A 72089-nucleotide genomic window follows, 5' to 3' on the forward strand; every position below is an offset into this window, starting at 1 on the left:
TACAATGATTATGCTTTCGTGTAAAGCAGATATGTACCCAAATATGCGCAATTACATACACCACAAATGATTTAATATGTAAGCTTAATGTGATCTAATATCTTAACTCTCAGATATATATATATATATATATATATATATATATATTTACTATCAGTGTAACGAGTGCGTGAGAGTATCAATCAAGCAATCTTTGTGTCACAAGATATTCAGCCAGTAAGTTTACACAAAGATGTCAAGTCTCAAATATTTCAATCAGCAGGATATCTCAAGCATGTAAATATCAAATGATGTATATGCTTGGTTTGCAAAAGATGTTTAATCTTTGTATTCAGTAAATAATGTATGAGTGAATGAATATTGCAACAAAGATCACTATCATATAAACAAATATCTTTTCAAAGTTATATCGAAATAAATACCACAAGATATTTGAAAATGTTTTGAAGAGATTTTGCAATCTACAAACAAATACGAACCTCTCAAGTAATTGCAATGGACATGCAATACTCAGAAGTTTAATACAAGTCTTTTTAGGTGAGACTTATTAGCAAAGTCCCCTAAGAATACTTACGTTTAGCTCTCAAGAAAATTATATCAAACAACAAGAGCAAGGAGAGCAAACCTATAGGCACAACCACACTTAAGCACACTTACAAAGAAGTTTGAGTAGTAAGATCAGGTAAGAATAAGTGTAGGAGGCTCAAATATGAGTATTATGGGTTTTGGGATTTTCAAAGAATTCTCCCTAATCAAATTTTCTAATCTCTTACTAATCTTAGCAAATGAGGGCCTATATATAGACATTGGAAGAATTATAGCCATTAGGACATGTAGGGTATTATTAATATTGTTTAAGATCATTTTAACCCTGTTTAAAAATGTTTAACCGCGGTAAAAATCAGGGCAACTCGAGAGATCCAGTCGACCAGAATAGTTTCAGTCGACCAGAGTTCATATGGTTCGGTCAACCAAGAGGTATTTGAACTGAAGGCTCGGTCGACCGAAAGTGGGCGATTTCCCATTTCTTCGAGGTTCGGTTGACTGAGCCATTTTGAACTAACTGGTTCGGTCGACCAGACCGTTGGGATTTTTCCCGAGGACCCTCAGTCGACCAGGTAGTTAGTATTCATTTTTGGCTCGGTCGACCAGATGGTCAATTTGTTGACTTCAAGGAGTTTTGGTCGACCGAGGGGTTTTGAACTATACTGGTTCGGTCGACCAGGACCTTGGTTAACTGTTGACCCAGGACTGTTTCGGTTGACCGGGGCAGAATGAACTGCCAAGGTCGGTCGACCGAAAGTGCACCACGTGTGCATTTCGGTCCCGTTTCAATACACATTCACCCTATTCAAGTTCCTAATACACGCAAGTGCAAAGGTGAGTGTCCTAAGGTCACTTTGGGTCAAATTTTGAAGACACCGAAAAAATCTGGTGTTAAATCCTAAGGTCATTTTCATTTTGAGCATACCTATTAAGCTATACAGGTGATGCATGCAATTATTACAATCAAAGCCCTATTTACTATTACAAACCTTTCCTACTTAAATATTACAGACCCAAATATAAATTCAACACATAAATTATATATAGGGTCTTCAGAGTCTTCGTTTTCCTCCGGGTCTCTGAGTGTCATCATAGGATACTATCAAGATAAACCTACACATCAACTCAGCAGTCATTAAATACTTGAGTATTTGTCATAATCAAAACAGGGTATGACCCATAAGGTCAACAGACCACCTCTCATCTAGCAATTGGAGACATAAACTAAGTCCAAGAAATGCTTGCTGTCGCGGCGTCCCGGGAGCGCGTGTGCCCCGGGCGGCGAAATTAAAAATCAATTTAATATTTTCATGGAAAAACATGGATATCGGAGTCGCCACTAACCTTTAGTGCGGTTAGAACACATGATTACTACCCCGTTAGGGGTAGAATCTGTCTACATTACCAGAGTTGGGGCCGGGAGTTCGGTTACGCGAGGGGAAGGTACGAGCACCCCCTACGCGCCCGTTCTTACAAACGGTACCTAATTAATTTGAAATTATCCCTAAGTTAATCTAATAATTCTTTAAATTACTCCTTTTTATGAATTTATAAATACATGTAAAAAAATAAATAAATAAATAAATATATACATATATATATTCCCTCAGAGCTTAGGGTACGTGATGCCCGAAGGCTCATACCCCCGCAATAAAATCATAGGGATTATAAAAATCAAAAATATTAAAAATATATATATATAATAAAATAAAATAATAATAATCATTATAATAATGAACATAATAATAACAATAATAATAATAATAATAATAAATAACAATAGTAAAAATAATAATAATGGTACTAATGATAATAATAATAATAATAATAATAATAATAATAATAATATTAATATTAATAGTAGTAATCCCATAATGACAATAATAAATAATATTAATACGCACATATTAACAATAAATACATATTCTAAATATCATAATGGTAACATACTAATTTCACACATGATAATAATAATAATATACTATAGATAAAAGGTAATAATAATAATCTTCCTAATGGTACACACCCCTAATACCTTTACACCCATATGGAAATAATTGATAAAAGAGATAAACCAAATTTCAAATTAAAACATGTAAACCTATGCACAAGTAAAGAAATAACGAAATTATGGAAACAAGGCATTGCTGAAAATAATAAATACAAGATGGTTGCCAAAATTAATACACAACCCTAACTATACAAATATTAAATACAAAGTGAGTACAATAATGATCAAAAACCCTAAGTACATAATTTATATGGAAGCAATTTCAACCCTAAAAGTACATCAAGATACAATAAATCAAAATATGAGAATACAATAAATCAAAACATGATGTACAATGTTAAGAATATATAGTAGTAATGCAGCAATTTTAAATATACCCTAATATATAATATAATAACATAATCCCAAAATACTAAGGTTACCAAGAAAAATGATATTGTGTACATTAAAATACTACGAATATGATAGTAATAAATATATAATATGTAATATCCATTATAATATTGAACATACCTTAAAACTAACATGCCAAATACACTAAAATACTAAACACAATATTACTAGATATATCAACATGCTAACCGTAACCAATATATAATATATGCAAATCAACTATATAAACCTAAACATAATAATGAAACAATCTACATAATAATAATACCAACCATATGCAAACAATAGAATACTAATAAAATCAATATGATAATTAATATAATAATAACATCCAAACCATACCGTAATTTTACTAATAGTAATATACAAACCAGTAACATAAGAATAACGCAATCATGTAATTAATAATAATATACAAACTACGTAATACTAATACTAATATAATTAATATAATAACAATGCTAATATTAATAAACCAACTATATAATAATATTACTAATAATGATATATAAATCATATAATACTAATAATAACAATACACCTATGATGTGAGGACAATATTAGAAATATTATACAAATCATATAATAATATTATTAATGGTAATATACGAACAATCTAACAACATTATTAATAATGATATACAAAACAACATAATAACATAATATATAAATAATAATAATATTACTATCAATAATATACGTATAATAATGCTAATATGGTCAATATAGTATATACATATAGAGGCAAATATATGAAAAGTTTAAACTTTAAGTATTAAAATCCCAAACCAAAACCAATATATACGTATATATATATATATATATTAACACTAATAAATATATAAATATATATGTGTATTGTGTGTGTCAGTGTTTGCATGCAGTAGGGCTTACAGAGGGGGCCGGAGACGGGTGTGTCGTCTAGCTGTGCGGAAGCAGGAGGCCGCCGGGGTGACTGCTGGTCTGGCTGTGGTGCTGCGGTGGTATCACAAGGCTCACGGGGCGTTTGATGGAGGAGATTCAACCACTGCTGGTGTCTCGGTTGGTGGCTGCTCGGGTGGTCGTTGGAGTTGCAGAGGAGCTGGAGTGTGGATGATGTTGGGGTCTTGGACCAGTGGTGCTCGCCGGAGGGAACTTTCGAGACTGGGTTCGGAGGGTTCTACCCGTGTTGGTGTGGAGAACCTCCGGCGGTTGCAGAAGCTGGCGTCGTGGAGCCGAGACCAGCAGGAGTTGGGTGGTGCAGCGGGACTGAGGTGGTTTGAGGAGATCCACAGTTGCCGGTGATGGTTGAAAGATTGAGGTGAAGATGGAGAAGAGAGGATGGAGGGGCTGGCCTGGTGGTGTGGGAGAGACAGAGAGCAGAGGGGAGAAGGAGATGGGAGAGGCTAGGGTTGTCGGAGAGCTGCTGGGTGCAGCGGTCAGGCTGAAGAACAAAGAGAGGTTTTTTTTTTTTTTTTTTTTGTTTCTATCCCCCCGGCTGTTTTTTTTTGTTTTTGGCTGTGCTCTGCGCTCGCCCCCGGCCCCCTTTGAAGAGAGGAAAGAGGTCCCTTATATAAAAAATTTTAGAAACCCTAAAAAAAACTTCCTTTTTCGATTTTATTTTTCTCTTTCTACTTTAACTATTATGGTAATAATGAAAATAGTAATACTAATAATAATTATTATAATAATAATATAAAGATCAATAAGGAAATAATAATAATAATAATAATAATAATAATAATAATACTAATAGTAAAATAGATAATTAAAATAAAAATAATAAAGATATTATCAGTAAAATAACGATACTAATAAGGTAATAATACAAAGATTAAAATTAACAATTAATAATAATAATAATAATGATAACATAACTAATAAAGATAAAGATAATAAAAATAATAATAGTCAAAATAAGATACTAATGCTAATAATAATAAAATTATAATGATAATAAAAATATATTAAAAATAATAATGATAACAAAATAATAATAATAGTAATAACAAAAATAAATAAATAATGATGAGAATAAGAATAATAATAATAATAAATAAAAATACTAATAATAATAATAATAATAATAATAATAATAATAATAATAGATAAATAAATAAGAATAAAAAATGATAATGGTAAAGTAATAATAATAATAATAATAAAGTAATAAATATAATGAAAACTAATAATAATAATAATGATAGCAAAATAATAATAATATTAAAATAATAATAATAATAATAATAATGATAGCAAAATAATAATAATAATAAAATAATAATAATAATAATAATATTGGGCCTAGGTAAAAATGGGGTGTCTACACTTGAACTTATTCATGACAACTTCGACTACTGTCATATACCCCGAATCAGTTGTATATAGTGCAACTAGAGACTATACCCTAAACTTCCAACAAATAGGCCTTTCCACAATAGTATACACATACCCTGCTGTAGACCTTTTATCATCCAAGTTCCCTACAAAATTTGCATCCACAAATTCCACAAATGATGGATCGCTCTGTTGCCTGCCGAATATGATGTCATAGTGAGAAATACCTCGTAAGTATCTGAAAATCTACTTAACGGCATCCCAATGTTGTCTACTCAGATTTGAAAGAAACTTACTCACCACACTGACAACCTGTGTCATGTTCGGTTTTGCATATACCAGATCATACATTAAACACCCCACTACACTAACATAGGGGACCTTTGATATGTCACGAATGTCATCATTCATCCTTAGACACTGAGTGGTAGACATTTTAAAGTGATTCACCAACAATGTACATACTGGTTTTGCATTATCCGTGCTAAACCTCTCCAACAACTTCTCTATATAGCTGCCCTGAGATAACCACAATCTCCCTGTAGCTTTGTCCCTATAAATCTCTAATCCAAGAATCTTCTTGACTGCACCCAAAACCTTCATGTTAAATTTTTTTCTCAACAGAGTTTCCAACTGATTAACCATAGTCAAAGTCTTCCTAGCAATTAACATGTCATTCACATAAAGCAATAAAGAAATCACCCATTTGCATCCTATTGCCTTCTTCCTTTCTAGAAGCTCCACCAACTCCCACATCTGATTCTTATGCAGTAACTTCATCTCTTGCACCATATATAACACTCATCCATTTATTTTTCCCTTGACTATGATCCGCCTCTTGAAAATAAGTGAGAACCTTGCTATTGGTAATGAATGCATAAGACACAGATCATCAAATTCATACCTAGGTGTTGGCCTGATAGTGCATCTGGGTCTATTGTGATCTTGTTGGTCTCCCGAACTAAAACTCCTTACATTATGAACAATGTCATTTCTACCATGATTCTGTAACTCCACCTTTATCACAATCTCATTTTTGTTGTTTTTCATACTGTAATATTGCTGGTCTTCCGAGCTAGAACTCCTTGCATTATGAACCATGTCATCTCTACCCTAAGTTTCTAACTCCACCTGCATCATGTCGCGGCGTCCCGGGAGCGCGTGTGCCCCGGGCGGCGAAATAAAAAATCATTTTAATATTTTCATGGAAAAACATGGAATTTCGGAGTCGCCACTAACCTTTAGTGCGGTTAGAACACATGATTACTACCCCGTTAGGGGTATAATCGGTCTACATTACCAGAGTTGGGGTCGGGAGTTCGGTTACGCGAGGGGAAGGTACGAGCACCCCCTACGCGCCCGTTCTTACGAACGGTACCTAATTAATTTAAAATTATCCTTAAGTTAATCTAATAATTCTTTAAATTACTCCTTTTTATGAATTTATAAATACATGTAAATAAATAAATAAATATATACATATATATATTCCCTCAGAGCTTAGGGTATGTGATGCCCGAAGGCTCATACCCCCGCAATAAAATCATAGGGATAAAAATCGAAAATAATTTACAAAAATATACTCCCAAAATTTGGAAATCTTATAGGGTTTTTTTTTATGTTTGAAAATACTAGCTTGGGAGGTTTTTGAAATAACAAAATATATATATATATATATATATATATATATATATAAAATTAAAGAAAATAGTGAAAGTCAAGTTAAAGATATTTTTAAAATTTTCACCTAATTTTCTATTTTTTATGATTTTTCTGTATTTTACCGAAATTTCAAATAGTAAATAAAGAATATGACATAATACTAATACTATATATTATAACACGCAAATATCATAACAGTCAAAATCTCCATGATAAAGCTCAAGTATTAACAATCCATCCCTAATAATATAGCCCAATAATTAAACCCAAGAAATCATATACCATATATAAACACGTAAATAGAAAGAAATAAATTATGGAAACAATTCAAGTCATGAATCTAATAGGAAATATACACAAACTCTAGAGAAATCAATATGCCACAAGAGGGGAACCCTAAAAATAAATATGGAAATAATTTTAATTTTATCAAAGAGTGTTCAATAATATAGAAATGCTAGAAATTGATATGCAATGATGTGGACAAAAATCAATGTACAATAGTAAGACCAATAGTAATAGGAAAATAACTCAAACCCTAAAACAATACTTAAACATAAAGTTATCACCCTTCTAAAAACATGAAAACTACCAAAGTCCTAAACAAACCTAGATATAAAATATGAAATGATTTAAATAATGAGTAACCATAACTAAAATCCTACACACGTTTAAATAACCCAAAATAAACTAAAGGAAAATTTAAACCATATTAACATGATAATCTGACCTCTACAAACCTAAATATTAACTTAAAAAAAAAACTTAAAATAATACTAAAACAATACAAATTGTAAATCATACAATATAAATTAAAACTAGAAACTAGATGTTGAATAATACAAAATCACTTACCGGCAATAGCCTAGAATTCTCACCACTGAACTACAGCCACAACATAACAACAATAATGTGAATATACAATATTACGTAATAATATAACAATAAATATATATGTATATGAGGATATAACAAACACAAATATAATGCCCAAAAATATTACCTTTGGAGTAGGAGCCGTGTGTGTGTCTGTGTCTGTGGGTATGGATGGTGTGTGTCTGTGTGTGCTCTGTTCATGTACAGCGTGTGTGTGTGGCTGGTCATGTATATGGTGTGTGTCTGTGTGTGCTCTGTTTTTGTGTTTACTGTGTGTGTGTGTGTGTGTGAGAGCAAGGGGGCTTACCGTGGAGGAGGCACGGCTGGGGAGACGATGGAGGCAAAGGCCTGAGCAACAAAAGTTGCAGAGGATCGCTGGAGACGCTGGCCTGAGCAGGGGCTGTTGGTGTGGCTTGGGCAGCAGCTGTGGTGATGGTGGTCCGGAGAGAGGGACGGTGACGGATGGCCGAGTGTTGCGGCGGTGGCTGGAGTGTTCGGAGTTGCAGAGTTGTGTCGGCTGCCGGAGTGGTGATGTTGCTGCGATGGCTCTCGGTGGTATTGCAGAGGATGGTCGAGAGGAGGCTTGGTAGTTGAAACAGAGAGCTTTTTTTTCTTTGTTTTGGCTCTGCTGCGCGCCAGCTGGCTCTTGCTCGTCTGGCTGGAGGTCTGGAGTGGTGCAGCGGTAGCCGGAGGATGTGGAAGAGGGGCTGTGGGGTTTGAGTGAGGAGTGGCCGTGAGTTGCAAACGAGGAGGCGGCAAAGGTGAGGATGGATTCAAGGTACGCCGGAAGAAGAAGAAGAAGCAAAAGGAGGTTTTTTTATTTTTTTTTGGTCTGAATGGCTCGCCCCCCCCTTTGGCTGTGTGAATAAGAGCCTATAAATAGGCTCTCCCACTTAAAACCCTAATACCAACATTCCATAATAATAATAATAATAATAATAATAATAATAATAATAATAATAATAATAATATTTGAGAATAAATAATAATAATAAAATAATAATAGAAACAATAATAATAGTAAAATAATATCTAAAAGTAATATTAATAATAGAGAAAATAATAATAATAATAGATAGATAAATAAGAATAAAAATAATAATAGTAATACTAATAATGGTGAAGTAATAATCATAATAATGATAAAGATACTAATAATAATAATAATAATAATAAAGTAAGATAATAAAAATAATTATAATAATAGTAAAACTAATAATAAAGATAATGGAAATAATAATAATAATAATAATAATAATAATAATAATAATAATAATAATAATAATAAAAATAATAATAAATAATAATAATAATAGTAATAATAATAATAGTAATAACAAAAATAAATAAATAATAATAATAATAATAATAATAATAATAATAATAATAATAATAATAATGAAAATAATAAGAGGGGACCCTTTATTCTATTTGGCTAGGGCAAAAATAGGGTGTCTACACATCACATGCTCATTGCTACTGCAATTTTTAGACACCTGTTTCTCTTCATCTACATGAGTACGCTGCACCATGACTTTCTCATCAAAAACCATGTCTCCACTGATCACAACCTTGTTTGCCATTGGATCTCAAAGCTTGAACCCATCTTTCTTATACCCCAGAAAGATGTACCCTCTTGACTTTACATTAAGCTTAGAACTCACCTCACTAGAAACGTGTATGGTTGTACATCCAAACACTCACAAACCAAAGTAGTTAACCGCATTATTTGTCCACACCTCCCTTGTAACTTTCCCATCTAGTGATACTCTTGGTGATCGGTTAATCGAGAAACATGTCATACTCACTAACTTTACCAAGAAGTTCTTTTTAAGCCCTACATACAACATGAGACACCGAGCCACACCACTCTGTTGTGGTGTCCTGCGTACTGTGAAGTGTCTCCCTATGCCATGCTGCTTACAAAACTCCTTGAACACTAACGTACTCAGTTCCTAGGGCTGTACATGGTTCAGTGCGGTTTGGTTTTGGTCAGAACCGAAAACTGAACCGAAATTTTTGGTTTTGAGATTTCAAAACCGAAATTGAAACCGAACCAAAATTATGCTTTAATTGAAAACCGAAAATGTGGCGATTTGGTTGCGGTTTTTCAGTTTTAAACCGATTTTTTTTACAAAAAAATAACCTTTATTTTTCATAAAGTTGTTGAAAATTTATTGAGCATTTTAATTTTTATAGAGACTTATAATTTTAACAAAATAAAATATGTTGGGCACTTTTAACAAAAATAACCTTTATTTTTCATAAAGTTCTTAAAAATTTATTGAGGATTTTTATTTTCTATAGTGGCTATATGGCTATATTGCAGGCTATATTTTTACTAGCCATATTATATATATATATATATATATCGAAACCGAACTTTTTTATTTTTGAAAACCGCAAGAGAAATCAAAAACCAAAAAACCAAACCGTTTATGGTTTCGGTTCGATTTCGGACCGATTTTTGGTTTTTCGGTAATTTTTGTACACCTCTATCAGTTCCATTGTCTGACCTAAGGATCTTTCTCCCAGTCTGATTTTCCACCTCAATCACAAGTTAAACTTGGAAAAACATCTCTGACTTGTGCAGCATGAAGTACACCAAGACCTTTCGTGATAAACTTATGAAATACATATGTCTAACTCGTGATGTTATCCTCATCGGTACCCAATTAAACATTTGAATAAATGTAGTTAATAATACCCTCCATCTTATGTGTAGTTGTTTTCCATAAAATAGTACTATCTGACTCGCGATGTTATCCTCATCGGTACCCAATTAAACATTTGAATAAATGTAGTTAATAATACCCTCCATCTTATGTGTAGTTGTTTTCCATAAAATAGTACTATCTGACTCAGAATCTGCAGCTGCAGCTCCACCTACAACTGTGGTTTCTAGTAATGCATACATATTTCCTGCTAACTTCCATCCCTATATCACCATCGAGATGTCTTTACACACCTTCATTATCTCACTTTCAGACTTGTAACTATAGTCGTTACAATCTTAAGTGCCCAATGAAATCACATCCTTTTGTAGATCTGGTACATGCCTTACATCATATAATGTTCTTACAACACCATCATTCATTTTAGTTCTAATATTCCCTATTCCAATAACTTTGCATGAAGCATCATTTCCCATTAGAATAGAACCAAAATTGACTGACATATAGGTGCTGGGCCAATTTTTATTTGGTGTCATGTGATAATAACATTTCGAATCTAGGATCTAAGAATTCGTAATATGATCTGACCCCGATGAAACAGAAAGCATACCACCATCACTGCTCTCTACGTCTCCTTCTTCAACTACATTCACCGATTTTGAAGAACCCTCTTGATTTTTATTATTCCCCTTCTTCTGCTCTAGACATTCTTGTTTTATGTGCTCAATCTTCCCGCTCTTAGAACACCTTATATTGTTCTTCTTCCTGCACTGCAACTAAGATTTATAATTACTTGATCAGCTACGAAACTTACTTCTCCCTTGTTCCTGGTTACCCTTTACAACAAGCCCTTCACCTTGTGAAATCTTATTGCTGACCTTCTTTCTTTGATGAAAATCCAGCAAAGCGTTTGCTATCTCTTCCAAATTCAGAGTTTCTTTCCACCCATCTTAGGGTCGTAACCAGATTTCATACGTATAAGACGTAGGTAGGGAATTCAATAGCACCAACGCCTTGTCTTCATCCTCGAACTTCAAATCAACTCGCATCAAATCACTTATAATCTGATTGAATACATTGATGTGTTGGTTCAAATATGAACCCCCTGCCATCTTAAGCCAATGCAACTTCTACTTAAGATAAAACTTGATCATTAAAGACTTGGACATATACCGACTTTCTAGTTTCTGCTAAACTTCTGCCGGAGATTTCTCATCCATGACGTGATGCAACATGTCATCAACCAAACAAATTCGGATAGTTTCCATAGCCTTCGCTTCCAATTCCTTCCAACTTGTTTCATCCATGCCTTCCAGTTGACCTCCGTATAATGCCTTCACCATACCTTACTGCACTAACAGATCCTTAACCCTTCTTTTCCATAGTCTGAAGTTTCTCGTTCCATCGAACTTAACAATATCGAACTTTGCAGAAGAAATTTTAGAAGCCATTATAACCTAAAGCTCTTATACTATTTTGTTGTGCAAATAAATGCGCAGCGGAAACAAACAACCTTACAATGCAGCAACCAATAGTGAAATATACAAAAAACTCAATCACGCAGATTATATGAAAGTAGTAAAATAATGATACGAAGAATTACGTGGTTCGGCAATGCCTACATCCACGGGAGCAAACGACAATGATTTTTCACTATCTTCTGTCAAAAATACATATGGATTACAACATATAACATGTATATATAACCCTCCCGGAGGTTTTCCCTCTGAAACCTACCATACGCAACTTCCCAATTTAAAATATGAAAACCGGTGCTGAGTAATCGAGCAAAACCGTCAACGGTTTCAGACATACCATTGACGGTTTGAAGCCGAGACCAAACAGTTGATGCAACAGGACAAAAAACAATCGACTGTTTCTTTTGCACTTGGCAAAATTGTCGACAATTTCCTCTTGCATGTCTAGCAACTCTGTTTTCAACTATGTTTTCTCTTTGTACATGCATTCCACTCGACATATGAGCCACATATTACAACAAATTTAAATTTTGAAAATCAGAATTCCAATTAGAATTCCTTAATTTTGTATTTAATTTGAGAATACATTTATTCTTATGATACGTTTACTTGAAGGGTATAATTCAACACCCCCTCACTTTTCATAGTATGACACTTCACCCCCCGTATTTTCGAAAACTACCGTAAAATCCCCCAAGGTTTAATTTTAGTGATAAAATGAATCTTTCCTTAGTTGACCGTTAGTCAACCGTTAAGTTTAATGAAAAAATTAAATATTGTTCTTAATAAAATGACAATTTTACCCTTACACTGAATTTTGATAAGATAAATTTAGAAATTGACATTAATTTAATAAATTAATTCGAAAAAATTATTAGTTAATTATAAGATGTTTTCAAAATTTAACAAATAAGTGAATAGAACACCCAAGGATTAAGTCGGTTCAATCAGTTGATATAAACATGATAACATAATTAAATTATTATAAAAAATAAATAAATAATACTAATAGCTTAGAAAATACTTAAACAATTACATTATTATAAAATATTTGTTATATACATTTCATAAAAATTAAATGACTAAATTTATTTTTATCAAGCTTAAAAAATTGGTTTAGATTGAACAAGTGGTTGAGTTATGGCTTGCTTTTTAGGTCTAATTGAATAAAATCAAGAAAATTTGGTGAATTCTTGAACAATGGTCAACAAATTAAAGTAATTTAAGTTTTTTTTTATCTATTTATCATTCATATATGTTACACATAGAATAACTAACAACCAATTTTATTATTTTAATTGATAAATAATAAATTTTCAAATTTTAATTTATTTTTTAACACTATGTTAAAAAATTTACTCGAATTTAAAAAAATTAAATTATATTTTATTTATTTTATGATGTTTAGTTATTAAATTTTTATGAAAATTACATCTAACAAACATTATTTTAGTATTATAATTATTAGCCATTTTTTATGATTTATTAGTAATTTTTATTTGTTCATGTATTTTTTTTAAAAAAAATTAAAGTACTAATAATAAGTTTTTTGTTATACTAATGTTTTAAAAACATTAAATTATATTTTATATATTTAATGATGTTTAGTTAATAAATTTTTATGAAAATTACATCTAACAAACATTTTTTTAGTATTATAATTATTAGGCAATTTTTATGATTTATTAGTAATTATTATTTTTTCATATATATTTAAAAAAAATTAAAGTAATAATAATAATTTTTTTGTTATACTAATGTGAATTGGTTGATCTAAAGCAATTGGAGGAGATAGACCAATTAATTTAAGAGTCAATTTGTCTTCGAGTTACTTAGTTAGTTTTCAAGACATTATGTTGACCAATTGTTTCAATTTAATTTATTAAAAAAGCATCATTTTAAAATATGGTTTTATTATGGTTAAAATTAAATATTTTTTTCATATATAGAAGGTTGATTTTGTCAATAAAATTAAATCTTAAGGGGTAATTTAGTAGTTTTTGAAACTACGGGGGATGAAGTGTCATTTTCAAAAAAAACTCAGGAGTGTTGCTAGATTTTACCCTTTCTAGAATTAGCCCCAAGGTGGTTCGATTGATAAATTCAAAACTTTTCTAGTTAGAGGGTTCAGAGAGAGAGAAGACTATTAGAGAGAGCCTATTGGCATTTCAAAAATACCATTAGAGAAAGCTTGAATTATGCAATCAATTAAGGATAGACTAACTTTTGTGTGGTCACGGATGCAAAAAAAATTACGTGGGGAAAACTCTATTTTTCTAAATGATGTTTGTATAATTAGGAAGAACATAACTTGTGTGCATTTTTTATTTTGTCCTGTTAAGGATTTAGGAACAACAATCACACAACAATTAAAAGAAACAAGCAAAATAGGAACACCAGATTTAACATGGTTCGGTCCAATCTGACCTACGTCCAGGGAGCACACCTGTTAGAATTGGTGTATTCCCAAGAGGGAGGTGAATTGGAATTTTAAACTTTTCTTTTAGGTTAAACTAGATGTTAGCTGAATATTATAACCTAGGGTTTTTTTATGCAGTTCCAAATATGCCGATAAATATAATATACAGAAATTTAAATCAAACACATAATTCAAATAATAACATATACGTGCGGTAAATATGAAGTGTGAAAATATGAACAAACACACGATATGTTATCGGGGTTCGGCCAACTGTGCCTACATCCTCGCCTCTAGCTCGCAAGCCCAAGGATTCCACTAATAGCTCACTTAAGGGTGGAGCGGCACTGATTACAACTAGGTCAATTAGCACATGACTGATCTCAACCTTAACCAGGTCAATTAGCGGGGCTGATCTCAACCTACAAGCCTTAACAAGATGACGCACCTAGCTTTCCTAATTGGGTCTAAGCCAATCCGGGACTATTCCAAGGCTAGTCTCCCTCTTTAGGCCCGTGCCTGGAAATACAACTGATTCACTCAATCAATGAAATGGTACAGTGATTATGCTTTCAATTAAAGCAGATATGTACCCAACTACACGCAATTACATACACCACAATATGATTTAATATGAAAGCTCAGTGTGGTCTAATGTTTCATCTCTCAAATATAGTTTCTATCAGTGTGACAAGTGCTTGAGAGTATCAACAGGCAATCTTTGTATCTCAAGATATTCAATCAATAAGTTCACACAAAGATATCAAGTCTCAAATATTTCAACCAGTAGGATGTCTCAAGCATGTAAATATCAAATAATGTATATTCTTGGTTTGCAAAAGATGTGTAATCTTTGTATTCAGAAAATAATATATGAGTGAATGAATATTGCAACAAAGATCACTATCACATAAACAAATATCTTTTCAAAGTTATATCAAAATAAATCCCACAAGATATTTGAAAATGTTTTGAAGAGATTTTGCAATCCACAAACACATACAAACTTCACAAGATATTGCAATGGATACGCAATACTCAGAAGTTTAATACAAGTTTTCTTAGGAGAGACTTATTAACAAAGTCCCCTAAGAATACTTAGGTTTAACTCTTAATAAAAATCATATCAAATAATCACCAAAAAAGGAGAGCAAACCTTTCAACACAAACACTCAGTCAACTTACAAATGATGTAGACAATAATAGAAGGTAAGTATGAGTGCTTTGGGATTAGATATGAGTATTATAGGTTTTGGGAATTTCAGAGAATCTCTCCTAATCAAAGTGGCTAATCCCATGCTAATTATCCCAAATGAGGGGGTATTTATAGACACCCCTTGAAATATAACTGTTAAGGACCTATTGGGAATAATTAAGAAAGTTTTAAATCATTTTAAAATAATTAACCCTGTTTAAAATATTTTAACCACGGTAAAAAATCAGGGCAACCTGAGAGGTCTGGTAGACCAGATCCTTTTCGATCGACCGAAGTTCATATGGTTCGGTTGACTAGGACACTTTTGAACTGGAGACTCGGTCAACCGAATGTACATGCTTTGGCTCGGTCGATTAGGTGGTCAAATTGTTGACCTCAGGAGGTTTTGGTCGACCAGGGGATTTAAACTACAATGGTTCGGTCGACCGGGGCATTGGTCAACCGTTGACCTGGACCTGGGTTCGGTCGACTGGGTACAAATGAACTATATGGTTTGGTCGACTGGGATGAGGTCAAATTGTTGACCTAGGCCAGTTTTGGTCTTGTTTTGAATCACAAACACCCTAACCAAGTGCCTAACATTTATGAGTGCGCTAGATACGGTCGACTGACGGTTGAGGTTCTTCATGCACCGATACTATTCGGTCAACCGGGGAGAATTTGAACTGAGATGGTCGGTCTACCGAAAGGGAGTACTGTATCCATGTTCAGTCAACCAAGGGAAAATCGAAACTTTTGGTCAACCGTGGGGATATGTTTATTGAAGTTCGGTCGACCGTGAAGGTCAAAGTCAATGTGTTTCGATCGACCGGGAGACTTTACTCTTACAATGCTCGGTCGACCGAGCATAGTGAATTTTCTTGATTTTGCCTAATTTTGATCCAAAGTTCTCCCTTAGGTTCAGATTTGATATGTTACAACAAAAACATGATTCTTAGGGATGCTTGGTGAAGAGATATTACACTATTGAGGTACGCACCAAGATTTGACTTATTTAGTGTAGATTACTTTCTAATTTTGCAATTACTTTACCTGTACTTCCCTTTGAGTCCCAACTTTTTGGCACCGAGCACTAAGGAGTATGTGACTTTTCTTAAACAATGCTCTTTGGTGATTGGAGAGTATCCTTCAGAAATGATGGCATAGAGGAGCAAGGATACAAACCAAGAAATAGGTGAAACCTCACTGAATATGATCGTGGTTTGGTGAGGAATTCCTATGGATTGGATAAATCAAAATTAAAGGGTTTATAATTTAAACTGAAAGGGAATACTTCCCTAGTGGATGCCCATAATTTTGATTAGGAATGATATCCTATAACAAGCACTTATTGGATTAGGAATTTGTAACCACTAGTGCTTACACCTAGAGTGATGACTTCTGCTTATTTAGGGTGTTAGGTTCAAGAATGGGTTTAGGATAATATGGTATATAGTGTGAGATGGATTCCCTAAACCATAGACTTTTGCAATGGACAACAATTGCTTAACTTTTGAGATTTTTATGTTAGCATGGGTTAAGCATTTGGAATTAAGTACTAGGCATAGATGCCATGTCCATTTGGAAGTGGATAAAAGTCTTAGTATAACAAGATGGATTAGTGACTGTGTATACTAAGAGTTTCGTTTTAAGCATCAATCACTTTCCAATCCTACAGTAATTACAACCCCTAAGCCTAGGAACAAAGGAAAGATAACTAAAGTACAGTTTCTATTTGAATCCATTTTTCCTTAATTCCTATGGGGTTTGCTTCGCTGATTATCCATTTCATTTCCTTTTCTAAGCCTCTGGCACTTCTAAGTAAGCAATTAAACCATATATGCCACACAATTTTGCAAAATAAGTAGGTATTAAATATATGTAAAGGATTGTGCTTATTTATTCCACTTTTCTTCAGTGAGGCTGTTGGTTCTATGTAATAAACCTGAACCTTTTTTGAAACGAGTTTTCTTTTTAGGTCCGAAGGGGCTGTTTAGGTTGTCTTTATCACTTGGGGATTTGAAAAACATTTCAGAATATTTTTTACTTTTTCTTTCTAAGCAAATGATTTTCAAAACCTTCTCCATTTTTCTCCTTTCTAGTGTGGCCCGATATTCCTTCAAATCATTTAAGTGCTTTGCCACCTTTTCATTTTCATCTTTCAAAAAATGTTTTCTTCTTTGATATTTCAACTAGAATTCTATGCATTTTAAATGAGGTCTTTTCTAGTTTTCCATATGAAGACATCTCATCAAATGATTCATCACATGATTTCTTAAATTGAAAGACACATGAATCATTGCATTCATTCATACCATCATCGTCACAAGAAACATTTGAAGATTCATCATGAAATATATTATAGGAATCAACTAATGAATCATCATATGCAATATTAACAAAACTATCATTATGTTCAATAAATGATTCAACATGTGATACAACATAGCATTCAGCACAGGTATCATCAAAACAGATACAATAGGAATCATATACCTTATTGACTGTATTTGAACTCGGAGCATTCGGAGGAGTGATCTCTTTCTCCTAGGATTCTCCATATTTCTTTTCTAGTTCATCCCAGATTTCTTTTGCAGTCTGACATGCCACAAACTCAACAAAAATATCAGAATCTAATGCAAGATATAACATGTCCATGGCATTAGAGTTAGTCATATTAAAATCATTTTCATTTATTTGTGCACATCTTCTTTTAGTAGTCACAAGCCAGACCCTCCAATTCATAGATTTCAAAAATATGGTCATTCTAACTTTCCACGTGGTGTAATTGACACCAAAAAATAATGGAGGACTGGAAAGTGACTGTCCCTCACTGAATGAGGATACACCAAAGTGAGCCATCGTGATCTTTCTGCAAAAACATTTGAGTCTAGTGTAACAAGGCTCTATACCAATTGTTAGAATTAGTGTATTCCCAAGAGGGGGGGTGAATTGGAATTTTAAACTTTTCTCCTAGGTTGAACAAGATGTTAGCTGAATATTACAACCTAGGGTCTTTTTATGTAGTTCCAAATATGCCGATAAATATAATATATAGAAATTTAAATCAAGCGCATCATTCACATAATAACATACACGTGCGGTAAATACGAAGTGTGGAAATATGAACAAACACACGATATGTTATCGGGGTTCGGCCAACTGTGCCTACGTCCCCACCTCTAACTCGCAAGCCTGAGGATTCCACTAATAGCTCACTTAAGGGTGGAGCAGCACTGATAATTAGCACAGGGCTGACCTCAACCTTAACCAGGTCAATTAGTGGGGCTGACCTCAACCTACACGCCTTAACAGGATGACACACCTAGCTTTCCTAACCGGGTCTAAGCCAATCCGGAACTATTCTAGGGCTAGTCTCCCTCTTTACGCCCGTGCTTGGAAATACAACTGATTCACTCAATCAATGAAATGGTACAGTGATTATGCTTTCAATTAAAGCATATATGTACCCAACTACGCTCAATTACATACACCACAATATGATTCTAATATGTAAGATCAGTGTGGTATAATGTTTCAGCTCTCAAATATATTTTCTATTAGTGTGATGAGTGTGTGAGAGTATCAATAGGCAATCTTTGTATCTCAAGATATTCAATCAATAAGTTCACACAAAAATATCAATTCTCAAATATTTCAATCAGTAGGATGTCTAAAGCATGTAAATATCAAATAATGTATATGCTTGGTTTGCAAAAGATGTGTAATCTTTGTATTCGGCAAATAATATATGAGTGAATGAATATTGCAACAAAGATCACTATCACATAAACAAATATCTTTTCAAAGTTATATCAAAATAAATCCCACAAGATATTTGGAAATGTTTGAAGAGATTTTGCAATCCACAAACAAATACAAACTTCACAAGATATTGCAATGGATATGCAATACTCAGAAGTTTAATACAAGTTTTCTTAGGAGAGACTTATTAACAAAGTCCCCTAAGAATACTTAGGTTTAGCTCTTAATAAAAATCATATCAAATAATCACCAAAAAAGGAGAGCAAACCTTTCAACACAAACACTCAGTCAACTTACAAATGATGTAGACAATAATAGAAGGTAAGTATGAGTGATTGGAGCTTAGATATGAGTATTATAGGTTTTGGAAATTTCAGAGAATCTCTCCTAATCAAAGCGGCTAATCCCATGCTAATTATCCCAAATGAGGGGGTATTTATAGACACCCCTTGAAATATAATCGTTAGGGACCTATTAGGAATGATTAAGAAAGTTTTAAATCATTTTAAAATAATTAACCTTGTTTAAAATATTTTAACCATGGTAAAAAATCAGGGCAACCTGAAAGGTCCGGTAGACTAGAAACCTTTTCAGTCGACTGAAGTTCATATGGTTCGGTTGACCAGGACACTTTTGAACTGGAGACTCGGTCGACCAAAATGTACATGCTTAAGGTGATTTTTCATTCTATCAAGGTTTGGTCGACCAAACCATTTTGAACTGAATGGTTCAGTCGACCAAATTGTTGGGATTTCTCACGAGGACTCTTGGACGACCAGGTAGTTGGTATTCAATTTTGGCTCAGTCTACCAGGTGGTCAAATTGTTGACCTTAGGAGGTTTCGGTCGACCAAGTGATTTGAAGTACAATGGTTCGATCGATCGGGGCATTGGTCAACCGTTGACCTGAACCTGGGTTCGGTCGATTGGGGTATAAATGAACTATATGGTTTGGTCGACCAGGCTGAGGTCAAATTGTTGACCCAGGCCGGTTTTGGTCCTGTTTTGAATCACAAACACCATAATCAAGTGCCTAACATTTATGAGTGCAAAGGCGAGTGTCCTAGGGTCTTTTCTAGGTCTTTTTGTAGACACTAAAAAAATCCGATTTCAGTCAATCGAAGGTCGGCCGAAGGGTAAACCCTAAGGTCATTCTAAGGTTATTTGTATTATGAGCTTACGTATTATACCATGCATGTGATATGTGTGATTATTACATACTGAAAGCTCTGATTACTATTACAGACCAGTTACACAACTGAATATATATTACAATTGAAAACATAAATTAGTCTTCAAGCTTTATTTACTTTCACGTGCATCTTGATCTTGACAATTTGAGGTTCCTGCGCATAATCTCAAATACCCATTAGATATTATGAGTATTTGTCATAATCAAAACCGGGTGTGACCTACAAGGTCAACAACACCAAATTTCACTATAACTTGGGAGAAAATACAAGAGGAAGAGGAGACACCACTCAAATCAACTCACCATTTCTCACGACTTTCTCTCTCTCTCTCTCTCTCTCTCTCTCTCTCTCTCTCTTACCTTCAGCATAATTACTCACACTCACATACATATCACGCACACACATCTCCATTATATAGTTGAATGGGATTGATAATAAAGGAAGGTGTTTAATGGGATTCAATGGGATGAGCACCAACACTCCAGCGCATCAAAGCTGGCTCTCTGCAGCTTATCCTCATCCGCAGCTCATCCTTATTAAGGCTTATCAAGACTCTCCGTTTCCATTTTAGCTCAACAATCTCGCACTTGGAAACAGAGACACCATCTCAACTAGTATATAGATAAATGATGTACTCAAATTTATTTTCAAGCATGAAGATCAATTGAAGTTGAGCACAACTTCAGCTTCTCTGTAGTTACTACCTTTGTCAACATATCTGCTGGATTCCTACTACCTTTAATTTTTTCAAGTGTCAGCGTGCCGTCCTTTAACTGAGATCTGAAAAAGTGATAACAAAGTCCAATGTGTTTGGTTTTGGAATGAAATGCAGAGTTTTTTGCCATATGTATCACACTCAGACTGTCACTGTGCAAAACATTTCTCTCCTACTTTATTCCAAGCTTTGTCAACAAACCTTGAAGCCAAATCATCTCCTTACTACCTTCTGTCACTGCTACGTACTTAGCTTCTGTAGTGGATAAGACAACAATCTTTTGTATCTGTGACATCCAACTAATAGTTGTTATGCCAACAGTGAACGCATATCTAGTGGTGCTTCTGCAATGATAAATGTCTCTGGAAAAATCAGCATCAACATACCCTTTAATTTTCAAATCTCCTTTACCGAAACATAGGCACATATCAATAGTGCCACGTAGGCACCTCAAGATCCACTTCATTGCTTCCCAATGAGTCTTCCTTGGATTTGACATGAACCTGCTAACAACTCCCACTACTGCTTGGCCAATGTCTGGTCTGGTACCAACCATAACGTACATGAGACTTCCAATTGTAGAGGCATAAGACACCTTAGCCATGAAGTCCATGAAGTCCTTCTCTTTATCTGTATGGGGAGCCTGATCCTTAGAGAGGCGGAAGTGACCGACCAATGGTGTATTAACTACTTTGGTGCTAGTTATGTTAAATCTCTGTAAAACACGACTAATATACTCCGACTGAGATAACTGCAACGTTCCTTGTTTCTTATCTCTGGAGATCTGCATCCCAAGTATTTGCTTTGCTAAACCCAAGTCCTTCATGTCAAACTCCTCTGACAATTGCTGCTTCAGTTTTCTGATCTCTTCTATATCTGGTCTGGCGACTAGCATATCATCGACATATAACAATAGAATGATATAGTTAGACTGATACCTCTTGAAGTACCAACAGTGGTCGACATCGCACTTCTGAAAATCTTTCCTGCTCATAAAGTTGTTGAATTTTTGGTACCATTATCTAGGAGCTTGTTTAAGACCATAGAAGCTCTTCTTCAATTTGTACACATGATTCTATTTACATTTTTTACTGAGAATCCTTATGGCTATTGCATGTAAATCTGATCATCAAGATCACCATGAAAAAATGTCATTTTCACATCCAACTACTTGAGATGTAGTCCCTCCGAGGCAACAATGCTCAAGATTGATTTGATGGTTGTTAGCTTCACAACTGATACAAAGATGTCAGTGTAGTCAATTCCTTCCTTCTGCTAAAAACCTTTGGCTACTAACTGGGCTTTGTGCCTCCTTGAGTCATCATGCTCCTTTTTGATCCTGTACACCCACTTGTTGTGAATAACCTTCTTACCTTTGGGCAACTTAGTTAGTTCTCACGTTTTGTTGGAGGTGAGGGACTTCATCTTATCCTTTATCGCAAGCTCCCACTTACTTGAATCTCTCACCTGACATGCATCATCATATCATTTGGATTCTCCTCCATTTATAAGAAGTAAATAATTCATATACCTTTTATTTGGTACATGGAGCCGAGAAGATCTCCCAAGCTTCAGAGTTGGAGTTGGAGGTAGTGGTGCGATGATATGGTCTACAGGTTTCTCTGCCTGATGATTCTCGGTGTTTCACTATTATGTCTCCTTCGCCTGAGGATTCTCGGTGTTTCACTGTCGTGTCCTGACATCTTATAGGACATCATCCAAGTCTACATAGGTTATTTCATTCTGAGCTAGTTTTGTGGGTTATGTTGTGTGTCTATCTTTGTACATTGCTTTTTCATTAAAGATCACGTCTCCCCTTCTGATCACCTTTTTTTTTTCATCGTCCCAAATGTGATACTCATACTCATCTTCACCGTAATCGATGAAGGTGCATTTTTGAAACTTTGGATCAAGCTTGTTTCTGACATGATCATTGATATGCGCATATGCAACACAACCAAAAACTTTTAAATGTGAAAGCCTCACCTCTTTTCCACTCCGTACTTCTTTTGGTAGAATGCAATCCAGTGGTACTGATGGACTCCTATTAATAAAGTATGTTGTTGTGTTGAATGCTTCTACCCAGAATTGCTTTGGTAAGCCTGATTGCATATGTATGCTTCTGGCTCTTTTAGTCAACGATCAGTTCATCCGCTCGGCTACGTTGTTATGCTGGGGCATACCTGGCATAGTTCTTTCCATCCTGATATCATGTTGATCATAGCATAATTTCTTGAACTTGGTGTCTTCATACTCACCATCGTTGTCGGTTCTCAGCTTCTCGATTTTTAAACTAGTTTCATTTTCAACCATTACTTTCCAAATCTTGAAATCATCAAAGAAATTTGATTTATATTTCAAAAAGTAAACCCATACCTTTTGAGAATGATTATCAATAAATGTCACGAAGTATTTCCTTCCACTTGTGGATGAGATGGTTGTTGGTCCCCATACATCTGAATGGACTAGTTCAAGTCTCTCCTTCTTTGGGGTACTAGTCTATGTTTGGAAACTGACCCTCTTCTGTTTCTTGAGTATGCAATCCTCACATATGTCAATCTCAATTGACTGTAGATCACTCAACTTTCCCTTTAAGTGCATCATCTTGAGCCCCTTCTCACTCATGTGACCGAGTCGTTGATGTCAAATGTTGTTATCGTCACTTCTCACAGAACTGAAATAGATATGTAGGTCACATAAAGTATTCCACTTTTCTTACCTCATGCAATCGTCAGTGCACCCTTTGAAATCTTCCATTCATCACCAATGAATGTTGTGGTGTATCCCTCATCTACTAGTTGTCCAACTAAGATCAAGTTCTTTCTTAGGTCTGGAATATATCTGACATATAATAACTCAAACCCAGAAATAAAAGAAAATTTTTAAGAGGGCATCACAGCAAGGCTTCGTCGACGAAGAAATACAAGAGCCACAAAAATTTTAGATTTAATGGATTTGTCGGCGAACCCAATGTTTTCATTGACGAGTGTCCTTCTTTGGTTCGTCAAAGAACCTTTTAGACTCGTCGACGAAGACCAGCCTATAAATAGGTCGTGGGTCATTTTCTTTTACGAAATTCTCTCTCCTTTTGCTCTCTCTCTTTACGATTTGGCCCTTCCACCTTCTCTCTTTGATTCTAGCTCGAACTCAGCCCAATTCAACAATCAGAAACCACCACGACGTTCTTGTGGTGATTCTCTCCAAGTTTAGCGGAGTAGAATCGTGATTCAGAGTTCTTGGGCACCATTCCAAAATTAGGGTAAGTAAGATATTTTTAATATTAAATGAATCATTGGGAGTGTGTGGGCCTAAGAAATGTTAAATGATAAATATTCTGGGGTTGAATTGATTAAGTTAGGATTTTCGGAATACAGGGTTCCATTTTTCGTTCGATTTAGGCAGAATTTTGAGGAACAGGTAAGAGGAATAAAATTATACCAAATTTTTTTTTATATTAAATTTGAGTCGGTTATTTCCGAGTATAGGAATCGTATAATTATAGCATGATTTTTTGAACGGTTTAGCCAATTTAAAATAATGGTTTGGTTATAATTTATAATTTGGGAAAAACTGTGTGGCATGAGAATAACTTTTCATAATTAACGGGTTGTGCATACTGTTTGATTGCGAACACTGTTAGCTTGTGAATATTGTCTCGTTGAGAATACTGCCTTGTTGTGAACATTGTTTGGTGGCAAATATTGTTTGTGAATATTGCCTATTTGGGTGAATACTGTCTGTTGTGAACATAAATGTATAGTGAAGTACGCAACTACCCTATGTGGGCTACGTACTGAGAAGTATGTAGCTACCCTATGTGGGCCACGTACTGAGACATACATAGTATCTCTATGTGGGCCATGTACAGGGTAGTACGTAGTAGCTCTAGGTGGGCCACATACTGAGACATACGCAGTAGCTCTATGTGGGCCACGTATAGGGTAGTACGCAATAGCTCTAGGTGGGCCATGTACTATGGCATATGTAGTAGCCCTATATGGGGCATGTATAGGGTAGTACGCAGTAGCCCTAGGTGGGCCACGTACTGTGACATACGTAGTAGTCCTATGTGGGTCACGTACAGGGGAGTATGCAGTTGCTCTATGTGGGCCACGTACTAAGAATGATGGGGGGTTGGGAATGATTTGTGTACTATCCTATGTGATGTAAATGGAATGTATTGTAATTCTGTGTGGATTTGATTGAAGCGTATCGTAATTCTATTTGGTTATGTGGCGATGTATGTGAATATGTGCATTTCTGGAATATGATTGATATTGGACTATGTGTGAATACTGATATGTGAATTTTAATTGCATGAATATTTATGACGAAGTAAAACTCTCTACTCCAGGGCTTAATGAGTAAGGTGAGTACCCTGATCAGTATCAGTTGTAGCCATACTCAGATTAAAGGGTAAGGTTACATGACTTCCTTCAACTTCCATACAGACCCGTTTATTTTGATCCTCACAATTCCCTTGCCAGCTATGTCGCAAGGTTGGTTATTGCCAAGGTATACCTTATCGAAATCACCTGATGTATACTCCTTTAAGCAATCTCTACTATAAGTGGCATGAAATGAGGCTCCAGAGTCTAAGACCCAAGAATCTTTCTTGCTCTCCAAAGAGTAGTTCAACATATCACCGCTTTCTAAAGTGACATTTGCTTCTGTCTTTGTCTCATATTATTTCCTTAGACCTTTGCATTGGTTTCTATATTGCCCAATATTTCCACAATTCTAGCACTCAGTGTTCTTTGTGCCCTGGGAACCTCTAGGATTTCTATATTTGGATCTCCTGGTCCTAGATCTGCCACAATTGTTTGATCATCCATGCCCGATTCCTTTCCATGAATCTTTCCCTCAACTTTTCATGTTCAAAGCTGAATTTAAAGTGGAAGCATTGTTTGATTGCATCCTGATCTCTTATGTTAAAATCATACTGATGACCTCGTCATACTTTAACTTTGATTTTCTTGCGGAGCTACTAATCACAGTAAGGATACCTTTCCAACTCTCGAGCAACTAACTAAGAATCAGTAAGGCATAGATTTCATTGTCAAATGTGATTTCAACTGAGGCGAGTTGATCCGACAACTCGTTGAAATTGTTCAGATGTCTACTAAAACTTTCACCTATAAACATGTTCATGGTAAATAACTTTTTCTTTAAGTATACCTTATTGACGATTGATGGCTGCTCGTACGAGTTCGAAAATGCATCCATAAGAGACTTGGTGGTTGTTATGTGCTTGATATTGAAGGCAACAGACTTTGCCAACTTCATCCTGACAGCTCTGAGAGCTTTTCAGTCAAGCAAATCCCACTTTTCCTCCTTCATAGATTATGGATTTTGCTCCAATGGTAAGTGCAACTCCTTAACAAATAAGTAATCCTCGATATGCACTTTTTAGAAACCAAAATTGGTGCCGTCAAACATCTCGATCTTTGAATTATTTTTATTTGACATCTCGATTCACCTATCTAAAGATGGAATCAGCTCAAATGGACAATACAATTGGATTCAGAACGGTCGAAAACCTAAGAAATGGTTCAACTTGTTTGAAAAATGAACCTAAAATGGTTCCGAAAATCCTAGTCAAACTTTCTGATCAAACTAGTCAACCTTTCGTTACTTAACAGAATATTATCCTCTTTAACGGAATATACTAACACCATTTGCTGATGTGGCAAAGGTGGTGCTCATATGATGACGTGGCAGTTGATGTGGTAGAGTGGGTCCATCTATTGACGTGGCGGCTGTCGTGGCAACTTACTGGACTGACAGCTACTAATATGACTCGTGAGGTGGCCGACTGACTTGTTTGCTGACGGGGCACTGATGTGGTCTGACAGCTGCTGACGGGGCACTGATGTGGTCTGACAGCTGCTGACGGGGCATTGACAGGACACTGATGTGGTTAGTTAATGGGGACACGCTGATGTCATGCTGACATCAGCTCTGCAGCAGACGCGTGAGAGACACGTCGTGGGTTGGTCGGCGCGTGTGTGGGCCCATGAGATCATGTGTCGTTTACTGGGAGGCACGTGGAAGCACGTGGCAATGACGGTAGACTGTTGGGGGTGCGTGTGGGTGCATGCGGGCTTGTGGGACCTCCGTTCAACCTCTTGCTTGCACCGTTGGCTTCGTCTCGTTGAGAGGAACACATTGGTGTGTTCAAAACTTGATTTTGAGATATTGGACAGTGGCTATGATTTGGAAATTTTGGTTTGATCTGGCTCTGATACCAATTGTTAGGGATCTAGGAACAAAAATCACACAACAATTAAAATAAACAAGCAAAATAGGAACACCAAATTTAATGTCATTCGGTCTAATCTGACCTACGTCCACGGAGCACACCAAATTTCACTATAACTTAGGAGAAAATACAAGAGGAGGAGGAGACACCACTCAACTCAACTCACCCTTTCTCACACCCTCTCTCTCTCTCTCTCTCTCTCTCTCTCTCTCTCTCTCTCTCTCTCTCTCTCTCACCTTTAGCACAATTACTCTCACACTCACATACATATCACGCACACACATCTCCATTATATAGTTGAATGGGATGGATAGTAAAGGAAGGTGTTTAATGGGATTCAATGGGATGAGCACTGACACTCCAGCGCATCAAAGCTGGCTCTTCGCAGCTCACATCTTCATCAAGGCTCATCAAGACTCTCCGTTTCCATTTTAGCTCAACATGTCCAAGAGATTATAATGGTCTTGTACACTATATATGTCATTATGCCTAAAAACGTGCCACGAATTTTTATTTGGATCGCCCCTTTGGACTCTTGCTATGTAAAGATATTGTAAGGATGACACATCCTATAGGATGATGCAAGCTTTATTATTAATGAAAATTATGCTATGTGCTTAAGAAAATACCATTTACTTCACATAAATTTTTATCTATCAAATTACAATTCACCTTTTATTTTCTTAAAAAGATAACAAATTAATCCTTTGTTTTGCCTTTTTATTTATAAAATTAAAATAAAAAGGTAAATATATCATTTAATACATGAAATAATAAAAGACAAAATCTATCAATACCTCTTGAGTTTTTCGAATATGACACTTTATCCCTTGAATTTTCAAAACTACCAAAAAACCTTGAGGTATAATTTTATAAAAAAAAAAAAAAAATGGACCTTCCACAAGATGATCATTAGTCAATTGTTAAGTATTTGTGAAAAAAACTTTTACCCATAAATAAAATGATATCAATTTAATAAATTAAATTGAAAATTTTGGTTAGTAAATCATTGGTTTAGTGAATTGAAAGCTTAACCAATTCTCGAATTAATATTCCAACCAATCTAATTATTTTGATCAATCAATTGACATTAACAATAAAAAAAATCTATTATTATCTCAATTTATTTAAAAAATATATGAAACAACAAAATTACTAATAAACCATAAAAATGCCTAATAATTATAATGCTACAAAAAATGTTTGTTAGATATAATTTTCATTAAAATTTAATGGTTGAGCCCATCATAAAATAAATAAAATATAGTTTAATATTTTTAAAATTCAAGTAATCTATCAAACATAGTGTTAAAAAATGTTATCTAAAATTTTAAATTTATACTTAACAAAATAAAACTATAAAGATGAATGTTAGTTCTTTTATGTGTAAAACATGAATATTAAATGGATAAAGAAAACTTAACTTTTTCTCTTGATTTTTATTCAAATAGTTATGTTATTAAATATTACATTCAACCATACTCCAAAACTGAGCTGCGATTCCACAAATCGGCCCATCCGAATCAATTTTTAAACTATATTTTATTTTTAAAAAGTATGTTTAGTTATTCAATTTATGTAAAATTTTAATATTTTGAGTTATTTGAGTTATTTTTTTTTCTGAATTATTAGTTTTTTTTTTAATACTAAGGGCGCCAATATTTATTTATTTATTGAGTGGAATTACCTAATTTTTGTTTGCTAAGCAGGAATTACCTGATTTGTGGGGGAGGGAGCTGGCTTCTCTAATGATTGAAAGGGAAGATGGTTACTTTGATTGATCGTGTGTTGGCAATCGCAACTGCCACAATGGCAGAGTCTAAAATAAGCCCATTTTACAGCGGAGGTGGATTCAGTTTGACCCAGAGTCCAACCGCGTCTCGCAAGCCGCCAGTCCAACGGAACCACCGAAGATGAGCCAAAGAATTGTAAGGGAGGTGTCCACGGCATTACGACGCTTCACGCAGGCGAATATCCGCAGTCTTGCTGTGGAAGATTCGTCGGGGAATGCGCATCTCTCTCTCTCTCTCTCTCTCTCTCTCTCTCTCTCTCTCTCATGATGCTCCTCGCCTGGAACAGAGTTTCTTTTTGGGTTGGACTCCTAGAGTTCTGACCCACCCTGTCACATTGGCCGTCTATATATGCCCCATCCACCTCCTTCTTCGCAAGCTCAAGCTGTAGCTGCATCCTTCTCTCCACTTTTGCCAGGTTCTCTCTCTCTCTCTCTCTGGCAAGCAGGAATGTTTGTTTTTTTTTTAAGATGTGATTCTGCTCATGGTTGTAATTCAAGGTCCAGGGTGAGAGTTAATGGTTGTTTGTTGTGTTCATTGGAGTTCTAAGCTGGGGATTTGGAGGAGAGGGAATTTTTTTTTTCTTCAATAAATCGAATTGATTTAGTCCTAAATTTGAGTTTTTGCCGATGGTTTTATGCTGATAACTTGTTGACGAAAAACAAATTATATGACTTGAACTTGATCTAAGTTAACTAATGTTTTGAGGATTGAAAGGAATTAAAATAATTTTTTCTTGAATGCACTACCAGGCCATCTGGGATCCTTTAAATTAACATCAAGAGGGCCTTGAAATTGAGTCAAGTATGTGACATTATGTTGTATAATTGAGTTTTGATTTCCATTTTTTTCCCCCAAAATTACATTATTCTTCATGAATCAGTAGTCTTTCTATTGATTTATTCTATCTCATCAAATTTACTAGTGGTGGTGTATGTTTGCATGGAACTGTTGGAAAATGGAAACCCTTGTTTTAATTCCACTATTTTTTTGCTTAGCACACCAAGGGAACTGGGATTAAATTTCTGCCCACGTGCACAAATCTGCAAAACATATTCCAAGTGTGATTTCTTGAATAAGATATTCCCAAATTAAATCCAATAATGTGGAACCAAATGCTGCCAGTATTGAGATTCTTTATTCTTGCATAATGAGACACAGTTAACATCATAAAGATGCCATGTAACTATATTAATTACATATATGATGTCATTTGAGGATGAAGCCATAGTTTCTACTATTTATTTACTTTTTATGTTGGGGGAGGGAGTAGAAACAAAAAATATTCTAATCTCTTATAAGTAATGACATAATTATATAATTAATACATAACATACACCAGTTTAAGTGAAGCAAAAGAACATGACAATTAGCCACTCATGAAATGAGAACCAACAACATGTGAATGGGAATACAAACAGAGTGATTCATGGGAGTAATTTAATGGGGTCATATACAATGAAATATGTGCTTTCACTACTCTAATGTTCCATTTTTTTTATTAACGAAGAAAAGCAGGGTTTGGAAGGAGGGAGGAGGCACTATTTCTTCCTTTCAACTGAACTAGCTTCACCCCTGATATCAATAATTTCTATGATTATTTCTATTATAATTTTTCTCTTTGACGGAGGAAAGATTGTGATGAGGTTTTTGTTATCCTTGAAATGTGGCTTGGTGCATTTGTCGTGTGTTGCAAATTCTTTATGCTGGTACATCCTGTAAACAGTTTGGTTGCTGCTGGCATGCCTTTCCAGCTGGCGGTATCTTCCATGTTCTTATGGTGAAGAACTGAAGCAACTTAATACTGAATGAGTTCCAAGAGCACCTTTAAATCTAATACAGCCCTAGAGGGTCTTCACGGAGTGTATTTGGTACCTCATTCACCATTTGCATCACAAGAGATCAATCAACATGGTGACGCCCATCAGTCAACTTGTAACAATTCAGTTATTGGAGCAAGTCAGCTAGTGTTAATGCAGTAAGTAGATGGAAGTTTTATCCATTAACATTAGCTCGTGTCTTTGTTATATAAATTGATGAGTAATTTTTTCATTGATCTTCCTGTAACTCATTCTTATAGGAAATCTAATGTAATGCATTTTATTTGTACATATAGCAGAATAAATTTAAATTTTATGTAGTAGAACTTGTGATAACTTTTTGTTTAAATGTTGACTCAGACGAATATGGCAGCAAAGACCTGGATGTTTGAGGCCCATCCAATGCAGTCTTCATGGTATATGGACACAATCTTGCCTGATTCATATGCTCTTTGCTTCTTGTGCCCATCTCATACAAAAATCTACATAGGTTCTTACATTTTTCCTCCATTTTTAGGTGATGAGAAACTTGTAGAAAAAATTGCAAATGTGCTTACTTCACTTCCTTTTATTGCCCTTGGAATCCAAGCCCCAAGGCAAGTTCTCCCCCGTGCTTGCATGATGGATGCTAAAATTCTCACATTCTTTTATTGTGTCTGACTACTTGTGTTATTGAGAATGCAGGAAGAATCTGAATACCAAGTTGTATGCTAATTCCTTAATTGGAGTTGGAGTTGCCTCAAGTTTGTATCATTCTTCAAGAGGAGAATTTAGGAAGTATCTGAGATGGGCTGACTATACAATGATAGCCACTGCAACACTTGTGAGTTTAAACATTAACGAAATTTAAATTGTTGAAAATGATAGTTGCAGAAAACTTAATAATTTGAAAATAATTTCGTCTTACATGATGAACATGAATAATATTACACATACTAGTTCTGTTTGTGTTGATTAACCAAAATTCATTGCTCCAAATATTGAACTTTTTCTAGCTATACTTGATTAACCATGCTTTGATACAAAATAGAATATCTAGCTTTAACTTGCTGCCATAGAGGATGCCAAATTGCTATCACCAATGCCATATATCTAAATAATAAAATTTACTTCCATTACATATTCTGGAAGCACACCTTGGTGGTATGGAAAATAATGTATTGGTTACTTTTCTTTGCTTTGTCAATCCTCACATTATACATCCGCTGGATATGCATGATTGTGAAAATATGGAACACCCTTGCAACTCAAAGCACCTTACTGAGGCCTTGGCTATTCCCAGTGGCTGCATAATCTTTCTTTCACCCTTTGCCTTTCTTAAAAACCCTATTTTTTTTTCTTTAAATCACGGACATTTTTTTTTTTTAAATTTCAGTTCCTCAATCACCATGAAATCTATCTTGGATTCATGCTATTTTATGTGTCTGCATGATTCATATAATCCCTTCTTATTTCCAACTAATTTTTTGCCTCATTGATGCTCTTATTTCTTATCATCTCTATTATCTTGCAAATTTGTTATCAAAATTTGCTTTCTCTAGCTTCATTTATTCTGTGGAGTTGTATGTTGATTTTTTATTCTCAACTCCTGTTCCTTAAAAAAAAAATGAATCATATTGTCATTGTAGGAAGGACAAAATTTGTGCCAACCAAAAGGTGACTAGTCAAAAATATGTCCATGAGAAGCTCATAGAAGACCAATTAAAAGTTTTCAGGTGTCACGAAGGGACCCCATTAATTAAGTTTAATGACCAATCTCAAAATGCCATGTGTCATAAATTTATCCAAATGAATGTTAGTGATGACAAATTAAAATTTGCCAAGTATCTTGTGCTTTATTAAAAATGAAGCAGTCAAGCTAATAAATTAGTGTCATGTGTCAATGGTTGTTGCTTCGTCACATTACCAATGGCCAACAAAATAATGTCACGTGTCACTTAAGGCCCATATACATCAAGTTAAGTGCCTTATTCTATTTATATTGAACAAAATTAGAGAAAATAGATGGATACGTTTTTGCAATAAATTTTTCAATGGGAGTCAACGCAGTGTCCACTAAGGAGGTGAAGCCAAAATAGAGTTCTTCTCCCTATAGAGGTTCCTTGAAGGAAGAGTCTTTCAAGTAGTGAAGCTCTAATGAATTGAAGTCATTGATGAAAGTCCTAAATTGTTATTCAATAATGAGGGTGGCTACTCATGCAGTGACTCTGTACTTCTCTCCATCAAGTTTCAGATTCAAGTGGGGCTATCAACTCTGTACTATGACTGTTATGACTATTCACACATCATCATTAGAGGAACAAGTTATAGTGTTGGCCAAGACTAGAATCCTTCATGAAGAGATATTATGAGAAGTAATGTCGAATGGTCATTATAATGATGAAGAAGATGGTGATATTAACCAACCCAAGCAAAGTTGCTGCTTCCCAGCCTTAACAAAAGAATTCAAAAGAGCGTCAACAGCTAATTACTTCTCAAAATAAGCAGAAGCCATCCACTTAGAGAAGTAAAGGAAGAGAATGATGTCAAATTCATCTAAGGGAATATCATCTACTGCTTAAGGAATGAGCTTTGATTAGGTTCAACCTTAAGAAAAAATTTTCTTCAATATACAATGCTTAAGGAATTTAATAAGACCTTTTTGCAACTTATTGAAGAAGACTGCTGTAAAGTTCAAAAGAGATTGGCGTGAGAGAATTAGTGAAGCTCTAGGCCTATAAAACAACTTAAGAAACTCCTACCCAAGCTATGCATTATGCTCTAATATTTAGCTCTGAAGTGGTACTTCCTCTGGAGGGCTAGAGATCGATATTTGAGAAGGAATTATAGAAGAAGAAAATGCCTATCTCCTTACTTTATAACTTATAAGCTTTAGAGAAGAGTGTCTCAAAACACACCAATGTCTCGAATGTTATCAAGCTTGTTTGTCTCAAGCATTTTTTAAGAAGAAAATCCCGCCATAATCCTTTCATGTAGGGAATTAGTGCTAGGAGTTAGAAGGCTGATGTCACTTTTCACTGAATGGGCGATAAACCTCACCTCAAAGTGGGATTTAACATATGTTGTTCAAGAATTTTATAGCAACGGTGTATACAAGTTGGTCGCACAATATGGCTAGCTAGAGAATTAGTAAAGCTGCATTGTTTTCTTAGCCCCATGAGCTTGAATGATTAATAATTCTTAATAATTGTTAAAAAAAAAAAAAAAAGGTGCCTGCTGCACTGAAAAGTCTGCAAAGGGCAGTCTAGGCAAAATATAGAGGGAAAAGTGCTGTAAAGATACTTATGCAACTTGGTTTTCAAATTCAAGTTCAGTCCTGAAAAAAAAAAGGTCAAATCAGCCTCTTTGAACCATGATATGTTCATTCTAGAAAGTACATTGGCAACGTGGTCTTCAAAGTCAGGGTCAGTCAAAGTTCATTTTGAAGGGGTTGTAACAACCATTTCATTGTTGAAGGGATTGTCTAGGCAAATAACCGACATGTACTGTTGTGAGACAAATTCAAAGTGAAAACTGAATCTCTCCATCTATAAGTTAGATGGCTTACACTGCAGAAATGTTGACAAATCTACTTTCCAATGCATCAAATGACCTTAATTTGAGTTTTGTATATAAAATTATAATCATTTTATTGCAAAGAGGTAGCTCAAACAGATTATGAATGGACACTTCTGGGTCAATTTCGAAATAGAAACCAAATTGATTTTTTGAAAAGTAATGTGCATGGCCTACACCATTAGAAACGGTCAAATAACTCTGCATGTAAGTTTTGTGCATATTTTATCTAGCTAAAAACACTTACAAAGGTGTTAGGTTACTCCATGAGAATGTTTTAAGTACACGAGGCCTGCATCAAAATAATCATGATTTATATTTGCACTTGTGCGTGGGATTTAATGCATAGGGTTTGGCTTGGAATAGGAAATTTAAACCAAAGGCCATTCGATCTTGAGTAGATGTTTTTTTAACTCCATGGTATGGGAGCTTAGTGTAATCCATGTCTTTCCCTAGTTTAAGCTGAATGTTAATAGATATTTGGTTTGGAATCCATGACAAGTACATATTTCTAGTCTTTGTTGTGAAAAATAGGTATTTATTGCATTTGCATTTCTTTTTTTGGAAGTTGTAGTGACTTGTAGCGCCCTAACCCTCTAGGTGGTCTTGGAGTCCCACTAAACATACATAACATACATATCTCTGATACCATACGTATACAACCCGCCCAAACAAGGGAAAAACGGGTGTTCCATACCGAACTGCATAAACATACACAGCGTAAAACATACATCTTCTAATAAAACTTACCAGAGTTTCTAATTGTTTCCCATATACATCCACACATAACTTAAAACATAGTCTACTATTACAGTCCCCAAAAAGAACATAGCTACCGTCTACAATTCACCGGCTCTGACAAAACAACCGACGATCAACAACCAACCCGGTGGTATGCTAAACTTGATCCCTCGGAGGACCTGAAACAACATTTTTATGCTAGGATGAGATACCTCTCAGTAAGATGGATTATATTATCATCAGTGTGTGGCTAGCATGGGATTTCGTGTGTACATATACTGCTAACATTTAAATACATTTAATTGGCATTTTAAAATCTGTATTGCTATGTAAATATGAAAATACATACTGCTGGCTCAATATAGCCCTTTCTATAGTAAATGTGCCTATATATGCCTAGAAGATACAACTTGGTCTATAGGACTACCATCGTGACGCCATCACATACACGTGCGACATGCTTCCCCTTATAACGGGTTGTGCGGCCCGGAGGCTGGACCCAACAAATAGCCGGCCAACTAATGCTAAGTCAAACATAAAGTAGTACGATGGTGCCTACTTAATCAGTACCCGAAGGTTGAGTCATCCGAAATTACTCCGTCGGATGGGACCCCGGAATCTCTCCTTCGGGGAGTACTTTACCCAGGCCCCAGTCGTCTTTCCCATCCACACTCTATCTGAGTCGTGTGGTTGCACCCCTACATACATATAGCTATGGTACCATGCTCTTACCATTAGAACATAACAACAGAGCTCTACTATCATATATGACAATTCACATCGTATAAAACTGTAATCATAATTCATTTCATAAAACTGTAATATAACATAATCCGTACATAATTCTGTGAAAACATTTGCTAAATACCAACTCAGTAAAAACCGGCGTATCATATTTGTCATAACTTGCTCGGTAAAAACCGGCATTTCATAAACTCGACATTCATCCGTCACATCTCGTCTCTTGGCATATAGTCATCACATCTCATATCTCGGTTTATAGCCATTACATTTCAGTATTACACAAAACTTGCTCATTTAATGCCAATTAAAAACTATACTCATGCCACACAATTTTCATCTGGTAACTCATACATAACTCATCTGTTTGAGAACATAAATACTGCTGCTAAAATTGGGGTATGAATATCTCCAGGTTATTGTTTTACTAAATATAGATATATGGCTTAAATACGGGAAAAAAATGGAGATAATCAATCCTACCGTCTTTGGTTGGTTTTAAAACAAGTCTATGGTTTGAAATAACAACTTTCCAACCAGTGAAAGCGTTTAGAAAGACCAATACTATACTTTAAAAATATCATACTTAAATTTTAAACGGTTGGTTTCGATAATAAAGTCGGTTAACTAAACCCTAGGCCCGGAAACCCTAGAAAAGCCTTACTGTTTATCTAAAAATCGTTTTAACATTTCATTCCATTAAAACTCACAAACATAGCTGACATAATATAATTCCCTTACTTATATCCTGAAAAACACCTGAGACGCTCGAAAACCGAACCCTAGCTTTTCCCGAAATCAAGAATCCACTCCACTAGACTTGTAGATATTCGCTCCTTGATCCTCGTGGTAACTTCTGATCGTTGTGACTAGCAACGAACGGCGAAAGATCGAAGAGAGAGAGAAAGTGTGGGCATAGGTTCTAGAGAGAGAGAGAGAGATATTTTGATTTCTTAGCAATGAAGCAATTGAAAATCTATTTATAGACCTCTTGACCTAGTCAAATTCGTCGACGAAATGATGCCTTCGTTGACGAACCACATAAGGCCGTTCGTCGACGAAAGAAGGGCCTTGTTGACGAACCTTAAGCCTGATATTTTCAGATGTTCTGGATCTCTTCGTCGACGAACCTCAGAAGGGTCTTCGTCAACGAAGGCTACTGAAATCCCCTTTTTTCCTTTTCTTATTTAATTACCTTATTTTCCTGATTCGGGTCTCTACAATCTTCCCTCATAAAATTTCGTCCTCGAAATTTGCTAACTGCTTTCTATCGCATCATCTAAACTATCACTGCTCTGACTCTAGGAAGAGCCGGTAGCCACCCACATAGCAGCCCCGTCCCAAATATATTACTTGTCCTCACTTATGGTGGAAGAATACCTTGATTACACATAATGTCTCGGGAGATTACAATATCCAAACACAACTCTTCCGAAGACCAAACATACTCTAAACCATAAACAAACTTACTCTAACTATAATACATACATACCACTTACCTACCGATCTGTCTACTTGACTAGCTCTGAGCGTCTCTGAAAAGATGAGGATACTTTTGACGTATCTCTGACTCTAGCTCCCATGAAACCTCCTTTACTGCGTGGTTACGCCACAATACCTTTACTAGTGGAATCCTCTTCGTACGTAGTTCCTGCTCTCTATGGTCTAGGATTTGAACTGGTATCTCCTCATATGCTAATGTGATCTCGAGCTCCAACGACTCCTAATTGATCACATGTGAAGTATCTGGAACATACCTCTTAAGCATGGACATGTGGAACACGTCGTGGATCTTAGATAATGCGGGTGGTAATGCTATCTTGTACGCCACTAAACCGACTCTCTCCAGAATTTCAAACGGTCTGACGTACCTAGGGCTCAGCTTGCCCTTCCTACCAAACCTCATCACTCCTTTCATCGGAGCAATCCTCAAAAACACAACATCACCCACCTCGAACTCTAACTCTCGTCGGCGTGTATCTGCGTAGCTCTTCTGCTGACTCTAAGCTGTTTTAACCCGTTCCCTGATGAGCTTGATCTTCTCTAAGGTCTGCTGTACCAGCTCTGGCCCCAAAATTTGTCGCTCACCAACCTATCCCAGTATAACGAAGATCAATACCTCCGACCATATAGTGCCTCATACGGTGCTATCCCGATAATGGCTTGGTAACTATTATTGTAGGCAAACTCAACCAATGGCAGATATCTGATCCAATTGCCTCTGAAATCCAGCACACACGCCCTTAGCGTATCCTATAGAATTTGGATGGTCCTTTCTGACTGACCATCGGTTTGTGGGTGAAACACAGTACTGAACGTAAGTTGAGATCTCAATGCTTCCTAAAGACTTTTTCAAAATCGGGAAGTAAACTGCGGATTCCTATCTGAAACAATAGACACCGGCGCCCCATGCAATCTGACAATCTCCTTAACATAAAGCTCTGCCAGCTTATCCATTATCCATGGAATGACTGACTTTAACCAGGATGAAATTGGTAGTTTTCGTTAATCTGTCAACCACTACGCAAATCGCATTCTGTCTGTGAAGTGCTAACGGCAATCCCGTGACAAAATCTTTGAAAATGTGCTCCCACTTCCATTTAGGAATAAAAAGTGGTTGCAACGGTCTCGCTGGCCTCTGATACTCGACCTTTATCTGCTGGCATGTCAGACACTGCTCTACGAAATGGGCGATCTCTCTTTTCATGTTAGACCACCAGAAAGATTCTCGCAAATTCCTGTACATCTTCGTACTCCTGGGATGTACTGTGTAGAGCGAACAATGTGCCTTATCTAGAATGACTCGCTTGATCTTGGCGTCATTAGGTATGCAGATCTTGGTATGGAATCTCAACACCTGATCATCGGAGATATTGAAATCCGGCATTAAGCCATCCTGAACCCCTTCCATAACCTCTACCAGCTTTGCGTCTTCCTTCTGAGCTGTTTTAATCCTTTCATGTAAGGTCAGTTGCACAACCAGACTAGAAATGAACGCCTGGTGATTTCCTTCCACTAACTCCACACCCAACCTTTCCAGGTCCATACGGATCTGATGCTAAATGCTCACTGCTGAAACTGACGCATCCACTGACTTCCGACTCAGAGCATCAGTTACCACATTAGTTTTTCCCGGGTGGTAACTAATGATACAGTCGTAGTCCTTTATCAACTCCAACCATCTCCTCTGCCCTTATGTTTAGCTCCTTCTGGGTGAAAAAGTACCTAAGACTTTTATGATCGGTAAAAATCTCGCACCTTTCACCGTACAGGTAGTGCCTCTAGATCTTCAATGTATACATTACCGCTGCTAATTCCATATCGTGTGTCGGGTAGTTCTTGCACTCCTTGAGTTGCTGAGAAGCATAAGCAATTACCTTTCCCTGTTGCATTAGAATATATCTGAGACCCTTCTTAGAGGGGTCACTGTAGATAACAAATCCACCATCCCCTGACGGAATGGTCACACTGGAGCAGTAACTAGCCGTTGCTTCAGTTCCTGAAAACTTTGTTCGCACTCATCGGTCCATTCAAACTTTACATTCTTCCTCGTGAGTCGTGTCAATGAACCTGATAGTCTGGAGAACCCTGCTACGAACTGTCGGTAGTATCCTGCAAGACCCAGAAAACTCCTGACCTCCTGAACATTTTTCGGTCTCGTCCAGTCCACTACTGCTTCTATCTTACTAGGGTCCATTGATACCTCTTTCCTGGACACTACATGCCCCAGGAATGCCGCTTGCTCTAACCAGAACTTGCACTTCTTAAATTTCGAAAATAGCTTCTTCTCTCTGAGCACCCGTAGTATCAACCTCAAATGAACTGCATGCTCCTCAAGACTCCTCAAATAAACCAGGATGTTGTCAATGAAAATGACCACGAATTGATCCAGATACTCGTGGAACACCCTGTTCATCAAGTCCATAAATGTTGTAGGAGCATTGGTCAATCCGAAAGGCATAACCAGAAATTCATAGTGGCCATACCTAGTCCAGAATGCAGTCTTCGGTACGTCCTCCGATTTCACCTTCAGCTGATGATACCTGGATCGCAGATTGATCTTAGAGAAGACCTGTGTGCCTTGTAGCTAGTCAAATAGATCATCAATTATGGGTAACGGGTATTTATTCTTCACTGTCACCTTGTTAATCTCTCTGTAATCGATGCATATCCTCATCGATCCATTCTTCTTCTTCACAAACAACACCGATGCTCCCCAGGGTGAAACACTCGGTCGGATGTAACCCTTATCTAATAGCTCCTGTAGCTGCTCCTTCAATTCCCTCAGTTCTGCTGGAATCATACGATGCGGAGCTTTCAAAATTGGTACCGTGCCTGGAGTCAACACTATAGCGAACTCCACTTCACGATCAGAAGGCAATCCCGACAAGTCTTTTGGAAACACATCTGGGAACTCACTTACTACGGGAATCTCTTCCAGCTTAAGTTCTTCTCTTGGTGTTTCTCTCACAAACGTCAGATAGCCTTGACATCCCTCCAGCAGTAACCTTCTTGCTCGAATAGCAGAAAAGATACGTGGTGCAGAACGCGCACACAACCCTACAAACTTGAATTCTTGTTCTCCGGGAAGCCTGAACACTACCTCTCTCCTATGACAATCGATGCTGGCATAACTGGCTGCTAGCCAGTCCATCCCTAGAATGATATCGATGCAGTGCATATCAAACACAATTAAACTGACTGGTAATACTCTTCCCTGAATCTCTATTGGAAAATCCTAAATCACCTTACTACATACGACTACTTATCCTGACGGTGTAGCCACTACTAATTCTGCATCTAATAGTTGCGCCTCTAAACCACATAATTTAACGAATTCCCGGGAAATAAAGGAATGCGTTGCTCCTGAATCAAATAATATCATAGCTTTATTTGAAACCATATAAATATTACTTGTCACCACATCTCCTGTGTTCTCTGCGTCGCCAGGAATTAAGGAATACACCCTCGCTTGGGTAGTACCCCTTTGGTATCCGCTACGTGATGCCTGAGCACCTCCCTGATATGGCTGCTATGGGGGTGCATTGCTCCCCAGCATGCCGCAGTCACGCGGCATATGCCCTGGTCTGCCACATCGGTAGCATACACCTGAACCCATCATGCATTTCCTTGCATATTGCTTGCCACAAGTAGGACAAGAAAGATGTGGTACCCTGAGATGTATCACCACCAGTCTCTCACCACTGGTCTCCACCACCACCATATTTCTTCCAAGTGCCTTGCTTTGCACTTGAATAAGAACTGGAAGGTGCTAGCCTCTTCTTCGGAATCTGGGCCTCTAAATCCTCCTACTGGCTCTCCTCTGCCACAGTGGCCTTATCTACCAGCGTAGCAAAATCCTGAATCTGCAGTATCATTGTCTGCTTCCATATTTCTTTCTTCAGACCCCTCTCAAACTTCCAAGCTTTCCTCACCTCATCCGGCACCATAAACGGAGCAAAGTGAGACAACTCCATGAATCTGGTGGCGTATTGCTGCACCGTCAGCTGCCCTTGGGTCAGGACCATGAACTCCTCCATTTTCGCGTTCGTGACAGTGGCTGGAAAGTACCACTCAAAGAACACCTCTCTGAAACAGCCCCATGTCATTGCCACCTGTACTGACCTCTGTTCCTCCAACATCCTCACTGATTTCCACCATATCTCCACCTCGATTGTCAACTTGGATGTCGCATAGAGCACCTTCTGCTCATCCGTGCAATGCAGAACAATCAAGATCTTCTCAATTTCCTGAATCCAGTTCTCTGCTCGGATCGGGTTTGTACTCCCTACGAAAGTAGGAGGTTTCAGCCGGGTAAACTAATCAATAGAACCTCCCAGCTCAGCTGTGGGACGGTCCTGCCCCCCTAGAATTCCTCATGACCTCCGCCATAAACTGCTGGGCGAAATCATGTAGTACCACTGTCAGCCTCATGGCCAGCCCCCTCACTACTACTGCCACCAGTGTTTGCAGTATTATCCCTGGACTCCATCCTGAAGAGACAATTGAGAAAATTGTTTACAATCTTGGTACCCTACATATCTGCTACTACTACAATACTATAAGACTCATTCAATGACTTAACGTTCCTAATAATGACATACTCTGCTAACTTGATACTCTCTTTCTAGCTCGAGTTCCGCTCCTTCACTCGGAAACAAAACTGTTAATGCATTGCCGTGATTTTCTGAACCCGTTGAGTGATCCAGAAAAACACAGAAGTCCGCCAATGGATTTCTATCTCTAGGCTTACGAAGCTAAACCCAAAAGTCCTATCATACCCATTTCTATCCTTATCCTGCTCTTAACACTTAAACTCTGGTAAGACTCTCTTAACCTCGTCTAACCAAGTCTACAAGACCTAACAACCTGGTTACCTCTAATACCAACTGTAGCGCCCCGACCCTCTAGGTGGGCCTGGAGTGCCACTAAACATACATAACATACATATACAACCCACCCAAAAAGGGAAAAACGAGTGTTTCGTACTGAACTGCATAAACATACACAGTGGAAAACATACATCTTCTAATAAAATTACTAGAGTTTCTAATTGTTTCCCATATACATCCATACATAACTTAAAACATAATCTACTATTACAGTCCCCAAAAAGAACATAGCTACCGTCTACGACTCACCGACTTTGACTAAACAACCAACGATCATCAACCAACCTGGTGGTACGCTAAACTCGATCCCTCGGAGGACCTGAAACAACATCTGTATGTTAGGGTGAGACACCTCTCGGTAAGACAGATTATATTATCATCAGTGTGTGGCTAGTATGAGATTTTGTGTGTACATATACTGCTAACATTTAAATACATTTAATTGGCATTTTAAAATCTGTATTACTGTGTAAACATGAAAATACATACTGCTGGCTCAATATAGCCTTTTTTTATAGTAAATGTGCCCATATATGCCTAGAAGATACAACCTGGTCTGTAGGACTAGCGTCGTCACGCGATCATATACACGTGCAACATGCTTCCCCCTGTGACGGGTTGTGCGGCCCGAAGGTTGGATCCAGAAAATAGTTGGCCGACTAATGCTAAGTCAAACATAAAGTAGTACGATGGTGCCTACTCAATTTGTACTCGAAGGCCGCCCGAAGGCTGAGTCATCAGGAATTACTTCGTTAACCAAACCCTAGAACTAGAAACCCTAGAAAAGCCATTACTGTTTATCTAAAAACTGTTTTAACATTTCATTTCATTAGAACTCATAGACATAGCTGACATAATATAATTCCCTTACCTATATCCTAGAAAACACCTGAGACGCTCGAAAACTGAACCCTAGCTTTTCCCCAAATCAAGAATCCACTCAGCTAGACTTGTAGATATTCGCTCCTTGGTCCTTGTGGTAACTTCCGATCGTTGAAATGGGCAATGAATGGCGAAAGATCGAAGAGAGAGAGAGAGTGTGGGCGCAGGTTCTAGAGAGAGAGAGAGTGAGAGATATTTTGATTTCTTAGCAATGAAGCAATTGAAAATCTATTTATAGACCCCTTGACCCGGTCATATTCGTCGACGAAATGACGCCTTTGTCGACGAATCACATAAGGTTGTTCGTCAATGAAAGAAGGGCCTCATCGGCGAACCCTAAGCTTGATGTTTTCGAATGTTCTGGATCTCTCCATCGACGAAGTTCTGAATTTTGGCGACGAACCTCAGAAGGGCCTTCGTCGACGAGAACATGGACTTCGTCGACGAAGCCTGCTAAAATCCCTTTTTTCTTTTTCTTATTTAATTTCCTTGTTTTCCTGGTTCGGATCTCTACAGACTCCTCTGCGTTTGAGGCAGTTATTCACTCTAAAGGGTTTTAAGGGATTACATGCTTGTTCATTTGTGAGGCTAATATGCGAAAGTGATGTTACTGGCTTTGATATGGTAATGTCATATAGGGGGCTCACCCTGTGAACATATTGTATTACAAAGCTAAATATTAGTTTTTCTTGGATCCCTAGTGAAAGAGGCTGCATATTGGGCTTTATTTTTCAAAAGTAGGCATGAAATTGTATATTGGGATGTGCACCTCACCTCTAGTATTTTTTTTTCCTTTTATTTATTTATTTATTTTATATTCTTTCTTCTATATTTTGGAGATGTTTTGGGGGGACACACAAAGTTGCCAGATTTTTTTTGGGAGGTTTGAGGGTGGGGGGAAGTAGGAGCTGTGCATGGTTTGTCTCCAAGATTTCACTAATGATTACATTTGGATTATGAAAATTATTCTTTTGTATTGGAAAAAAAAAAAAGAAAAAAAGAATGTGTTGTCATTAACGGTCTTACATTATTGGCTGTTTTTATTAGAGGTTCTATGGCATAAAAGTAGGTATTCCATGGCAATGTTTCTCTAACAGGGAAACATGTTGCAAGATTTAGTGTTTAAAGTGTTTCATTTTCTAGTTATAGATTTTTATATTTAAAAATAAAATTTGATGGACATTTTCTAAATCCTTTGCTCAATTGTGACTCTGCTAGTTCGTTTGAGTTAAGACTCTACAGCTTTGCTTTGTCACTTTAGGAACGAATCAACCCATAAACTTCATTTGTCATTTTGTGGCATACATCCACTATTTTTTATTTTTATTTATTTTTTGTTGAGGTTCATGATGATCATAGTATTTTGACTCACAAATAATCTATTTTTCATAATACATGATGTTTCTTTTGTAATTGTTTACCTAACATCTTCTTGAGGATACAGTTGATATAATTTAGCTTTAGTCAGGCAAAATTTATGAAGGGTTGTTGTTGACTTTGATTAAGTGATCCAGTTGAATTTTTCAATTGCAAATCTTTATACAAGATGCTGGTGAATGATCTGGCTTGGATGACTTAGAATCCAAGACCATACTATGTCATTTTCTCTGTTGTGGGCTCATAAATCTCCTTCCGAACTCATGTTTGTTCTGGTAATACATTGAGTTTACACGTAGAATGACTCATCGGTTCCCCTATGATTAGTCAGTAACTCATCATTAATTTTTAATGATGTTGCTCAAAACTTTCATTCCTTGCAGACTATCATACTCATGGATACATCAACACCTAGTAATAAAAAAAGAAAATAACTTTTCAAGGAACATACCCTAACATCAATGACGTATCATACCGCCGAATAGTTATTTATATGTTTATTAGTATCACTGCTTTTCCTTCACTTCATGGGCATGCACTGCCTTATGCTTACATTTACTCATGTCTTAGTTTTCTTATTCGTACATTGCATTCAACTGATAAATCTTTTTGCAGTGTCTCTCGAGGGCAATCAGGAATGAGAATCCAAAGTTTCTGATGTTGGCATCAGCTTTATGTTTACCCATCCAACCTCTGATGGTTTCAGCTGTCCATACGGGGATGATGGAGGTAATTTGCTGCTTCTTGACCACAGAATTGCACCAAGTTAAAATTGCAAACCATGCATTTTGCTTTATTCTTGAAGCATACATTCAAAGACATAGTATTACTTAAAAAAATTCATTTTTTGAAAATATGGTTGGTAGCTGCATATTGTACTCCATCAACATGATCAAATATATTAATTGAGGGGATGGACATAACTGCATGAAAAATTCATATATTTTTTAATACAATGCCTAGTGCCTGGTGGGTTTTCATTATAGTCACCCTTGGACACAATGACCCATTGTCTTGTGGATGCACCTACTCCATTGGAACAGAATTCAAGTAGAGTTGTCATTCTCTTAGTCATTTTCTTCCGTAATGGTTGATAAATTTTTGAATGATTGTTGGGGCCCTTGGATCAATGGTAAGGTTGCTTCTTTGACCAGTTGGTGGATTACAGATGAAAAATAGGGTGGATTATAGTTGCCCCCCCCTAACTCTCTTAATTACAGTAAAAATAACATTGAGAACCCACAAGGTTTGATAATTCTGGGTACCTTGTTGCACTGTCTCTTGATTGTTGAATACTGGACAGAATGACATAATGTATTAATATTACAATTTGAAAGGCAAGGTTGGATATAAAGAACCATTTAAAAAGGATAATTTTCCATGAAACTATTACTCAAAAAGTGCAAATTTTTGCCCCAAATATGACAAGTAAAGGGACTTGGGTAAAGAAAATTTCATGTAAGTGTGGTAGAGGAATGCGTTTGGGTTAAATTATGCTGTTATAGTAGTCAAATTTTTCCTAAAAATAAAATTCGTGTTTGTTGTGAATTCTGGCTCACATACTAAGTGGTTAGTATACATAGAGGAAGAAATCATGGCAAGAAATCACAAGTGTTGAGGAGCAGTAGGGGAACCGTCGACGGTTTGGCAGCAGATTTTAGAAATTTTGCATACTGTCTTAAACCGTCGACGGTTTGGCTCGGGACACAACGCAGATTTTAAATTTTGAATGGGGAACGTTAGTATGGTTGGGGTTTGGAGGAAAAACCTCCGAGAACTCTATTTATTTGTCCTATTGGATGTATGTAGGGAGTTGGTTGATGATTGTTGAGAGAATTGAGAGGGTTCTTGTATTACTCTTGTAATTTACACAAGAAGATAGTGAATCCTTGTTGTTTGCTCCCGTGGATGTAGGCATTGCCGAACCACGCAATTCCTGGTGTCATTGTTATTGTTATTGCTTTCATTTTCTTGATGTGGTTGTGGAATAGTTCTATATTCACCATTTAAGTGCTGCATTGTTTGTTTGATGCTTATACAAATATATACTCTGTTGTGTATATTTGGGGGTTTTACACAACAAATTGGTATAAGAGCATTGTTATAATGACCTCTACATCTTTGTCTGCGAAATTTAACGCTGTCAAGTTTAATGGAATCGGAAATTTCGGTTTGTGGCAGAGAAGGGTGAAAGATCTTTTGGTGCAACAAGGCATCGTGAAGGCCTTATACGGAATTCAACTGGAAGGCATGGATGAAACAACATGGAATGAGTTGGAGGCAAAGGCAATATCAACCATCTGTCTGTTTTTGGCTGATGACATGTTGTATCACGTTATGGATGAGGATTCTCTGGCAGGAGTTTGGTGTAAACTGGAAAGCCGATATCTGTCGAAGTCTTTATCGAACAAACTCTTTTTTAAGCAAAGGCTGTATTGGCTTAAGATGGTGGAGGGTTCGGATTTGAACCAGCATATCTACACTTTCAATTAGATTGTGAGTGATTTGGTGTGTGTTGATGTAAAGTTCGAGGAGGAAGACAAGACGCTGATGCTATTAAATTCCCTACCTGCTTCTAACACATATGAAAACTTGGTTACCATTCTTATATGGGGGTAAGGAAAGCGTGAATTTGGAAGAGGTGACAAACACATTGCTTGATTTTTATCAAAGAAAAATGGCCAGCGATGATGTTCCACATGGTGAAGGGTATATGGTGAAAAGTAACCAAGAACATAGGAGACGTAAGTCCCGAAGCGGAACTTGGTTACAATCCGGGAAGAGGAAGGACATGAAGTGTTTTAGGTGCAATAAAATTGGGCATATAAGACCGGAATGTATGGAGTGGAAGAATGGGAATGCTGAAAATCAATAGGATCCGTCAAAATCTGCAAATGTAGTAGAAGAAGATTAGAATGCAATGATGGGAATATGTTATGTGTTTCATCGGGTTCAGAGTGCCTCACGGATGATTCTTGGATCCTAGATACCGGATACTCGTATCACATGATAGCAAATAGAAAATGGTTCGACACCTATAGGTTACTTAATATTGGTTGTGTTTTGATGGGAAATGATATTTCATACAAAATATTTGGTGTTGGAAATGTCAAAATCAAAATGTATGATGGTGTTGTAACAACCATATATGATGTAAGACATGTACCGGGTCTAAGGAAGAATGTAGTTTCATTGGGAAATTTAGATTGTAACAGGTATAGTTACAAGTCTGAAAGTGAGGAAATAAAAGTGTGTGAAGGCGACTTGATAGTGATGAAAGGAGAAAAGGCAGCGGGAAATATCTATGCACAGCAGGGTACAACAGTTGTAGGTGGAGCTGTAGCTGTAAAATTTGAATCATATGTTTTGTGACATATGGAGTTAAGGCATATGGGTGACTACATGTTTTCAGATGTTTGGAGACCGGTGAGGATAGCATCACGAGGCAAACATATGTTTTTTGTGGGTGTATCATGAAAGGTTTTGGTTTATCTCATCTGGCACAAGCCTGATGTTGATGTTGTTTATTAGGTTTAACTTGTGGTTGAAGTGGAGTACTAGATCGGGAAAGAGATCCTCAGGTCAGACATTGGGACTGAGTACACTGATTTCGTTCAAGAAGTTACTTGCAGGGTACTTCTTGGTGAACTCAGTGAGTATAGTGCATTTCTTGTGTGACCGATCGCCAAAGGTATATGAAAAGGAAGGTGTACTGCCAAGAGGGGGGTGAATTGGGATTTTAAAAATTTCTTTATAACCTCCTTTGTTAATTTTTTCTCAATTCTTTTTAATTTCAGCAATCACACATGTATAGTTGATTTGAATTTCAATCACAAGTTCAGCTGAGAATTAATTCAGTTATAAATCTTTATGAATGAGAATACCAGATTGAATACTTTGTTCAAAACTTCTTCCAGCACTTTAAATCAAAAACCAGTAATTCAATTCAATCAACCAAGATAAGCTTCACAATATGAAATAATATATCAATTCCAGCAATGCTTCCAAGATTCAGCTTTTGAGTATGATAACTCACTCAACAAGATAGGCTGGATTTCAATATGAAAAGAAATAAAGAATTCAACCAAGCTTCCAAAACTCAGAAATTAAATAAACCACTTTCAATATCAATGAGCTTTGGTATTAATTAACGAATTAATGAGTCTTGTGTGTTAAATCAATCAACGTACGCCCTTACGGTTTTCACAATATATATTGATCAACCAACGTACTCCCTTTTGGTTTCGCAATTCCCAAAAGCAAATTAATTTTTAGCAATTTAATATCCAATACACGCAGTTTATATATATGCAGAAAATTAAATATCCAATCCACGCAGTTTAAGTGTGCAGAAAATTGAAGAGTAGGGAAGAGAGTGACATCAATATTTTACGAGGTTCGGCTATCCCCGCCTACTTCCTCGCCTTAGGCAACACATTTAAGGATTCCACTATACCACTTCTTTATGGGCATAACAAACCTTTACAACACTCCTTGAACAAGATAGAACCCTCCTCTCCAAGTGATATTCCATGCTCGGTACAACGATTCAACAATCCTGAACTGTCAACAAAACAACAAGAGAATTTGGTGTACAAAGACACTTTCAACAAGAGCTGATTAGTACACGATTAAAGCACAACTACATACTTCAAATCAAAATATCAAATATAGAGAATTTGAAGCTTTAGATAACTATCATTGTGATCTTCTTTCTTTGATTGAAAGATTCAGAATTTGTGCGCAAAGATCAGTGGGAAAATACCAGCAAGAGTCAGTAGAAACTTCAGCAAGTATGTGAGCAAGAAATCTTTTGAAGATTGTAAGCAATAAGACTTGATTGCTGATTTTAATGCTTGGTGTTTAAAATCCTTTGTCTTGGGAAGGGGGGGGGGAGGGTGGTATTTATAGAGTTTAGAAAGTGTATTTCGTGTTCCCTAAGTGACTTAGAGTATTTCCTAAATTTTCATAACGTTTAGAATTCAAAAACTCAATTTTGGAAACTTCTCGTTACTTTTAAAAATTTGAATTTCGAAGGGTTAGTCGACTGGACTCGAGGGGTCAGTCGCCTGGGCTTTTAAAATCAGTGAAATTTCAAAGTCAGTGTAGGGTTAGTCGACTAGGCTCGCCAGGGTCTGTCGACTGGCCCTTTATTGTCTGCCCAATTCTATTCTGCATAAATGTTCAGTTGATTGGGCCAGCAAGGGTCAGTCGTCTGGACAATTCAAAAACCTTGTTTATCAATTTATTTCCAAAATCTTTTGTGTTCTTTTATACTTGTCAAAACACTTTGAGACTCTTGAAAATATTTTCCTGGGTTTTTCAAAATATGTTCTTTAAGTCAATGATTTATCCTAATAAGCTTCAAAGAGTCCATATTGACTTTTGAATAAAGTACTTACAAAAAGACTTTCTTAAGACTTAAAAACGTTCTAAGCTTGGAGTCTTCATGTTTGTCTTTTGTCGAGTCCATCTTAACTTTGAGTTTCAATACTCTTTTAAGCTTTCTTCAAATCATCTTTGAATTCATACTCTTTAAGCTTTCATTTTTCAACTTGTCCTTGGAATGTAATCTTTCAATAAGGCTTGTGATCACTTAACCTTGAACTCATATATTTGATTCTTGAAACATCATCACTCTAACCAAAACATGTTAAATACTCTTGATTTGTTATCATCAAAATAAGATTTGTAAGCCATGTTAGACCAACAGTATCGCTAGATGGGAGAGTTGCAGGTGAATTGTTGGCAGGTTTTGTGATAGACTACTCGATTGTGAGTGGATGTCCACTGATGCACTATTCTAGTGATGGAGGATCTAGGCTTGGTGTTATTTCCAGATAGTACATCTTTCTAGGGTATAAGAAAGGTGGGTGCAAGTTGGGTGATCCTATGGCAAACAAAGGGGTGATCGAGGACATGTCTTTTGGTGAGAAAGTCATGGGGCAGCGTACTCAGGTAAAGGAAGATAAATAAATACCAGAAAATTGCGGCAACGGAAAACATGTAACTCAAGTGGAGTTACATACTTAGTGTAGAAATGCAGGGAGTTTTATCTTGGGTCAACAGTATCACGGTTTAAATGAACATGTGATGCAGGTGGAGCAACAGACTCGGGCAGGGATGACATTGTTCATATTGCAGGGAGTTTCAACTTGGGAGACTAGCAAGATCATGGTGCACCGATGTGTACTATCAGACTACCACTCAGGTATAAATTTGGCATTTTGGAGTTTTATGCATTCATTACTACCAGTCGCAAGGTTCCTGCTATTTTTCAAGTTGCCGTGCACAGCAAAGGGGAAAATAGATGGATGAGTATTATGGTGGAGGAAATGGAGGTATTGCATATGAACTAGGTGTGGGAGTTGGTGAGGCTTCCAGTGTGGAAGAGGGTGATAGGATGCAATGGAGTGATGTATCTGTTGTGTGTGAATGATCTGTTATTGGTTGGGAAGGTTTTGATTGAGGCTAATCAATTGGGAACTTTATTGAAAGGTTTTGATATAAATGTGTTGGGTACGGCCAAGAAAGGTCTTGGTTTGAAGATTCGCATGGACAAGGCTGTAGGGAGATTGGTGTTATCTCAGGATAGCTTTGTGGACGACACCGCAGGGAGATTTCGTTTTCCGTCTTAGGGGGGTCCTGTGGAGAATCGATATGAAATGTCTACTGCTCGGTACCCAAGGACGGACTGTGATGTTCGGGGTATGTCAAAGGTCCCCCATGATCGTGCAATGGGGTGTTTCAGCAAGCAACAGAGTGAACCGTTAGTTGTGAGATTTGTTGAAAACTATGCAAGGGGCTTTGGTGATAGAAGGCTTGCAACAACTTTTGTGTTTACTATTCTGGGAAGACTTTGTTGGAAGCCTAGGGTGAAGTCTTAGGTTGTTGCATCTACAACGTCTCTAGTTGTTAGACGGGAGGCGGTCCCAACCTAACGTCCCAAGTTCAAGGTGGAGCAGGGGTCATGTTTTCGGTTACTCCTAATCGTCGACTGTTTGGGCTAAACTGTCGACGGTTTGGCAGCAGATATTAGACATTTTGCATACTGTCTTAAACCGTTGATGGTTTGGCTCGGGAAACAGCGCAGATTTCAAATTTTAAATGGGGAACGTTAGTATGGTTAGGGTTTGGAGGGAAAACCTTCGGGAACTCTATTTATATGTCCTATTGGATGTATTTAGGGAGTTGGTTGATAATTTTTGAGAGAATTGAGAGGGTTCTTGTATTACTCTTGTAATTTACACAAGAAGATGGTAAATCCTTATCGTTTGCCCTTATGGATGTAGGCATTACCGAACCACGTAATTCCTGGCGTCATTGTTATTGTTATAGCTTTCATTTACTTGCTGTGGATGTGGAATAGCTCTGTATTCACCATTTAAGTGCTGCATTGATTGTTTGATCCTTATACAAATATATATTCCGATGTGCATATTTGAGGGTTTTATACAACAGTGTTAGTGTTTTTCTTTTCATCAAACTGCAATGTTTGTGTTTACTTCAGCAAAATGGTCTGCCACTTGTGAGTGTGATAACTGAAAACAGGCTCCGTTGGTATGCCTGTTTTTTCTCAGAAGTGATCTCTCTTTATACATCAAGCTATGAATGTTATGGAATAATTTTTTATTCAATTAATTTGTTCCAGGTAGCATTTGCAAAAAGAGCATTTGAAGATCCAGACCTGAGAATGGCTCATAACGTGCATAAAATGTCGTCGTTGTTGGGTGGAGCACTATTTATCGCTGATGATGTCTTTCCGAGGACTCCATTTCTTCATGCTGCTTGGCATCTTGCTGCAGCTGTTGGTATCGGCACGTGTAACAAACTTCTTGAGTAATGTGTCTCAATTTGGGACTGCGTGCATCATTGTGATTCTTTGCGATGTCATTGGCCTGACTTGCATATTAGGAAAAATGTTAGGAGGATTTGATATCTTGGATGGGGTACTGCAGTTCAGTGGTTGAGCCCTTGTTGGGTTCCTTGCATAGTTCATTGGGTAATTGGTGTAACTGAAAGAGTAAATATTTTTCTGAAGCCGGTGTCATCATCATTCATCCATTCAAATTCTGAAGAGGAATGTGCTCCCAATACGTACCAAATATTAATGATGTATCGACTGAACACATAATTATTTTACTGTCAGGCTTGGCATTAAATAGGTTCTAGTTTTGGCCACCTCAACTCTTATCTCGGTGATCTGCAAAGCAAAACCAATTGAGCTTTTTGTTCAAACTAGATTTTGGAAGCAGGTTACTAGAAATCATTAACAATTGGGAGATGCTCTTCACAGGGCAAATATTAATGATGTATCGACTGAACAAATAATTATATTACTGTCAGGCTTGGCATTAAACAGGTTCTAGTTTTGGCCACCTCAACTCTTAAATCTCGGTGATTGCAAAGCAAAACCAATTGAGCTTTTTGTTCAAACTAGATTTTGGAAGCAGGTTACTAGAAATCATTAACAATTGGGAGATGCTCTTTACAGGGCCTAAGGTCATGGAAGGAAATGCAGTTTTGTAAATTGGCTTTGTTTGATTTAGTGTGGGCAACTTTGAAAATATAGGTTGATCCTAATGGACGAGTTCTAGTCTCGTGAGGATTTTCAAGGCGATACCCGCAAACACTAGTGCAGTAAACGAAATATAAGAGCACATGCAATATAATCATACCATTTTACATGCAGAGATTTAGCCTTGTTACATACAGATTCTTTCATGCACAACTCCATTATATACACACTTCGCAGCATTTAAATAATGCAAAACTCAACACAACATGACTAGACACCACTCACAAGGAATCAACCCCTGATTATAATTCAAAGTTAATATTAACATGTAAATCTAAGTATGAATAGGCCACTTTACAGGGCATGTGTAAGGTGTATGGTTTGTCTCACTCAGAATGCTCAGAGGCGCCTACAGAACGGCTGTCTTGACTTGGCCTCATTGGTTTATTCCCTAAAAATTTACTCAATAAAATAGGTTCACTCTCATATGTGAGGAAGAGTGTCATGATCAAACTTCCCACATATTTGAAGAATTAACTCTGGAAGTGCGGAGTGGACTAGTCTTATAAGAAAGGGATTCATTCTTAAAGGTGTCAGGCTCTTCACCCTAGCATCTTCTCACTCACTTGCCACATTTAATCAAGACCACCCTAGAGGAACTTATTCCCAGACTTGCGTGAATTCAGTAAATGCATTGGTTGAAAGATCCTTCGTACGTGCAGATTCTCAGTGTGTGTCCTCAGCTTGACCTTTTTATCTTTTCTCAAAGCAGGTGTATATTTTTGTTTTCATTTTTCTCTGCTTAGGTTTCTCTTTCTTTTTCATTTTTTATTTTATTTTTTCTTTACATTGTCAGCTAAGACAATCATCACATTCTTATCTTGTCTTCATGTTTCCAATAGGAATGTAGCTCGAATAGGAGTCCATGAAAAAAGTCGGTGTCTAAGGGTGGCTTGACCTTTATGTCTTGAGTAAGCTACAAGACTTAGGTTTATATCTTCCCACTTGATGTCACCTCTAAGTTAGCAAATACAAGAGCAAAGACTAGTGGACAAAGGAAATCCAGCAAAAGAAGGAAAGTTGAGTTTTATAAATTCAGAGTTTGATGTCAACAATACTCGAGAAATGAACGGATGGCTCAATAGTACCTCACAGGGTGTCATAGTCGCCACAATTGTTCTCTCAATGCTCTCAAAGAACTCTAAGTGTTACAAATCACGTGTGAGTGTGTTTTTTGCCCCATGAAGTACCATATAAATAAAAGAGTTTACATTGCAGTATTAACCCAAAAAAACCACTAGTCAACTACCTAGAGTAATATCAAGTCGTCGGTCATTTTATGCAACTTTTATACAACTAATTCAGTACATCGTTGGTGAGCATAATGAAATCATATAACTGAAAAGCTTATGCATATAACATTAGGTTATATTGATGTATGTAGAAGGTATGAAATATGTTAGCATAGTTCGCTAGAATTTGTTTTCAAAAATTTAAAATTGTGTCATTGTGTGTGAATGTGCCATGTAGTGTGCCACCCCCTACCCCCAACTTAGAACTTCAGTGTCCTCACTGAAGTGTGGACAGAAAATAGAACACGAGCAAGGGATAGGACAATGCATGGATTCAGTGAGAACAAATAGTGTACAGGAAAAATATAGTATCCAGAAGAGCATGCATGTAGAGATACCATGTAGCACAAAAGACCACTGCCAGCCAAAAGCACCATGTATATGTCATTAGTATCAACAAGTTTACCTACTTTAATCACATACCCCTAACTTATCCTATGACCTACTCTAAGTAATTTGACTTTTGGTTAGTCTCCTCTAACTACCCTAAGGAGTCAAAAATAAAAGAAAAACTATTGGGTTGCCTCCCAGAAGCGCTAAGTTTACCGTCTTCAGCTAGACACATTGAAGCTTAAATTGGACTCATCCTGGTTCCCAAGTAGCATTGGCTTCTCTCTTTCCTTCCTCACACCCGAAGTTGCATATCCCCGACTTATGTTCAGAATTGGGGACCCACTCTTGTTTTATTATAAATTGCTCAAAAGGGTCCACAAATTTAACAGTGGTAGGGTTGTCAAGTTGAAGCGTACTTTCCCAAGGGTGTTGCCATAGCATTGAAGGAGTTGCTTCCCTAACAATTTTGTCCATCATGTCTTCGTCCACAACTTGGGTGGCATTTAGAGGATGTTGGGTAGCATTAAATATGTTCAGCTTACGTTGCTTATGGCCCCGTGAGATGTCCATGATCCCCATCCTACATTGAATGCAGACATTAGCCGTGGCTAGGAATGGTCATCCCAAAAGGATAGGGATTGGGTTTGTGGAGGTCTCCATGTCTAAAATGGTGGAATCAACAGGGTAATGGAAATCTCACACCTTGACTACCACGTCTTTTACCACACCCCAGGGTTGCTTAAGAGATCGATCAGCAAGGCATAAAGAAACCGAAGTGGGTCACAACACTCTTGGGTTAAGTTTTTGATAGGCCGAGTATGAAAGGATGTTCACACTTGCTCCTAAATCTAGAAGGGCCCCATCAATGGTGTAATCGTCAATTACACATGAAATAGTAGGTGAGCAGGTATTTTAGTTCAGGAACAAGGTGCTTTAGTATTATGGAACTCATATGCTCGACCTGCTTAACCAAACCATCCATGTGCACCCTTGATTCTATCCCCTGCATTGACAAGTACCTAAGGAATTTTATGAATGCTGGTGATTGCTTAATGTCATCGAGGAGAGGCTTATCCATTCTCACTTGTTTAAACATGTTTCAAATGGACTCAGGGGAAGCCTCTTTCCTAAATATAAAGGGTGTAAATGGGGTTGTCGGATGTGTCACTGGGTAGCCGTGAAAATCCTTATGGGGGTCGAAGTGAGGCGTGGTTCTTATGGTGGTAGGCGTGAGACTCAATGGTCGTTGTACCCGATTAGAGGAAGAAAGAGTGCATTGATGCGTTGGGTGCTTCCAGTTTTTCATCTTGGGTCTCCCCCATGCTTAGCTGCTCCTTGCCTTGTTCAACTATCAGCCTGCCATTTTGAAATGTGATTTCCGCCAGGGCTTGCTCATAATATGATGAGGGGCTAGCATCTGGCTCACATTCTACCCCATATTATCCCTTAGGATTTACTATAGGCTGACTTGGCAACTTGCCTTCATCTTTCTAACTCAATGTGGCAGCTAGTTGTCCTAAAGTGGCTTTTAGCTTCGTAATGGATTGAGAGTGAGAGCGAAGGAGTTGCTAATCCACTTGGTAATCAGTTTCAATATTCTTAAGGGACCTTAGCACTGTTTCTTGAAATGTGCTATACTTGGGTTGTGAGGGAGACGACTACTGGGCAGTTGAAAATTTGGGGGTTGAATAAGAATGATTTTGGGGATTTTGGTATGGTCGTGGAGGCAAAGCATTTGTGACTTGTAGAGGTCTTTGGGCTTGAAAACCTAGAACTTGTGGCCTCCACGAGAAGTTAGGATGATGTTTCCACCTGGGGTTGTAGGTATTCGAGTAGGGGTCATTAGCTGGTTTATCATACCAATTGTGGGTGGCCTTTACTTCCTCATGCACAAGCTTAGGCTAGGAATGCAAGTGAGGGCAATTCTAACATGTATAGGATTGGCTGGAGCATATTGCACATACCTCTGCATACGCTGTTGTTTGCAGTCCTAGGGACAAGTACTGGTCTAATTTTTTGGATATGGCATTCAGGGTAGGGGCTAGGTCTTAGCTAGTGGCCAACTCGTAAACTCCTTTTGGTTTAGAGTTTGATGGATTAGGTAGTCTACGAGTGGTAGCCATGTGCTGCTGAGAATTTTCAGCTCGATTTTCAAAGAGAATCCATGCCTTGTTCTCGTGCTTGGTGAGGAAAGTACATCCACATGACGCATCAACTATGGACCTATCTTTCTTAACCAACCATTCATAAAAAATTTGGACTAACTGCCACTTGGGGACCTGGTGATGTGGGCATTTACGGAGCAGGTCCCTAAAGCGCTCCCAAGTCTCGAAAAAGAGTACCCCATCCATCTGTGAGAAACTTGTGATGGCTCTTCGAAGCTGGTTAGTCTTCCCAATTAGAAAGTACTTTTTAAGAAATTCATGTTGCATGGTGGCCCAGTTGGCCACCAAGTTCAGTTCTAAGGACGGTAGCCAATATTTGGCCTTATCCTTTAGAGAGAACGAGAAAAGCGTAGGATGGAGAACATCATCACTGAAATTAGGTATGCAGATGGTGGAACAAATTTCCAAGAACAATGATAACAATTTTTTAGAGCTATGCAAGGTTTGTATTTACCTAAGGGACTAATTTGTACCTAATGCATACACCGCGCCGTCCTGCATTCGGTTCCCTAACGTTTAGGTAGCACAATTTAAGATAAAGACTTCAATCATCTTGATGTTGCCCAACTCTCATTGTTCGAAGCTATGCTAGGTTTGTTGGTCTTTTCAGGAAAAAACAGGTAAAAACTAAGGAGTTAGGCATATAAGAAGCTAAAGGAAAATTTGGAGTCAACAAAGTTCAAATCAGATGTTCAACCAAGCTCCTAAAGCTTTAGATTATCAAAGGAAAAAAAGGGGCGACAAGTCATATGTAAATTCCAAAATTTAGACTAAAGAAGATTTGTTGCAAGGTTCGACCAAGTCTTTGACTAAATGATTCTAAAGGGCAACCACGTTGAGATACTGAAGCATACTGAACCCATAACTACTGAGAGTATCAACGAAGTGTTCGACCAAAGAAGACCAAGAAGGGCGACTATGTTGACTTCTTAAGATTTCCCAAAGCTTAAGATACTGCAAGTCTTGACCATCAACTTGACTAGCAAGACCCTATGGAGCGACTTAGTCGAAGATGCTGAAGATTCAAATCCCTGGTTTCCCGCGAGTCTCGACTAGGATGCGATCAAGGAAAGTATGGGAGCGACTTGGTCGACAGCGACAATTTTCTGTGCAAGATTTGCTACAAACTTTCCTAAACTAAAAATTAAACCTTGTAAACCCTAGATCTTATAAATATACACTACGAACATGAGCTCTGGGTTCCTCTTTGGCCAATTTTGGGTTAGTGACAGACCTAAAACGCCATTGAGAACCAACCGTAGGATAGATTTACTTGCTTTCATTTACATTCCTGTTGTGGTTCTCTTTTGTATTTCTGATCGTTAGTGACAGACGAATCTGTTTACAATAAGAAACCATTTTTCTTACTTTCATTTACATGCTTTCTATTTACATGCTTTGATTTACTGCTTAAATTATGAGGAAGCCTTGCATGATATGATAAGCACTGCTTCAGTCTCAACCAGATAGAAGTAGTTAGCTACGGATATCGTGGAGGTGCTCTAGTGATCATTGAGATAGGGTATACTTCGGTTCCCAACCGTGCTCCGAATGGTTGGTGCACCCTTGCTACCTTGTGCCCTCGAATGACCCTCTCCCGTTTGGCCTAAGATTCTTGGGTTAGTACTTCTGTGTATAGCTGGTCGAGCATAGTTGGAGGCATGGCGTTCTATGTCTGATTCATATCAAAGCATCTCTTTGTAGGAGTAGGGTTAACTTATATTTTATCTACTTTCCAGTAGTCATTAGTACACTCATTGCAAAATACCATATTTCTCACTTTCTTTTACACGAGGCAATAATAGACTAATTGAGAAAAGGTTTATAACTACACGGTTTAGTCCCTATGGATTGACACTCAACTTCCCCACTTTCTACTGAACTTGGGATCAAGTTTGGTTTATAAATATTATTTTTGGTAGTTAAGGACCCAAGCCTTGGCGAGCCTACCAAAGAAATCCTTATTTTCAAACCTAGGTAAGTTCGAAATGAGCATTTATTGCGTTTGGCTGAAGACAGTAAACTTAACGCTTTTGAGAAGCAACTGAATGTATTTCTTCTTTTTCTTTTTCTTTGAGTTCATAGGTTGTGCATTGTAGAGTAGATACGTTTTAGGGTCCTTAGAGTAGGTCATAGGTTAGTTAGGGGTGTAACTAGGGTGCAACCAGCATGCACAGGTGCGACCTGGTTGAAGCCTTGCAAGTTTTTTGAACTTCCAAAGTCCTAAGAAGCTTGATCAGCATTGCCTTGGCACAACCTAGTCGAGCCTCTGAATATTTTTAGCTTCCAAATTACTGAGAAGCTCAACTAGGGGAGCGATAAGCACTCCTTTCGAGCGTGACTTGGTCAAAGCCCTATTTTCTTGATTCAATTGAGGGTGTGACTAGTGCACGACCAGCACAGGGCTGGTGTGACCTAGTCGAGATTGTTAAAAATTGTGTTTAAACTTCTTCTCTCGCGAAGCTCGAACCCCACTTTCTCTTGTTCCTTTGCACCTCCTCCATCGCACCTCTCTATGACCTAGTCGTCTGAGCATCATCTACCATCCTAGAGCTCTAGTGAACCTTTCATCCCTCTGGTGACATGCCCTAGCTCCAGTGGCCCCTCCTTACACAATGCTCCATTTCATCACACCTAGAGTTTCACCCATTTGTATTCCCTATGGCTGTGGCTCTTCATCTCACTTAGTAACGTCTGTGTCCCTTCCTTTTACCCACCTTACACCTTCCACTCCACCTATATATCTCTTAAACTCCATCCAACTTTCTTTGGAGATGCCTCGCCATTCAGATTCTTGGGCTACTTCCAAGCAACCCCAATCCTCACAATCCATCGCCAAGTGGAAGCGGGTTCAGGGTCAGTTGAGGGACGAGTCGTCATCCGGGTCCGAGCACACTCCACCTAAGCCGACAACAACAAGGGGTCGAGCAACCCAGATAAGGCAAGCACAAAGCTCTAGGGGGTCGAGATCATTAAGGATGACCCTTGAGGACTACGAATTCTGACCCCATGTATAAGTTTCAATTGAACGAGACTCGCGGCCACTCCAGGAGGAATTGTTGTGTAGAGGTTTTCGATCTGTGGAAGATGACCATTATATGACCCCTCCCACCACCACTTATCATCTGGCCTTGGTTTAGGAGTTCCATCAGAACCTGTGGCATGATCTTTACATGGGCGTCTGGTCTACAGTAGTTCAGGGCATTGGGTTCAAATTGACTCTAGCCTTGATTGATAGGGCATGGTCCCACGAGGAGGTCAATGAGACACCGTGGGAGGCCCTCAATTCTTCAGATGTCCACTATATCATCAGCTAGATGTTTCACAGCCTCTACTATGATGGTGGAAACATGCAGCGAGGCACGTGCATGACATAGAGTAGGGTACCCAATTACCTACTCCTTTTGCACCTAATCCTCTAGTGCAACATCTGTGCGTCTACTCATTATTTAGAGAGGTGTGGCATTCATCTATAGGTCCTTTACGTTGTACATCAGAACATGAAGGTGGACATCCCTCAACTCATTATGGACAAGACGATCATGTTCTACGAGAGGAATGTGAGGCACCCGTGGCTGAGGGGGCTTATGCCGAGGCCGATTGTGCCATTAGGCCATTAGGGAGTTGAAGCGGCCCCTTATTCCATACACCCAACTCATTACGTCAATCCTGATGAGCAAGAAGCTAAACATAGGCGATCTAGACGTGCACATGCCCATTGGAGAGGTCACTACCGAGTGAACATTGTGTCAGAGCCTTAATTTGGTGGCCACGACATAGCTGAAGGTTCATTGGTGGGCACCCTTTGAGGGTGAATCGGGGTCAAAGTTTCTCATTCCTCTATTCTACCATGACCCCAAGGAGGAGCCTACATGCACACTAGTGCCACCACCTTGTAGAGTTCTGAAGAAGAAATGGAGGATGACTGCTGAGCCCTCCACCTCAGATGCACCTTTAGTGGCACCTCCTCCACCGGCATCCCTCACTGTGCCTTAAAAAAGGTATGACCTGAGCCGGTTACGTTAGGACTTTTAGGGGTTCAAGTCCAAGGTGCGCCACAAGTTGGCGGGGACTAGGGAGACCATCTTTTAGGGATTTAGGGCACTAGTTGAGGTCTTCAAAGTCCACTTCCCCAGTGCATTGGTGACATTCAGTTTTTCGAGATTCACGGTGCCAACCTCGACCCGTGCTCCCTCAGTTCCTTCTGCTCCTCTAGCCCCCACAACTACATGTGAGGTATCTTCCTCATTTGCCCAGTAATTGCCGACTCTACCTCTTTCACTAGCCATGTGGTCTATTCCTCCTCTATCTAATCAACCACAGCTGTCTCATCCATCTCCTCGTCCTTAAGCTACTCCATTGGCGAGCACGGTGGTCATGATCGATGTCGAGTCCTCTAGAGAGAATGAGACGGAGGTTCGTACTAAGGAGGTATCACCACCCGTTGTTGTTGCCACGGGCGAGGCCGAGTCCCCTATGCAATCTACTAAGCCGCCTCCTACCCCTACTTATGTACCCTCCATGACTACAACCCTCATCCTACCAGTGAATGTCTCGTGGTCTCTAGCACCTCTCCGGATGGTTACACCACCCACCCATGTTATGCCTATACTACGCCGCATGGTGGCGAACTTGAGGAGCAACCAGGTCGAGAACTTGAGACTAATTGAGTCAGAGATATTAAGAGTCTTGACCATCAGCTCGACTAGGAGACCTTAAGGGGCGACTAGATCGAGATCCTGAATAATTACTGAAGTTGAGATCTTGAAAGTCTTGACCATTGGGGTGACTAGGAATATCTACAGGAACAACAAGGTCGAGAATTTTTGAAGTTTCAATCCCATAATTCCTACGAGCCTCGACCAGGGCGCGACCAGGGGAAGTTATGGGTGCGACCTGGTCACTGGAAATGAACTACTTTGCGAGATTTTATACAAAACTTTTCCATTTTGAATTCAAACCTTTGTAAACCCTTTTGGGCATAAAAGCTAGTTTCTTTTATGTGTCTAAGGTTCCCCTTTGACCACTCTTTGGTTAGTGATAGACCTAGAGAGTCTCTGGGTGTCACTTAGAGTAGGATTTACTGCTTTGATTTCAATTTCTATACTGGTTCATGCTTGGATTCGTTGAAGGCCTATGACAACCTTCGAGTTCCTGGTGCTGCCGTGTAGATAGTTGGTCTTATGATTGTATTCTTTGTTGACTTTTTGAGTCCGATCTCTAGTTTTGATTATGAAAAACTGCATATTACTAATGTGTGTGCCTAGTACTTGAACATGTCATTAATTCAGTGCACTCATATGAGAAATGATTGATGGAAGCCTGAAAGTCTTAAAAATCATACTCTTGGCATATTCAATGAGAAAATGAAGTGCAAAAGAAGAAGACCTTCTTATGCTTCATTTGTAAATGCATTTATTATATTTGGGTCTGTAATAATTTATATCGTTCTGTAATAATCTTTGCATGTCATGCATATAGGTAATTGTAAGCTCAAAATGACCATAAACTGACCATAGGGAACCAAATGTCATTAGGGCAGGTCGACCAATGCCGAATTTTTTTGGTGTCCTTCGAAAGAATCTAGACTGACCTTAGGTCCCCCATACAATGCATAAAAGAGTGCCTTATTAAAATTAAGTTGATCATCATATAATTAGAAATAGCATAATAAAGAGAAAAGGACTGAAAATGCCGAAATTGGCATGTTCGGTTGACCGAACTAGGTTACACTGAGTTCCTCAATCAACCGAACTCCCACTGGGTCAACAGGTTGACGTCTCGGTCGACCGGCTAGATATATACAGGCAAGCCCTAGTCGACCAAACCTCCCTGGGTCAACAAGTTGACTAGTTGGTCGACCAACCAGAATTATATGGGCAACGCCCTGGTTGACCGAACCCCCATGTGGGAAATGCCAACCGCTCGGTCGATCGAACCTCCTAGTTCTAAATGACTTGGTTAACCAAACTGCGTGGATTTGGAAAATCGCACTTAAACCATACATGTACGGTCGACCGAACTCTCAGTTTATTTTTTGCACGGTCGACCGAATTTTGTCACTTGGTCAACCGAACCTTAAGTTCGGTCGACCGGTTCTCTTAGGTAGGACAATTTTTTATCGAGGTTAAAAGTTTTTAAACGGGGTTAACTTTGCTAAATTGTTTTAAAACAATCCTAATAATACTCTATATGTCCTAAACGATCATAATTTGGCCTTGATCTATAAATATGAGTTCATTTGTGAGGATTAGTAACAGATTAGCAAAAATCATTAGCAAAAATCCTCTCTATTTCCAGAAGTTCATATTGCCCATTTTACTTCAAAACACTCTCAAATCTTTATTCCCTTGATATATCTTAGCTTTGTGAGAGTTCTATATTGGGTTATTGATTAGTATAGGTTGCTCATACTCCCATTTGCTTGGCTTGATTGTGACGCCCCCATTTTCATACAAATTTTTTTTTTATAAAATAATAAATAAATATTCAAATACTCATCATCCATAACATCCATAAATCGGTCACGTCAACCATCCTATTACCATTCACATGACCCGACTCACATTGGGTATCAGGTTAAAAGTTATTTCATTATACAACCTAACGGCGGAAGACAATATATATATATATATATATATATATATATATATATATATCAATCAAAATACAATACCCAGAGTATCAACATACATATATATATATATATCACCATCACAAACTCAAAAACAACTCAACTCTAGGGGAATTACACCTCCCCTGGTCCAAAAACTCACCATGTGTGTCAGGGTCTCAGTTCCCTATGATCATGGAGCTCTATCACCTGGCCTATCCCTGTTCCCTGAAAAATTTAGATAATTTGGGTAAGACACATTTCAGTAAAAGGAATAAATTATTTACAGTGTGTGATCATATGAGTTCAGTTATAATACACTTTACATTTCAAATCATCATTTCATCTGAGAAAATTCAATGATATACACATTCTCATAATCATATAAATATACAACACAAACTTTTATAAGCTTTAAAACCATTTCTCAAATTCAATGATTTCCAACACATATTTACCCGTGAAATTCCTGAGAATAAGGAAGATTACCCGCCCATACAGGTAGTTTCCTTCTACCCTAACATGTTATGTAATCAGGTATAGTCACATCTGATACCTATCAGGGCACTCACCTTACTCAGTAAGCCCTCAGGCGGAGAGTTTCACTTCACCTCAATTATTTATGTTAGTAACTCACATGGTTCCATTTATTAATTTTATCATTCTCTATTTCTAAATTTTCATTATTTTTTTCATTTCTCATTTTAGCCCATTTTATCATTCTTTCACTTTCCGTTTCCATTTCATTATCTGGTTCATGAGTATCCTTGGTACCTAGTACCAACATAACGTCTGTAACTCATGGCCACCCTAAGGATCTTTCTTTCCATGCCATGCTTCCCCCCATGGTCAAGGTTGTGGAGCCCGAACGTTGGATCTAACTGCGGTTGGCCGACATGGTTAGATCAAAATATCATATCCCGTTTATAGTACAACTGGCCGGCCTATAGCCCTGATCCAGACTTAGGGGGACTAACAACTCTACAAAATGACTCAGTCGACTGTCATGCCACACACTCCAAGAGTCCGTGTGGTTGCACTACACCACTAGCAACAATACTGTGTTCAATATCACTACCATCCATCAGGGTTCACTACCACATACCCATAATTATTATGCGGTATTGGCATTTCATCAATCATATATCAGTATATACGTTTCAGAATCCACGTTCTCATTTTCACATTTCAATATTTCCATATCAATATATATCATTAATCTCATATCAGTATATCTCAATTCATTTCAACATAAATGTTCTCATCATTTTCTGTGCTCGTTTCATCATCTCATAATAGTATATATCTTATTTCATGTATTTTAATATTTCTCAAAATACCCATATCAGTAATTCATAAAATCTAATTTTTCATGCAAATTATTTCTACTCAAATATAAATATTATATTTCATTATTTTTCACTAATCACAACAATAATTTTCATTTCAATATTTTCTCAGAATGTACTCATCGTTATACTTCACATTTTTCAATATACATCATATACCATACAGTTTTCATCTAATATTCATAATATATTAATTTCACACTCCAAAATATCACAATTTAATATTACTCAAATGCCACACAATTTATCTAATATTTATATCATAATAATTTCTAGACAAAATACCATATGCTCATTTTCACATATTGATTTGAACAAGAATTCTAAAAATACTGTTATAATTTATTCCCCTTACCTGACTTACTGAGAGTCTCGTTGGAACCCAAATCCTACGCCCTTAGCACCCGAAACTCAACTCCTGCAATTTGCATTTTTCCCAGATTAATTAACTCATTTTCCCAAAATAATATCCATCTAACCTTCCCTAGGTTCCATACATCCCAAATTAACATTTAAACTAATATTTAACACCCTCACTTAATTTTCTGAACTAAGCCTGCGGGTTCCAAAATTACACTCGCGGAGCTCACTCGGATCCTAAATTTTGAAAATCCTACTTCAACCTCAGATGCTCAATATTTTAGCATTTCTAAATTAATACTAATTAAATAATAATAAGCCCCTTAATAACCCCCTTATCCCAAATTTGGGATTATGCCTACGACGACCCCACGAGAATTTCACTTTACTAGACTTGTAGAGAATTATTCCTAGATTCTCGTGGTGGTGTCCAATCGTCGATTGGGCTTATAATTTGCAAGAAATTGAGATAAAAGAAGAAATTAGCTTACTCTAGGAGATACACCTACACCACTCCTACCACCAATCCGCTCCAGTAGAAATGATGGTAGAGGAGAATGAAGTCCAGTGGTATCTTCCGATTTTTGATCAAAAGAGTATTCGTCACGGAACTGAGAAAAGAAGGTGAGAGAACGAGAGGAGAGAGAGATTAACAGGGGGGGCTCTGCACTTCTCTTTAATTCAAATAGATCCTAAAGCTTCAAAGATGGTTATATTTTATTAATAAAAATAAAAATAAATTTTAATTTTTTTTATTTTCTTATAAATTTAATTAATTAATTAATTAATTAATTTTTTTTTTTTTGGGAATCACTCCACTAATCTTGTATAATCATTTTTGGGATTATTACATTCTCCCCTCATAAAAAATTTCGTTCTCGAAATTTACTATTCATCTGCTTCCCATCCTTAGAGAAAATACTTCCAATTTTATTAATTACCCTCACTTATGGCGGAGCAACACCGTGGTTACAAAGAGGGTTCTGAGAGATTACAATTATTCAAAATTCTCCCAAAACCATTCACGTTCCGAAACTAAAAACTCTATCTATCCTGTGTTACACTATACAAATAAAAATACATAGTACTATTCTTTTTATTCTAACTGGCTCAACTCTAAACTCCACTAAATAAGTGTGGATATCTCTAGTGCATCTTATCCTCCAGTTCCTAGGAAGCCTCCTCAATGGCATGGTTGTGCCATAACACTTTTACTAGTGAAATCTTCTTCGTGCGTAGCTCTTGTTCCTTCTAGTCAAGAATCTGTACTGGCACTTCCTCATAAGTTAAAGTATCACCCAACTCCAGTGCTTCATAACTGATCACATGGGAGGGGTTTAAGACATATTTCCTTCGCATAGAAACGAGGAATACCTTATGGATCCTAGACAGGACCGGTGGTAACGCCAATCGATAAGCAACTGGACCCATTCTTTCAAGAATCTCGAATGGCCCAATAATAATAATAATAATAATAATAATAATAATAATAATAATAACAATAATAATAATTAATTAATATTAATAACAATATATTTTATTAATAAAAAAATAAATTTAATTATTATTTTTTCTTTTTTTATAAATTTAATTAATTATTATTATTTATTTATTTATTTATTTTTGAAATCACTCCACTTATCTTGTATAATCATTTTTGGGGTTATTACATTGATTGTTTGATATTATTTTGAGGAGTTTAGCAAAGTTTATCACATTGATTTGAATATAGTAAATCTTGTGTTGGGATAAACTTATAGGCTTGAGGATCTTTACATTGTCATTGCAAGATTCCTATAGTTTGATTTTGTTGTGCAAAATATTTTCTACAAGCTACAATATTTTTCAAACTACTCTTGTGCTCATTTCATTGATGGAAATCTTTTGAGACAGTTTGATTATCTCATTAGCATATTTGAAACCCTGATTTGTTATTGAGATTTGATATAACTTGTTTCAAAGATATAGCTTGTTTAGAACACTCTTGAACATTATAGTGATCACATCTTGTTGAGTGTTGCTTGCACAAAGATACACATCACTAAGCTTACATTTACCTATATAATTGATGTGCATTTGATTGATTACATTTGATACATATCTGTTTGATTGAGAAGCATAATCACTGTACCCTGTTATATTGTGAAAAATACTATTGCATTCCAGACGTGGCCTGAGGGGGCGGTAATCCAACCCAGTAAGGATTGTACGTAAAGGTTGAGGTCAGCCCTGTGCTAATTGACATGGTTGTTTTAGGTGTTGCTTCACTTGTTAAGTGAGCCCATAGTGTAATCCTTGTGTTGGTGAGCCAAGGCGGGGACGTAGGCAGGATTAGCTGAACCCTGATATCATATTCAGTGCCAAGTTTACTTGTCCTTTATTATATTCTGCTTTGTACTTGATTTAAATTTCTTACTAAATATACTGCATATCTGATTGACACAAAATTACTTTTTGGTTAAGAAATACTGAAATTGTGGTGCATGTTCTAAAAATTGTTTAATATATCATATGTGCAATTTCATATACATTTAGACTGCCCTTAGGTTGTGTAATACTGCTGATCTGGTTTAACCTAGGAGGAATAAATTTTAAATACCCAATTCACCCCCCCTCTTGGGTTTGCACCAAAGCTAACATTCTTGATTGCTAGTGGCAGGCCGTTGAGTTGCAATTGAAGCCAATTTTAGATGCTTTCTTTACTCTGCCTTCATTTAAATACATGCACTTTAAATTCCAGGTCCTAACTTTCCATTTACATTTTTGATTATGATGAGACCCTAGGGTAGAGGATAGCCTAAGTAAGGATTCAATCACTTATACAAATTAGGCTACAGTCCATGTACCGGGTGTTCTCGTGATCGCTGGATAGAGCATATCCTAGTTCTCGATTGTGCTCTGAACGATTGGTGAACCTTCGCTACTTTATGCCACTCGAATCGTTCACTTGACTGTCTAGCCTAATACAGATAGCTGATCAAACATAGCTAAGGCACACAATAGCCTAAGGTTGATTCATAATCTGATACCTACTTTCTAGGAGTAGTGTTAATATAGTTTTACATGCTTTTGTAGTTGTAAGAAAAACACTTTCAAAATCTCTCCTTTTTCCTTTTTACACAAAGTGTAGTAAATAAGGCTAGAAGTGGTAAACAATTGCACTAGATTCTCTGAGGATCGAGACCCGACTTACTCATTATTCTACTGATCTTAGGATAGTTAGGTTTATAAATTTTATCTTTGGTAGTTAAGGACCCAAGCCTTGACGATCCTACCACCCAGCAATCTTCTTTGCAAGATTTTTTGCAGAAGTTTCCTAATTTGAATTTTAATGCTTCTAAACCCTTTTGGGTATAAAACCTAGTTTCTTCTATGTGGCTAAGGTTCCCCTTGGGCCCCTTTTTGGTTAGTGACAAATCTAGAGTGTCTTTGGGTGCCACCTAGAGTAGATTTACTACTTGCCTTTCAATTCCTTGTATTGGTTCGTGCTTGGATTCTTCGAAGGCCTGTGACAACCTTCGAGTTTTGGGTGCTACTGCATAGATTAGCCAGTTCTTGGTTCTATTCCTGATCTCTAATGACAGGAGTTCAACCTGCAATTGAAGCCATATTTCAATACATGTTCTTTTACTCTACTTTCATTAAAATTCATGCACTTTAACTTTCATGTCTTTAAATTCTATGCACTTTTATCTCTTTGATTCTGATGAAACTCTAGGGTATAAGATACCATAGCTAGGGATTCAATCACTTATACATTATAAGCTACAGTTCATGTATGGGTGTTCTCGTGATCGCTGGATAGGGTATACCCTGGTTCCTGATCATGCTCTGAACGATTGGTGCACCTTCACTACCCTATGCCACTCGAATGCTTCACTACCCTATGCCACTCGAATGGTTCACTTAACCGTCTAACCTAGTATGGATAGCTAACCGAACATAGCTTGCTATGAACGATTGGTGCACCTTCACTACCCTATGCCACTCGAATGGTTCACTTAACCGTCTAGCCTAGTATGGATAGCTAACCGAACATAGCTATCGCGCATGATAGTCTAAGTTGGTTCATGATTTGAGATTTGCTTTGTAGGAGTAGTGTTAATATAATTTTACTTACTTTCGTAGCTGATAGAAAAATATTTTCAAAATCTCACCCTTTTCCCTTTTTCACAAAGTGTAGTAAATTAGGCTAGAAGTGGTAAACAACTGCACTAGAGTCCCTAAGGATCGACACCCGACTTACTCATTGTTCTATTGAACTTGGGGTTAGTTAGGTTATAAATTTTATCTTTGGTAGTTAAGGACCCAAGCCTTGGCAAGCCTACCACAAGTCCTAGAGTGAATCGAGTGGTAATAAAACTTAATCCAGGAAGAAGAAGTACATTCGCTATTTTAAGTGTGGGAAACTAGGGCACATAAGATTGGAATGTCCGGAGTGAGAGAAGGGAAAGGCAAAAGCTCAAGGGGGTTCATGAAAATTTGCGAATGTAGTGGAAGAAGGAGACTCGGGGAGTAGTGATTGTCAAATGTTTTCTGTTTCATCAGGTTCAGAATGCCTCACAGGTTCTTAGATCCTAGACTCGGGATGTTCTTTTCACATGATGCCCAACAAAGACTGGTCACCACTTACAGATTGGTGAGTCATGGTTCCGTTTTGATGGGAAACGATGTAGTATGCAAAGTTGTCGAAATAGGGGATATTAGGATCAAGATGTATGATGGTTTGGTAAGGACATTGTGTGGGGTAAGACATGTACCTTATCTACAGAAGAATGTGATTTCATTGGGTCCTTTGGATTGTAACGGGTATAGTTACAAGTCTGAAGGCGGGACGATGATGGTGTGTGATGGAGTATTGAAGGTGATGAAGGGACAGAGGATAGCATGGAATCTCTATGCACTGCAGGGTAACACAGTTGTAGGTGGAGCTGCAGCTAAGAGTTTTGAGTCAAGCAATACCATTTTGTGTAACATAACCATACACAAAATAGTGGGTATTCTTAACTACATTGGTGTAGATGTTTAGGGACTGGTGTGGGTAGCATCATGAGTTGGACATGGGTATTTCATGAGGTTATCATGAAAGGTCTAGGGGTATCTCATGCGGCATAAGTTGGAGTCGTCTTCCAAGTGTAAATTGTGGCTGAGGTGGAAAACCAGATTGGGAAACAGTTCCTATAGTTAGAGATTGGTTCTGAGTACGCTGGTGTTCAAGGAGTTTTATGAGCAGAGCATGGTGTATACAGGGCTTGCAAGAGACTTCTTAGCGAAGTTAGCAGGTATGACGTGTTTCTTGATTAATCGATCGCCAAAGGTATTAGTAGATAGGAGAGTTGCGAGAGAGACTTAGACTAGTTATGTGGTAGACTTTGGAGGTCCAGCTATGCGCGTTTCTAGTGAGGTGGGATCTAGTTTGGTGTGATGTCTAGATGATGCATCTTTTTAGTATATAAAAAAATGGGTTCATACTGAGTGATCCAATGGCCAACAGAGTGGCCATTGGTGAAGACATGGTTTTAGATGTTAAAGCCATGGGACAACGTACTCAAGTAGATGAAGAGAAATAGGTACTAAAAAGTTGCAGTAGCAACAATGATCATGCTATGTAGATGGAGTCAGAGACTCAAGATAGAAGTCCAGGGAGTTCTAACTTAGGAGACTTGCAGTATCACATGATAAACTGGAGTAGAAAAGAGATTGTGATGCAGGTGGAGTTTCAGACTCAGGGCAGAGATGATGTTGGTCATAATGTAGGGAGTTTAAGCTCGGGAGACCACTAGGATTACAATGGGCTGAGAGGTAGTGCACAGCCAGGAGAAGGGTAGGTGGATAGGTGTCATGGTGGAGGAGATGGAGGTATTGTATAAGAATCAAATAAAGGGGTTGATGGTGCTCCCAAAGTGGGAGAGGGAGATAAGCTGCAAGTGGGCAAGTATTCTATTGTTTTATGTGAGTGACATGTCGATTGCTGGAAAGGTTATAGCTGAGGTAAATCAGTCGAGGACTCTGTTGAGAAAGGAAGTTGACATGGAGGTTTTGGGTACTGCCAAGAGTGTTCTTGGGTTGGAGATTCATAAGAGTAAAGTTATAGGGAGATTGAGATGATTTCAGGGTGACTTTGTAGTCATAGTTGTGAGGAGATTGGTGTTAGCTCAAAGCGGTTGTATAGAAAAAACTACATGGATATTGTGGTTATCTCAAGGTGGTTTTGGGGATTAGGTGTTGGTGAGGTTTATTGGGATAGGTTTCTACCATAATAGGTGAAAGGGGTACATGATTTCATAGAATTTGCTCATCCTCGTGCTGACAAATCAAGTAGAATAAGGTGTTCTTGCAAGAAATGTCAAAACATAACATTTCAACACATTGATTTGGTTGAAACACATTTATTGGACAATGAAATGGACAAAAGCTACACAACATAGGTGTTTCATGGTGAAGATTACACACTTTTGAGCAATGATGATGAAGATGAAGATAAGGGGGCAAATATAGTAGGTTGTGATACACGTTTAGAAGGGCTAATCAAAATGTTAGGTGACATGCAAAGGGGGATTGCAGTGGACACGGTGGATGTCAATGTGTTGCATGCT

The 72089-nt window shown here is 37.4% G+C and overlaps 1 protein-coding gene and 1 non-coding gene across 5 annotated transcripts; both read left to right on the forward strand.

The window, feature by feature from the left end:
* Positions 1 to 29290: 29290 nt before the first annotated feature.
* LOC131154019 (uncharacterized) lies at positions 29291 to 52990 on the forward strand. Of its 4 annotated transcripts, none has more exons than XM_058106473.1 (7): positions 29291 to 29713; positions 31050 to 31273; positions 31476 to 31531; positions 31633 to 31711; positions 31800 to 31938; positions 45419 to 45532; positions 52455 to 52990. In XM_058106473.1, exons 2-7 carry the CDS (start codon positions 31104 to 31106, stop codon positions 52644 to 52646), a joined length of 750 nt encoding a protein of 249 aa, XP_057962456.1. In that variant the 5' UTR covers positions 29291 to 29713; positions 31050 to 31103; the 3' UTR covers positions 52647 to 52990. The 4 variants fall into 4 exon arrangements, with proteins under 4 accessions (XP_057962456.1, XP_057962457.1, XP_057962455.1 ...); XM_058106474.1 differs by having other exon boundaries at positions 29306 to 29713; positions 31022 to 31273; positions 31633 to 31715; positions 31804 to 31938; XM_058106472.1 differs by having other exon boundaries at positions 29306 to 29713; positions 31022 to 31273.
* Positions 52991 to 57283: 4293 nt separating this feature from the next.
* On the forward strand, positions 57284 to 57389 carry LOC131154619 (small nucleolar RNA R71). Its single transcript, XR_009136537.1, has one exon. It is a non-coding gene; the product is annotated as a small nucleolar RNA R71 (small nucleolar RNA).
* The last annotated feature ends 14700 nt before the right edge of the window (positions 57390 to 72089 follow it).

This window comes from Malania oleifera, chromosome 4, assembly GCF_029873635.1.
Source record: "Malania oleifera isolate guangnan ecotype guangnan chromosome 4, ASM2987363v1, whole genome shotgun sequence".
NCBI classification, from domain to species: domain Eukaryota; kingdom Viridiplantae; phylum Streptophyta; class Magnoliopsida; order Santalales; family Ximeniaceae; genus Malania; species Malania oleifera.

Bases quoted from the DNA above. Each gene is read 5' to 3' on its own strand.
- LOC131154019 (XM_058106473.1), top strand. From the start codon at position 31,104: ATGAGTTCCAAGAGCACCTTTAAATCTAATACAGCCCTAGAGGGTCTT. The intron at 31,274-31,475 runs GTAAGTAGATGG...ATGTTGACTCAG, and splicing joins AGTCAGCTAGTGTTAATGCA to ACGAATATGGCAGCAAAGAC. The intron at 31,712-31,799 runs GCAAGTTCTCCC...TTGAGAATGCAG, and splicing joins CTTGGAATCCAAGCCCCAAG to GAAGAATCTGAATACCAAGT.